The sequence below is a fragment of the Balaenoptera borealis genome (assembly GCF_965194805.1).
Source record: "Balaenoptera borealis genome assembly, chromosome: 3".
In the NCBI taxonomy this organism is placed as follows: Eukaryota; Metazoa; Chordata; class Mammalia; order Artiodactyla; family Balaenopteridae; genus Balaenoptera; species Balaenoptera borealis.
The window spans coordinates 36,276,809-36,345,057 of record NC_138866.1 but is presented as its reverse complement, the minus strand read 5'-3'; the positions used below and the strand labels follow the sequence as shown (position 1 = coordinate 36,345,057).

The following is a 68,249-nucleotide window of genomic DNA, read 5'->3' as shown; positions in this document are numbered from 1 at the left end:
AGCTCGGTGCTTTGTGACCACCTAGAGGGGTGGGATAGGGAGGATGGGAGGGAGATGCAAGAGGGAGGAGATATGGGGATATATGTATATGTATAGCTGATTCACTTTGTTATACAGCAGAAACTAACATACCATTGTAAAGCAATTATACTCCAATAAAGATGCTAAAAAAATAATAAATAAAAAATTTGGTAACTATATATGGTGACAGATTTTAACTAGACTTATTGTGGTGATCATTTCACAATATATACAAATATTGTTATACAAATATATACCAATATATATATTCGTATATATGTATATGTGATATGCAAACATTGTTATACACCTGAAACTGATAGAATGTTATATGTCAATTATACCTCAATTTTAAACAAGAACATGATTTGTAAAACAACCCTCTGCAAATGTATTTATCATTAAAATTATTATTTTAAAACATTTATCAAGAACTATGTACATAAATCCTTAAGTTGTACATGACGTACACACTAGGTTAAACAATAGAAAGTTTCTGTCTTTATAATTATAATCTTTATAATTTATTTATAATTCAACATATAATGTCATGATAGCCATGTAAAGGACATGCAGTTGCTTCATGAAAAATAAAAACATTTGCATCTTCATGGGATCAGGTAAGGACATGCTGAGAGGTGGTGGGCAAAGGCAGAGTTATTTAAGGGTCCATGACCTCTTTTCAATACAGTCAGGGAATTTTTTTTTTTAATGTATTGAATGCCCCAAGTGCAAGGCATAGTACTAGACCCTGGAGAGGATCAACGATGAGGACATATGATTTTTGTCCTAGGACTGCATTCACTCTCGTAGGGTGGAGATAGGAAAAGCACACAAATGACTCTAATGTAATGCAGACTCTGGTAAATGCCCTATACAAATTGCAAACAAAATATTTTGGGGAAGGGTTCAGATAGCAAGATCACATTGAACAGGACATGGAAAATGACCCCACACCTTCTTGTACCTTCCCTTCTGTGGGAAGTCCCTGTTGTTTTCCCAGAGAAATTTCACGTGGCCACTCCAGATAGAAAGACAAAGTGACTCCCTCTTTTTCATGGCTGTAAATCAGTTTGAATATAAGGAAATTGTGAATATTAAGACAGAAAAGGTAAGCCAACGCCATACTGTGGCTGGCTTTAAAAGCCAGGGTGAGGAGCCTATACCTAATGCAGTTGACAATGGGAATTTGTTGAAGGCTTTTAAGCAAGGCACAGATAGGATCAGAACTGTGCTTTAGGAAATTAATCTGGCAGCGGTGCTTAGGAAAGCTGGAGTGGAGAGACAGAAGACAGGTTATTATAGCAGTCAAGGTGAGAAGTATTGTGGACCTGAACTAGGATGGTGGCCGAGGAAGTAGAAAGCAGGATGGATGTCAGGCTGTGAAATTTGTGGGCCACTGAAGGTTTTTAACTGGGGGTTGACTGGGGGATTTAGAGAACCCTCAAAAAAACAAAACAAAACAAAACAAAACCTCCTTGGTATTTTAGAGCTATCCTCTCCTAACTTAAATGTCTGCCCCCGCTACAGATACATATAGTTTCTGCCTGAACAGAAAGGGGCCCCATCTATGTGGAAGAGATTAGGTCCATTTTCATCACCTGTTGATGACTAACTTGAATTCTTACTAGTTATCTTCCTATCTATATTTTCTTCCTCCCTTGCTCTAGTAAGCTTCTTGCTTGGAATTCAGAGGAAGAAAGGTACTATGAGCAGTTTTAAAAAATCAGAATTTATTCTAAGCAAATAAAGTGCTATCTACAGTCTAACACAGAACATAAATTCCTTATCGTATTCTTTTAAAAAATCCTTCCTTAATCCTGGCTTATCCTTGAACTTTCGTCATATTTTTTTCCTCCCTTTACTGCCAAATTTCTCACAAGATCAACCTTCATTTATTATGTCCCTTGAATCATCATCTCTCATGCCTTAACCCTTATAACATGGAGCCCATTTCCACAATTACAATAAAATCATAAACTCCAAAGAACCATTTAATCCTCACCACCAAAAACTATGAATTTTCTCAGTCTTAGTCCTCCTTGACCTCCTCCTTGACCAACGTTTGTTTCCGTAAATCAACCTCTCAAGCTTGAAACTTTCTTTTCCTTTGGTCCTCTTGACTACACACTGTTCTGTTTCCTTCCACCTCTGGGATCTCTATTCTGCAATCTTGGCAAGTTGTATTCCTTCCTACTCTACAAAATATAATTGCAACCCAAGTGATAATTTGGGCTGTCTGCTATTTCTGACCTTGAAGGAGAAAACTTTTTCATTCAATTATTCAACACTCCACAGAGTTCCTAAATCCATATCTCTAGCCATCACTACCTATCTCAGCTCCAATTTAATACTTCCTGTTGGACACTTCCAAATGGATATCTCAAACTCATCATGTCTGGAGGAGAACTCCTCTATCCCCCCGAAAAGTTAACTTCTCTCAACTCTGCCACATTCATCAATGATCCTATCATTTTCTCAGTACTCAGGTTCTAAATCTTGAGTCACTCTCGATTGTTCCCTCTCCTTGCATCATTACCCAGTTACCAACACACTATCAATCCTGTCTTTGCAAACTCTCTCAAATCCGTCTCCTCATATTCCTTTCTACTGCCGCCACTATATACTCTTGTCACATGTCTCTTGGGTGTTTCCAACATTTCTGAAACAAGTTCTTCTTCTTTCTTCTCCTTTCAGTACACTGAACATTTTACTTGGGAATATTAATCTTCCAAAACCATTTTGTTGTAGGTATTATTTCCTGCTCAAAACTCTTCAGTTAAATTCCAACCCACCACAGGATAAAACTTAAATTTCTTGATCTAGCATTTAATATTCTCCACACTCTGTTTTTTGTTTGCTTCTATTCTTACCTCACACAAATCCTCTACACAAATTCTCTTCTCCAACTACAGCAATCTTCCAATTGCTCCCCAAATAAGACATATCCTTAGAGCCAACACTTGCACAACCCAGAGGGCACCATTCACAGAAACATAATGTGAATGGTATCCCCGGAATCTGGGCCATGGCTGTCTTTATTCCCACATCCATGGTGATACCTTTGTTCTTGATATTCTCCTGTAGAACGCTCTCTTCTTGCCTCTGCCCTAACTCTTCCTTCAAGGCCCAGCTCGGGTTCTGCCAGTTCCATGAACTCCCCACCAAGTTCCTTAGCCATAGATATAATGACTCCCTCCCCTTAGTTCTTAGACCACTGGTCTATACACAGTTTAATTTACCATCTAAACTGTGATGTTTGAGAGTTACAGGGGACACAATTACTCTGGAACAACAGGCATAAACTGGGACAAACTGAGGCATATGATCAGCTACTTATATATTACTCAGTCGGCACTCAGTATGTATTGTCTGGAAGGTTTTGTTTCTTTGTTTGTTAAAGTGAATGTATGTATTTAAGTGCACATGCCTTATCTCCTCAAGACAGTAAATCCTCTGAGTAAAAATCATGTATTCTCCCTCTTTGTTCACCTGGTGCCTGGCCAGTGTCTTACATATAATATACTCTAAAAATTGTTTGTTCATCATGATGATGTCTTCACTGTTATTTAGCAGTGAAACTTGGGCTAGGAGTGAACTGACAAAAGCTATAAATTCATCCAATTATGATTCTGGCAGGAAGACAAAATTCTCTGTGACCCTAGAAAGAGATACTTACACCAAAAAATTTCCTCAAGGTTTTGGTGAGGGTTAGGTCGTGGCCTCTGGCATACGATTCTGCCTTGTTGCCTGTTACTTAGGAATGTCCTTGCCCTCTATCTTGACTGCATCCTCTTTCCATTGCTCTGTCATGACGCCACACAGAAGAAAGCTGACAGCTCCAACCAGAGGCTTTATATAACTCACATCAAAGTAAAACCACATCTAAGAAGATGCTGCTGGGACTAACTAACCTGAAACAAAATATTTGGAAGTTTTGATTTGCTTGACTTGCTTTGCTTAGTTAACATCTGCCTCCCGTTTAGTATCATCCCTGCTAAACTACCAATAACCAAAGGAGGAAAAGGAAGAAGGGCTAAGAACAGAAAAAGGCAGCAGGCAGTCATGATAGCTTAGGCTCCAAAAATAAACTAAAACACAAACTGAAAAATGAAAGACATGTGGGAAAGAAATAAGTAGGACAGAATCATCTCTCAGGAGTAAATATGAAATGGAGAGTCATATTACCAAAGAGCATCAAGTCAAAATCACACGGGGGTCTGGGGGCATATTGAAAAGTTCCTGGAAGGAAAACCATTTCATTCAAACTACTGAAGGTTTGGGGCTTACTAAAATGCCTCCTGCCAAGTAGGTGACCAGCGTCAGGCAGCATTTATCTGTTTTTACATGGAATAATGGAAGGGAGTTTGCCCTGGATTACTTTTCTAAAATTTGGTTCTCAGGCAGATTTCATCTGTACACCATTGTCCTAGCATTTCCCCTTCTATCAGGTAGCAATCTCTCAGCCCCTCCTGACATCAGCGGTCTTACTAAACATAGTAATCTATCTAGGGAGCCTCTAAATGTTCTCCAGAGTTTGAGGAAGAGCTCCTTGGAAAAGATGACTCCCAAACATTCCCAGAGATGCCCTTCTTCCTTCTACTTAGGATATTTTTATACCTAGACCTCTCTGGGAGTGTTGAATATATTACCTCTTAGAGTTCCCAAACCTTTCATTTCATTATCTCAAATAGAGTCACCATCTGTTTCGGAAAATTTAAGCCAGAAATAGGCAGCTAATGGCAGATGTGCTACTGAAATGTATTTCCCATCCCCTTTGTCCAATCATTTGGCTTCCTTTTCCATTTCTCACTCATTCCCCTCTTTCTGCTTGAGGTTTTATTTATTCTATTCTCCCACCCCATCTTTCCTCAAATATATTTAGGGCCTTTGATACCAGGCAGGGCCCAATACTGTTGATTTAAGCATTGATCTTCTTAGATGCAGAGTTCTATATTAGATAACTTCTTGAGAGTCCTTCTACCTCTGGGGTTCTCTGGGGCTTCAGTTAATTACGATACCTTGATTACCACCCACTTGTTCTTATATCTTTATTAGATTCTCTGGACTCATTTTCATCGATATAGCTAACATGTATTGAATACTTAGTACATATATCAGACCCTGTGCTAAGTAGATTATCTCCTTTAATTCACTCAGCAACTAGATGAGGTAGATCTAGTCCCAGTTTGCAGATGAGGAAAAAGGCAAAGAGAAGTTAAGTACCTTGCTCAATGTGTCACAGCTAATAAGGGCCAGAGCTAGGATGTGAATCCACATCTGTATGTCTTCACACAACCACTTTGGTGGAAAACGTGATGCTGATATATATTAGGAAAAATGGTAAGCAATTTAAAAATTCATTACAGGGACTTCCCTGGCAGGCCAGTGGTTAAGACTCCACACTTCCACTGCAGGGGGCGAGGGTTTGATCCGTGGTTGGGGAACTAAGATCCTGCGTGTGGCGGAACACGGCCAAGAAATAAGAAAAAAAATTTTTTTATTACATGTTAACTTCCACCAGGGCTGTGTTATGCATAATTATAAAGTGAGCCGCCCCTGATTTAAGGGTTAAAACTGTATCCTTCACTTGAATGTTACCTACTTTATACACCAGCCTTCCAAACTTGTTTTCCCATTCCTCTGTATCTTTGCACATGTTGTTCCCCCTGTCTAGAGAACACCCTGCCCAACAGCCACTAATGTCCACCAATGCTTAAGTCTGATGAAATATCAACTCTTCTGGAAAATCTTTGCTGACACTGTGTCCCTTCTCTCTCCAACCTCTCCCATGTTGAAATGCTTGCCCTTTCTCTGGGCCCCAATAGCATCCCTAAGAGCAATTATTACACTATATTGTGATAATTGGGATTTCTTTCCCCCCAGATTGTAAGCTGCTTGAAGGCAGGTAGGAACGGGTACGTTAAACATTATATGAATTGAATCAAATTGAATCCCTGAACTTTAATGTTATAATATTACTTCTTCCAGGTGTATTTACATTTTGAACACCATTTAAAATTTTGTGATGGAAGATTCTTTGATGTAAGCATCTCAAGTATTAACTGAATTAGTGAGAAAGGACAAAGAAACCACACTGGTAGAAGAGTCACCTACTCCCTTCAACCCAAATCAACCAACCATTATGGATCAAATTACCTATAAAAGAAAAAGTAGTATATAGAATCAACTGAAGTCAGAAAAGACATTGTTAAATCTCTAGGAATGAGGTGACAAACTGAACTCTAAGTTTACAGATCATTTCCTAGAGAACAATGAGGTGTTAAATTGAATGATATTAGGGCAGTTTGCTCTCTTTGTTGAGGCGTCTGCTCCTTAGGCGGAATCTTCCTTTTGGTGGGCACAGCATGAACATATGACTTAGCAATAAATTCTTGGTGAGTAATTGAAGAAGAGGATATCGGATTTAATTTTTTTTTAAACCAAAGCTCCTTCTCCTAAAAAAAATTTGTTTTCCTTCTCACTTTTTAAAATCTTTGAAAGCAAATGAACTGGAGTGAACAGAGTGAAGTCTAAATGAGACAGGTGAAATGGTGGCTGCTTTGGGCCATGAAATTGGGGGTAAGGTAGGTTGGGTGAAACTGTGTGTTCAGCTTTTGCAACCAATCAAAAAACATTACTGAGTACCTACTATCTGTCAGGCACAATGCTAGGAGCTGGGAAACAGGCATCATTCTCAAGAAGTTCAGAGTCAAGTGGTGACTGTGCCTTCTATAATGGAAGAATGAATTAAGTGTGATTATAGGAAACTAATAGCCAGTCTTGGAAGAGGTGATGTTTGAACCATGTCTGAGAGACTGAATATAACTTCAACAGGCAGAGAAAGGGCCATTCTGGGCAGAGGGAGCAGCATACAAAAAGCTCGAAAGGAGACTTGGAAGAATTTGGTACGGTAGGCCCAGGAGAAGTTTGGGGAGGGAATTCCTTGGTGGTCCAGTGGTTAGGACTCTGAGCTTCCAATGGTGGGGCCCCAGGTTAGATCCCTGGTCAGGATCCCACAAGCGCAACAAAAAAAAACAAAACAAAAAAAAAAATTGGGGGAGGCTACAAATAGGAAAAGTGTGACAACAAAGAATGGACAGCAAAAGGAGATGTGGGAAGTAGCAGGACATGAAGTGAGAGAAGTAGACTGGGACCAAATTTTAAAAGGTTTTGAATGTTGTAGTAAGGAACTTGGTCTTTATCCTGAAGGCAATAGGGAATCTCAGAGCTTTTAAAGTGACATGAGATTGATTCTAACTGTTACATTCTTGGCACTGTCTTACATAGTTGTTTAATAATATGCCTCAAGGGACTTGCCTCGTGGTGCAGTGGTTAAGAATCCGCCTGCCAATTCAGGGGACACGGGTTCGAGCCCTGGTCTGGGAAGATCTCATATGCTGCGGAGCAACTAAGCCTGTGTGCCACAACTACTGAGCCTGCACTCTAGAGCCCACGCACCACAACTACTGAGCCCGTGTGCCTAGAGCCAGTGCTCTGCAACAAGAAAAGCCACCGCAATGAAGAGTAGCCTCCGCTCCCCACAACTAGAAAAAGCCTGCGTGCAGCAATGAAGACCCAGTGCAGCCAAAAATAAATAAATTTTTAAAAAAATATATGCCTCAGTTCTCTCAGACCTTGGTATACACTTTCTCATTAATTCTCAAAGAAGATTTTGTCAAGAGAAAAAAGTACAAGGAACCAGCAATAGGGTTGGGAATTGTTGATTAGGTATGAACCCAAAGTAGCACTTACACAGAAGGCTCCTGCCTCTTTGTGCCTTTAGGTAACTTTCTAAGACTGGAGGAGCCTTTCTAGCTCTTTCTAACTTCCTGGAAGAGCCTTTTTGCTCTCTCCCCATCTCCTGTGGTTTCCCTCCCTCCCTAGCACAATTCTTCCCCCACGGTGTCCTCTCCAACATGTTCCCTCAGTCTTTTCAAGTGCACACAAACCACCTTGTACAAATTAGTCAAAGTACACAGTCTCATATTACCTGATTCAGCTAGACACAGATTCACACATTGGGCAGGCTATTAGTCATTACCAATCCCCTCTTCCTAATTTAATATCCTCTCTTCTACAACCTCGTGCTTATGGCCAGAGTTCTTTTTCTTAGCACCCTTGAGTCATATGTATATACTCATATATCTAAAACATTTGTGTATCATTTTATAAAGTAACCCTGTAAGGTGGTTATATTCATTATTGTCATTATTTTACAGATGAGAACATTGAAGCCCAGCCAATAAGTGGACTTGCTTATGGTCCTACTTTTATTAAGATACAATTAGGGGCTTCCCTGGTGGCGCAGTGGTTGAGAATCTGCCTGCCAATGCAGGGGACACAGGTTCGAGCCCTGGTCTGGGAAGATCCCACATGCCGTGGAGCGACTAGGCCCGTGAGCCACAGTTGCTGAGCCTGCACATCTGGAGCCTGTGCTCTGCAACAAGAGAGGTCGCGATAGTGAGAGGCCCGCGCACCGCGATGAAGAGTGGCCCCCACTTGCCGCAACTAGAGAAAGCCCTCGCACAGAAACGAAGACCCAACACAGCCATAAATAAATAAATAAATAAAATTTAAAAAAAAAAGATACAATTAGGACTGGAATCTAACATTTTAACTTTATTTAATTTATTTTGATTTTTTTAAAGATTTTTTTTTAATGTGGACCTTTTTTTTAAAGTCTTTATTGAATTTGTTACAGTATTACTTCTGTTTTATGTTTTGGTTTTTTGGCTGCGAGGCATGTGGGATCGTAGCTCCCCAACCAGGGATCGAACCGCACCCCTTGCATTGGAAGGCAAAGTCTTAACCACTCGACCACCAAGGAAGTCCCTAAAATTTTAACTTTATATCATCATGTTATTTCCCAAGTATACCATGCAGCGTCTATGTACCCCTTCTCCATTCCAAGTCAAAATTACCCAAGCTTCTTGACTCCTGTGGATTTTGTGCCTGAATTTCCTTGAAGCAAACCCTCTCTCTGCTGGCCATTCTCCAGGACAAAACAGAAGTCTCTTGACTTCCCTTTCCTCACTCCCTCGACTTCTCTGAAAATTCCAAACTCCTTCACCTCTCAGAGTCGACATAGGTAGGAGAGAACAAAAGTCTGCTTTGAGTCTTACTATATCCTTGGGGCACACATTAGAAATAGAATAAGATAAAAGCATATCTAAAACCCTCTTACATTTTGATTATTAAATCCATCCCAATCCATATAAGATTTGAGGGATAATATTTCCCCAAAGGCTACTACATCAGAGATTTTGACATAAATCATTAAAATTACATATGGAAATGATCATTCGTATGTGAAAAGAAAGTGAGGAGAGCTGAAGAAAACAATAAAGTAAACAGTAGCTATTCTGTTGCTTTTTTTTTTAACGTCTTTATTGGAGTATAATTGCTTCACAGTGTTAGTTTCTGCTGTATAACAAAGTGAATCAGCTATATTTATACATATATCCCCATATCCCCTCCCTCTTGCATCTCCCTCTCACCCCTCTAGGTGGTCACACAGCACAGAGCTGATCTCCCTGTGCAATGCAGCTGCTTCCCACTAGCTATCTATTTTACATTTGGTAGTGTATATATGTCAATGCTACTCTCTCACTTCATCCTATTCCCTTTTTATTTATTTATTTATTTATTTATTTATTTTTGGCTGCGTTGGGTCTTCGTTGTTGTGCGCAGGCTTTCTCTAGTTGCCACCAGCGGAGGCTACTCTTCGTTGCGGTGCTCGGGCTTCTTATTGCCGTGGCTTCTCTTGTTGCAGAGCCTGGGCTCTAGGAGCCCAGGATTCAGTAGTTGTGGCGCACAGGCTTAGTTGCTCGGTGGCATGTGGGATCTTCCTAGACCAGGGCTCAAACCTGTGTCCCCTGCATTGGCAGGTGGATTCTTAACCACTGTGCCACCGGGAAGTCCCTCCCTTGCCTTTTTAATGCCATGTGTTTAGAAGCCGGGGTTTATAACCTGAATAGCTATGAGAACCATAAAGGGAAGAAAGTCCAACTTGGCTACTGAACTGAAAAAAAAAAAAGGCCAGCCCTGAACTTTCAGAAGCTCTGTTGTACCTGCTTTCAGCCAGGCTCACGTGGGCTCACAGGGTCAACCCAGGATTGCTGCTAATTCATTCACCCCAGGCAGGTGAGGCCAGGTAAAGACACCACTCCTACTTCACACTTCCCTCGAGACAATGGAAGGAATGACACATACCATTCGCTTCTGGGAATGACACATACCCAGAGAACTTCACTGGGTGGATAGCCATTAGCTCTTGAATTTTTGTGCCTATGAATAAGATGACCTTTTTATTCACTTGCTCATTTTAGTAACAAGATACTATATCACTCTGGGAAGGTAAAAACGATGCTGGTAAATATGCAGATTATCTTTCATGCCTCAGAAAATTAAATCAGTTCATGCCAAAAACCTACTCTTTGAGATCTTTGACTGCAGCATAATTTTCTATTTGTTTAATTTTTTAAATTATGCATGTTTTCTATTAGTGATGAGGCAGAAAGCTATACATCTCCCCCTTGTGGTTCCTGTTAGGGTCTGCCTTTCCATGTCCAATTTCTTCCAGTTCCAATCAATCCCAATAAAATGCTGCTAAAATAATCTTCCTAAACCACAGTTCTGTTATTACTCTCCTGCTCAAACTCTCAGTGGCTCCCTGTTACATGCAGAGTAAAATCCAAACTCCTTGCATTTGTCCACCTGGAATTTGTATACTAAAACTCTCTGCTTTTTGAAATCCTACATATTCTTCAAGCCCCAAATTCCTCTTTCCCAATCCCCCACCTGGAAGTAGTCTTTCCATTTTGTGCTCTTATAACACAATCTGCCAGTAATTATAGGTATTTGTGCTCATTTTATCTCTCAGACTCTATTGTGAAGATCTGGAGAGTAGGAAAGGACAAAGTCTTTCTCATCTTTCTGTTGTTCCCACCGTTCCTTGCACAGTGAAGGCACTCAACAAATGTCTATAGAACTGAATAAAACAGATACAGTGGTTAGTAAAATTAAGTCTGCATTAGGCTTTAGAAACAGATGACACAGGACTTCCTTGGTGGCGTAGTGGTTGGGAGTCCGCCTGCCAATGCAGGGGATGCGGGTTCGATCCCTGGTCCGGGAGGATCCCACATGCAGAGCAACTAAGCCCGTGCGCCACAACTACTGAGCCTGTGCACCACAACTACTGAAGCCCGTGCACCTAGAGCCCGTGCTCCGCAACAAGAGAAGCCACTGCAATGAGAAGCCCACGCACCGCAACGAAGAGTAGCCCCCGCTCGCCGCAACTAGAAAAAAACCGCACGCAGCAACGAAGACCCAACGCAGCCAAAAATAAATTAATTAAAATTAAAATTAAATAAAATTGATGGAATAATTTTAAAAAAACAGATGACACATTTAAAAGTGGATCAAGAGAGAACTGCATAGACCAGCCCCATCCAGTAGAAATATAATTTGTGTAATTTTCAATTTTCTGGTAGCCAGATTAATGAAAGGGAACAGGTGAAATTCATTTTAATAATATATTTTAGCCCAATTATTTCAACATGTATCAATATAAAAATTACTGATGAAATAGTTTACCTTGTTTATACTAACTCTTCCAAATCTAGTGTGCAGGATGTACTTACAACACATCTCAGTTCAATCTGCCACATTAAAAGTGCTTCAGAGCCACACGTGGCTACTGGCTACTGTATTAAAAAGGTGCTGAGCCCAGGGTAGGAACCGAGTCTAGTCCTGGCTGACTACTGAGTAATTTTGTTACCCTAGACAAGACCTTTAACCACTGTTTCCTTGGTTTCCTCATCTGAATAGGAAGACACACAGAGAGATAGAAACACGTTTCCCATTGCTTTGTCCTCCAGAGGCCTCTGGAATGGTCATTTATTATTAACATTTTGTGTTTTCAGGAGATTCTCTGCAGAACTATAAGTGCCTCTTCCCAAACACTTCATTTATTGCTTATTCCCCTGCCAAGATGTGAACTATCACTCTCACTGCCCTAAGAAATGGTATGGAAAGGTACCCAAATTGTAATTTCAGCTTTATATACGGAGTAAGCTGAATCAGCAAAAACCAATTCCCTTTCTTGTGTATTGTGACTTGGCTTTCTGTCAGCCTAGCCTCAGGAAGGCGCCTATTGGAACTTTGCTCGGTCCAAGATCCCTTTCCCCTTCCTGCCATATGGTCCACGGTCCCTTCCTCTCTCTCGGAAGGTTTCTGAAGTCCTACCCTTTGCTGTCGGTTGTTGTCTGGGAGACCAGACCCTACCCTAACAATAGTTGCTAAGGGGCGGAGACTTGGAATTAGTTCCCAAGACCCAACACTGCAAGGTGAGTACTCTGGACGCATGCGGCGACTTTCTCTGAGCTCTCGCGAGGTTTCCTCTTGCCGGAAGCAGCGGAGGGACTCTCCCGTTAACTGCGTCGCGATGTGTGGGGACTGTGTGGAGAAGGAATATCCCAACCGGGTGAGCGAGTGGGCGTCGAGAACTTCCCTCTCCCTTGGCCCATAGCCGCCCCTGAGGCTTCTCATATCCCCGGCCGGCCTTCTCTGTGAGGCCGGGCGCGGGGCGGACTCAGCCGCTCCGCCCCATCCAGTGATGCGGCAGCTGTATGTAGGCACCTGACAGCGGGGATGGCCTGCAGCCGTCGGTTCCTGCTGATCCCCGTCCTGGCGACTGATATCATCCGTCACCCCATTTCTCTTGAGCTCCAAGGGGAAAACAAGTGAAACCCTACCACCACCAGCAACCCAGTCGACAACAGAGGGACACCCCCATCTCTACCCTGGTCTCATCCTCAAGCTTCATTTGATAACGTTCAGTGCTCTTCCTGAATTCTAGCGCTGGAACGGACCTCTTAGGTCATCTGTTCTAACCCAATTTTGCAGATGAAACTAATGCCTAGAGGGGGAAAACACTTGGCGAAGTTCACATTCTAGTTTGTGTGAGAGCCAAGACTAGAACTCAGGTTTCCTGGCTGTTACTTTCTTTTAAATCTCAGTTCCTTTAAAGCTCAGGAGATTGAGAAGTTTGTTTACTCTCATTCATTCAAGGTATACTTACTGAACGTTTGTATGCGTGTAACTAGATTACTTTGCTAGGCCAGAAAGGGATACCCAAGAAGAAATAAAAGGCAGCTTCTGTGCTGCCAAAGAGCTTACATTTTACGGGAGCACGTTATTAACAAAAAATGACTAGTACGGTCCATAAATGCTATTCCGGTTTAGAGAAAGGGGAGAGCAATAGGGGACAGCGCTGTTCTCCCAACAGAAAGGTGGACTTCAGTTGGGACTTGAAGGATAGTTGTGACTAGGGTAGAAAAGGAAAGGAGGAGCTGAGGCTGGGGGTAAATAACAAGAACAAGGATTCTCATATTGGTTGGGAGGTAGAAAATCTTTATAGTTGGTTCTGTCTCTTAATATTTTGAATAATACTTAGTCTTTTGGGAAGGTTTTATAACAACATGAGCACTCATATGGTACAACCTCTTTGAAAAAGGTCTAGCATTATCAGAAGAAAAAAAAAAAGTTAAAGGTATGCCTGCTGAATGACCCAGCAGTTCCCATTTTAGACAGATAAATGCATGCGCCTAGTGTGTTCCTGGAGACTGGTATAAGAATGTTCATAACAGCATTGTTTGTGGTAGTAGACTGGAAAAATGTGATATAGCCATAGCATGGAACACCATGAGTGAATGAGTAATGAAAGTGAATGGAGCAGTGGCTCTCAACTGGGAGTGATTTTGCCTCCTAAGGGACATTTGACAATATCTGGAGACATTTTTGGTTGTCACACTGGGGTACTACTGATATTTAATAGGTAGAGGCATTATGCTGTACCTTTACGTTTCACATTTCTGTGTTGTGTTCTATTTCATACTTTTTTTTTTTTTAAGTTTAAAAAGAGATCTTTGTGAATCCAATAACGAAAACTGCACATTATAGGCACCATGAGGCAGATGTTTGCCGTGAATAGTGTTAAAGATATTAGGTTGGGGAATTCCCTGGCTCCATGCTTCCACTGCTGGGGAAACAGGTTTGATCCCAGGTCGGGGAACTAAGATCCCACATGCTGCGGTGTGGCCAAAAAAAAAAAAAAGGATATTAGGTTGGATTTTTAAGAGTTGAGCTAATCAAAAGACAAAAATTATATTGAGAAGTTTAGGCATTGGGCAACTATCAAAAAACATTGAGGGCTTCCCTGGTGGCGCAGTGGTTGAGAATCTGCCTGCCAATGCAGGGGACACGGGTTCGAGCCCTGGTCTGGGCAGATCCCACATGCCGCGGAGCAACTGGGCCCGTGAGCCACAACTGCTGAGCCTGCGCGTCTGGAGCCTGTGCTCCGCAACAGGAGAGACCGTGATGGTGAGAGGCCCGCGCACCGCGATGAAGAGTGGCCCCCGCTTGCCACAACTAGAGAAAGCCCTCGCACAGAAACGGAGACCCAACACAGCCATACATACATACATACATACATACATAAAAAGAATGTAAGCAGACAAGAATAGCATTAAAAAAAATAATAAAAAATTTTAAAAAAAAATTTAAAAAAAATTGAATAGGGAAATGATTCTGAAATCTTCTATTTAGGAAAATTAATCTTATGGTTGTATGTTGAGATGATGGGATGGGGGAAAATGTAAAAGGACAGCCCTACGGAGCATTTGGGGAACCCAATGGCAACAGTAGTATAGGCATGAGATAATGAAGACCTCATTGATTGATTGATTGATTGATTGATTGCTGCGTTGTGTTTTCGTTGCTCTGCGGGGACTTTATCTAGTTGTGTCTTGCGTCGAGCGGGGACTACTCTTCCTTGCGGTGTGCGGGCTTCTCATTACGGTGGCTTGTGTTGCGGAGCACGGGCTCTAGGAGCGTGGGCTTCAGTAGTTGCAGCACGCGGGCTCAGTAGCTGTGGCTCGAGGGCTCTAGAGCCCAGGCTCAGTAGTTGTGGCATAGGGGCTTAGTTGCTCCGCGGCATGTGGAATCTTCCCGGACCAGGGCTTGAACCCGTGTCCCCTGCATTGGCAGGCGGATTCTTAACCACTGCACCACCAGGGAAGTACCAGTCCTCATTTCAAAGAAAGAATTAACAGGACTCAACCAATTTAATGTAGGAAGGAAGAAGAGAATAGCTGTCGATGATCTAAGGGTTCTCAATCTAGGCAGCTGGGAAATTTGGAAGTATTACAGAAATTGGAGCCATCTGGGAGGGAGGGAGAACCAAAATTAGGGGAGCAAATGATCAGATTTTTTTTTATCATGTTTCCTCCGAGGTTGAGAATGTAACATGCCAGGAGTCAAGTGAAAATATAGGATGGCAGTTTGGGTAAGAGATTCAAACAGATGAGTCAGCCAAATAAAGGAGTCAAAATAGAAATAATTTGTTCTCTTAGGAAAAGAATGTAGACGATCAACCAGAATCAAGAACTGAGCTTCAGGGAATAAATTAATTTAGGAAGTGAAAATAAAAGTATAGGAAGAAGAGTAGAGAAAAGCACTGAGGTGACTGGAAAACCAGGAAAGTACCTGAAGCAGTTTTCTCTGATTTTATTCTGTTCTCAAATAAATAAAGGGCTGTCATAAGGAAGAACTGAGCTTTTCTTTGAAATTTCAGAAGGCAGATTTAGAAATAATTAGTGGGTGGATGTTAGGGGGTTGTAGGCTTTGAATCAGAATAAAGAATTTTCTAACGGATTTTTTTTTTTTAATAGAATGGGTAACCTTAGAGGAATTGAACTCTCTTCCTGTTGTTCTGTAGAGACTAAATGACTACTTGAAATCTCAAGGATCCTTCCAACTCTGGGATTTTTTTAAGTCATGAGATATTTTTAAGGGCGGTAAGAGCAGAAGCCACTCTGCTTGAGCCTAGCAAAGGAAAAGGTACTCAGGTGGTGGTAGCAAGTATAGTTCACTCATTCAGAAAGTTTGGCAGAGGAAAATAATGGATTAGCATGTTGGGTAGGTCTAAATGCAGAATGAGGAGGTAATAAATGTTTGATTATTTATCTTTGGTTTCATAAAATTTCTGGAGTTTTGTGGTGGATGTTTTCCACAGGCTAGAAAATTTCTAACAGAGCTCTGGCCCACTTGCTTGTAAAATTACGCCAAGAACTTGAACTCAAGCATGAATCAGATTGGAAATGAACCATAATAATTTTCTGAACTCAAATTTTTTTACTCAACTGTGAACCAAACTATTTTTTTTCATTCAGAAAAGCATTTAGCAAACCAGTTGGAACTAGAACTCTACTGCATTTTCTAAAATAACTGATCAGACCCAAAATTGTAATAAAACATTTCCACATCAAACTGGAAATGAAGCCTATATTTCATATAGTTCAAGTTTCAGCTCTAAAATTCTTAGTAATTCAGCAGCAATACAGAAATATAGCTTAAATTTAGGTTAATCAGAAGGAAGTAATGAGTGTAAATTAGTTATATGTTTAAATTAGAAATTATGTTTTATATACCTCACTTAAAATTAAACTGTAAAAGTTCACGTACTCAAATTGTTGCTTAGCATTAAACCATATTTAATTAAATGCTGAGTCTGATATATAATTGGTAAAACAATTGTATGGAAATGGATGCTTTAAAATGATGCATTTTAAAATGCCTATATTAAAAAAAAACAATCTGGAATCAATAACCTAACTTTCCACTTTAAGACAGTGAAAAAAACAAGAGCAGAGTAAACCCAAAGCGAGCAGAAGAAAGGAAATAATAAAGACTAGAGTAGAAATTATGAACTAGGAAATAGAAAAACAATAGAGAAAATCAGCAAAACTAGAATTTGGTTCTTTAAAAACTGTATTTTCTATTTTCAATTTTAAGTACTCCCTGACAAAACATATGCACTGTTAAGTTATACCATCTGAAATAATAGTTTTTTGGAAGAAGCAAATTGGCCCAATCATTGTCAGTATAGTTGCGGATTTCTCAAATTTGTAAGAGTTTATCATAATATACTTTCATACTAATTATCATCATAGTATTCAACTATTCTTTTTTTTTTTTTTAATAAATTTATTTATTTATTTTTGGCTGCGTTGGATCTTCGTTGCGGTGCGCGGGCTTCTCATTGCGGTGACTTCTCGTTGTGGAGAACGGGCTCTAGGCACGCAGGCTTCAGTAGTTGTGGCTCACGGGCTCTAGAGAGCAGGCTCAGTAGTTGTGGCTCACGGGCTTAGTTGCTCCACGGCATGTGGGATCTTCCCGGACCAGGGCTCGAACCCGTGTCCCCTGCATTTTCAGGCAGATTCTTAACCACTGAACCACCAAGGAAGTCCCTCAACCATTTCTTCTTGCACATTTGTATACCTTTATAGATCGTCAACCAGGATTTAGCTGAATCACATTTTCTAAGGATATTTAATGTTTGCCTTTTTTCCTGTCTTCTCGAAACTGTTATAGTTTACTGTTATTACTGTGGAATTGATTTAGATTTTATTCTTCTTTTTCCTCCCATTGTGAGAGCCTCAAAAGCTTCTCTGAATATTGTGTGCTTTAATTTACTTTCCCAAATTTGGACATTAATAATCTTGTTTCATCTAATAAAAGAATCATGCCTCACTGTTGATGGTTATCCTCACTTTCAAATGACCAAGTCCCTTAGAGGAAGCCCCATCAGTTTCTTATTTACTGTACTTGCATTTGCCATTTCAAGAATTTATTTCCCTACCTCCCAACTGATAACATAGATCCCTTTTCTCTTCCTTCAGTGTTTAGAGTTTACATTCTTCCTGCTTATATGGTCAGATTACAGAGGTTAGAGCATATTGTATAAGGTGCCTGTGTTTATGTGTGCAGTTCTGTTGAGAGTTCTGTTTATTTGAAAATGGTATTTAGATCTTTATTCTTTTAAGACTTTTTTAAAAATTACTTAATATCTTGGGGTCTTTGGCAGTCAGCTTTTATAGATTCAAGGCAGTCCCAGTTCAAACCCCAGCAGGAGGGGCTTCCCTGGTGGTGCAGTGGTTAAGAATCCTCCTGGCAATGGAGGGGACACGCGTTCAAGCCCTGGTCCGGGGAGATCCCACATGCCACGGAGCAACTAAGCCCGTGCGCCACAACTACTGAGCCTGTGCTCTAGAGCCTGTAAGCCACAACTACTGAGCCTGCATGCCACAACTACTGAAGCCTGTGTGCCTAGAGCCCGTGCTCCGCAACAAGAGAAGTCACCGCAGTGAAAAGCCCGCGCGCCACAACGAAGAGTAACCCACGCGCAGCAACAAAGACCCAGTGCAGCCAAAAATAGACAAATAAATAAATTTTAAAAAAACAAAAAACAAACCCAGCAGGCTTTTTTGTAAAAGTTTATAAGCTGATTCTAAAATTTATATGGAAATGAAAAGAACCTAGACTAGCCAAATTATAGGACGTAAACTACCTAATTTAAAAACTACTATAAAGCTACAAAAATCAAAAGAGTGTGAGATTAGTGCAAAAGATAGACATATAAATCAAGGGAAGAGAATAGTCAAAAGTAGACCCACATATATAGGATGAGTTGAGTTTTCCACAAAGTTGCCAATGTAACGCAGTGGGGAAAGGATAGTCTTTTCAACAAATGTTGATGGAACAACTGGATATTCATAGAGAAATAAATGAAACTTGGTCCTTACCTCAGACCATATATAAAAGTTATTTCAAAGTGGATCATAAACCTAAACCTACCAGCTAAAACTATAAAATTTCTAGAAGAAAACAAAGAAAATCTTTGCAACCTTGGGGTAGGCAAGATGTTTTAGAAGAAAAGCACAAACAATGAAAGAAATTTAATAAACTGGACTTCATAAAAATCAAAACTGTTTGCTCATCAAGAGACACCATTTAAAAAATGGCAAACCAAAGACAGAAATATTTGTAATACATATATCTGACAAAGGGTTTGTACCTAAGATACATAAAGAACTTTTATAACTCAATAAGAGGATAAACAATTTAACTTTTCAAAAAATGGGCAAAAGACTTGAATAGATATTTCACAAAATAAGATATATTAATAAGCACCATGAAAAGATGCTCAACATCACTAGTCATCAGGGAAATATGAATTAAAACTACAATGAGACAACACTTTACATCATTAGAATGGCTAAAATAAAAAAGACATAATACCTAGTGTTGATGAGAATGTGAGAAATCTGGAACTCACACATTGCTGGTGGGAATAGAAAATGGAAACTAATTGGCAGTTTCTTATAAAGTTTATATATATACCATATTTTTACTGTATGACTCAGCAATTCCACTTCCAGATATTTACTCAAGAGAAAGGCATATGTCTACACAAGACTTATACACGAATCTTTATAGCTACTTTATTCATAACAACCAAAAACTGGGAAGAACCCAAATGTCTTATCAACAGATAGATCCATGCAATGGGATACTATTTGGCATTAAAAAAGCAATGAACTACCAATACATACAACAACATAGATAATTAACATGGACATCATTTTAGGCAAAAGAAGCTGGGTGTAAAAGAGTATACTGTATGATTCTATTTATGTAAAACTTTAGAACAGGCAAAACTAATCTCTGGAGATAGAAATCAGGTCAGTGGGTGCCTGAGGTGAGATAGGGGTTGGAGATAGACTGCAAAGCAGGAAGGAGTTCCTGGGAAGACAGAAATTTTTGTATCTTGATTGGGGTAGTGATTACATTGGTATATACATTTGTTAAAATTCTTTCATGTATACCCTTACAATGAGTGGATTTTATTGTATGTAAATTACACCTCAGTAAAGTTTATTTTTTTAAAAAATCAAAGCACTTGTTCTTAATAGCTGGAAATTTATACTTTAATCCCAAGGCTTTTTTTCCCCTTTAGTAGTTATATTGATGTGCCTATGTTTTAGTATCTCCAAACTGCATAGTTAATTTGATTTCCCCCCACCAGAGTTAACCTCTTAATACATAGCACTACGAAGGCACTTAGTTAATGGTGGTGCTGGGAATCCAGGAAGGCTTCACTGTGGCATTGGTTAAGACGAGTCTTAACTCCCTCATACTTCGTAAGCTCCTTGAAGGTAGAAACATATGTGACTCATCCTGGAGTCCTCGGAATCCTCCACCATGCTTTGCACAGTATCAGGCACATAGCTGCATTGGAGAAATGCGTTAGTTTGAATGGTTTTTAGTCACATTAACTATTAAAAATACCTCAGTTTTTTTGTTGGTCAGAAATGAGGTTGAACTACTATCAAAAAAAAATAACCCAATTAAAAAATTGGTAGAGGACCTGAATAGGCATTTTTCCAAAGCAGACATGGCCAACAGGCACATGAAAAGATGCTCAACATCACTAATCATGAGGGAAATGCAAATCAGAACCACGAGATATCGCATCACACCTGTCAGAATGGCTATTATCAAAAAGACAACAAATAATAAGTGTTGGTGGGACTTCCCTGGCGGTCCAGTGGTTAAGACTCCATGCTTCCACTGCAGGGGGCATGGGTTCAATCCCTGGTCGGGGAACTAAGATCCCACATGCCGTGTGGTGCGGCCAATAAATTAATTAATTAAATTAAATGCAAGTCTGGCTGATAGAAGCATGGTGGAAGCCCAGATGTGACCCATGCCACTTAAAAAATAAAGTGTTGGCCAGGATGTGAAGAAAAGGAAACCCCAGTACACTGTTGGTGAGAATGTAAATTGGTACAGCCACTATGGAAAACAGTGTGGAGGTTCCTCAAAAAATTAAAAGTACAACTACAATATGATCCAGCAGGTCCACTCCTGGGTATATATCTGAAGAAAATGAAAACACTAATTCAAAAAGATATATGCACCCCAGTATTCATAGCAGCATTATTTACAATAACCAAGATGTGAAAGCAACCTAAGTGTCCATCACAGATGAATGGATAAAGAAGATGTAGTATATATATACAATATATATTGCTCATCCATAAAAAAGAATGAAATTTTGCCATTTGCGACAACATGGATGGACCTGTAGAGTACTATGCTTAGCAAAATAAGTCCGAGAAGGACAGATACTGTATGTTTTCACTTATATGTGGAATCTAAAAAATCAAGCAGGGGCTTCCCTGGTGGCCCAGTGGGTAAGACTCCGCACTGCCAATACAGGGGGCCCAGGCTCCATTCCTGGTTGGCGATCGCACATGCATGCCGCAACTAAGAGTCCGCATGCTGCTGCTGAGAAGCCCACATGCCACAACTAAAGATCCCACATGCTGCAACGCAGATCCCATGTGCCTCAACTAAGACCCGGTGCAACCAAAATAAATTAATAACTAAATAAATAAATAAATATTAAAATAGATAAATTTGTTCTATTGAAATAATCTAAAAATAAATAAATAAATTTGTTTATTCAAACGAATGAACAAAACAAAACAGAAACAAACTCACAGATTCATGGAACAAACTAGTGGTTACCAGAGGGGCAAGGGGTGGGAGGATGTAAAGGAGATTAAGAGGTACAAACTACTAGGTATAAAATGAATAAGTTACGAAGATGTAATGTACAGCAGAAGGAATATAACCCATATTATATAATAACTTCATATGGAGTGTAATCTATAAAAATATTGAATCAGTATGTTGCATGCCTGAAACTAATTATAATATTTTAAGTCAACTATACTTTAATTTAAAAAAAAGAAATAACATTCTGTAATAACCTAAATGGGAAAAGAACTTGAAAAAGAATAGATACATGTATAACTGAATCACTTTGCTGTACACCTGAAACTAACACAACATTGTTAATCAACTATACGCCAGTATAAAAATTTTTTTAAAAATGAGTAGAACTAGGTAGTTTATGAAGTGACTTTAAGTTCTGAACAATTATTAGTAAGCCTTTAGCAAAGACCTCCCTTGAGCCAGGAGCATATGTTGTTTACAGTTTCTTAATGACAAGTAAAACCCTTTCTCTTTTAAATGCCATGGTGTCAATCTGATGAATTGCAGAACTTACCTTTTCTGCCTGAATCACACATATCCTAGGGACGGACATCTATAGAGCTGAGAGTTTATTTCTCTTTGTTTATTTTGTGGTATTTTTAAGGCTTGGAAAAATGCTGTTTCAGCAGTCAACTGAGCATCACAGTGGATAAGATCATTTTTATCATTGGCTCAGTGTTTCCATTTTGATTGAATTTTCATTCTAGCTTTATAATATGATACCTCATTTAATAGTGTTGGCTATTAGATTTTTCTGATTTTTCCTTTTCACATGTTATATTAAGACTTCATTAAGTTGTTTCTAAATATCCATTTGCATTTAGTCCTCTTAAACACAGTTGCAGTCCTAAGCTCTAACACTTCTTCAGTTTTATTTACTATGAATAATACTTCTAGAGGAAAGCTAGTAATTTCAAAAATTACTTGGTGTACACTTCAAGCAAGTAAATTCTGGCCATGTTTTTTGCCTTTAGAGACTTTAAGTCTATTAATCATTTTCACCAAGGATTTTGAAATATAAGAAAATTAAAATCCCCTCAAAAAAGAAAATTAAATTCCTGTTTTTCTTATTTTAGGGTAACATCTGCCTGGAGAATGGATCTTTCTTGCTGAACTTTATAGGCTGTGCAGTGTGCAGTAAGCGGGATTTTATGCTGATCACAAACAAATCTTTGAAAGAGGAAGATGGAGAAGAAATAGTTACCTATGATCGTAAGTAGACTTTTTTTCCATCTGAGTCCGTTAGCAGGTATCAGCTTTTGGGAGTTAGGTTGCGCAGCCTTATGAGGCCTATTTCACTATCGTATTGCAACACAAAATCACTAGTTAGTTTTTTAAGAGGAAAATGTTGGTAACATCTCATTTATGTAGCATCATCAGATATTCCACATAAATGACTTTTGCAGACAACTGAAGCTTATGATTCAGGCACCAATTTTCTTTTGTTTATCTTTAAAGACTGTGTCTTTTGAAACAAGATACAGGGACTTTTTTTTTTTAACTTAGGGTCATCCATGTGAATTTTCACTTTCTACTATAATATAATACAGTGATGCGCTCCAACAGCTATTAAAGTGTTTAGGGCTGTTTGCCCTTATACTAAATGGCTCTGGGATGCTATGGTTTTTTTAGTCTTGTTTCTGCTTTTATAGCTTTTGTCTCTTTTGTTACTGTCAGTTTATAGTTTCTTTTGCTACTGTAAGTATGCTACTTTCATATGCTATTCCTCATCCTTGATACCGGGAAATCAAATAAATAACTATAATAAAAATAAATAAGTTCTGAGGTTGGCATTAAGAATCTCTACAAATAAATTAAGTATATGTGCACTTTCGTGCCCAGATATTATGGCAACTATTTAAATTGTTCACATTTCCTTTTTGCTCGTCTCCTGATTTTTTGGTATGTTCTGACTATATGAGGATTAAATGTGCAAATAATGATATTTTGAAAGAAAGGTGCAAAAGACACTAAGCCTTTAGAATAGAGTCAGACTATGGAAAAATGTTCTAAATTAGAAGAATCCTTTTCTTTCTTTGTAGCATGTACCCCTTTAAACTCTATTTTTTTCCAGGTAATAGAGGATAGTGGTCAAAAGCAAGGGCTCTGGAGTGAGAAAGCTTGGGTTTGAATTCTGGTTCCAACACTTCCTAGCTCAGCTGTGGTCTTCCTAGTTCTTATCCATAGTGTGCCTTTGTTTCCTTATCCCTACAAACATGATAACAATAGTATCTACCTCATTGGGTTTTTGAGAAGATTAAGTGAAAAACAGATACAAAGTATTTAAAACAGTATCTGGCACACATTAAGCACTCAATGTATCATAGTTATTATTACTATATTGTTTTTACTAGAGCCTTTTGTTACTGCTAAATTCACTTTAAAATCTAGTGTTAGCTTTTTGTTTATGATTGGTTAGTAGCACAATTTCTTTCATTCCTGAGAATAAAAGCTCCTACATAGTTAGACAGGTCCAGCTAGTTTCAAAAACACACTTACATATCCATTAATTGATTACCTTAGAGAGCTTTCAATAGGAATGAATATATGCACATTAAATCTCTGAGTGCAGGCTCTTAATTATATAGTGTTGCTGTGTGACAGAGTCTGGATTTTTTAATCAAGGTAGATATTATAATGGGTTTCCTGCTATGTTAAATATGACAGAGTTAAGATTCTTTCAAAGCAATACCATGCTAAGACTAGAAATTTTACTGTCTTAGGATACCTTCTAAGACTTAATTAAGTCTCTCTCTGTTTCAGCAGATCTTTGTAAGAATTGTCATCACGTAATAGCCAGGCATGAGTATACGTTCAGTATCATGGATGAATTTCAGGTAAATGTATAAATGTCGGTATGTTATTGCGGGGGAGGGGAACAATAAGAGTACCCTTGAAGAATCTAGGTATAGTCTTCATAAATGAAGTACTAGTGAATCTTAGAGGAGACCCTCTCTTCCACTTGTGTAAGTTGAGAGACACTTCAGATGTGGGTGGATCTGTTCAAACCTGTCTTCACAACAGTCACAAAGCAAAACACATGCCTTACAAATGATATCTCAGTCCTGTCATTTTGCTTATAAAGAACAGCACATTATGGCTTCATATGAGGTTACTATTGTGCCTCTTTTTTCTCTACCCAGTTACATGATTGCACAATTCTTGGCTTTAAGTGTTGGCCTGCCCACTGCCACCATACTTGCTGAGCATGGAAATCATGCTAACGAAATTATCTTTGTTTCCCTTATAGGCATTTAGAGTCAAGCAACTCTGTAGTCTCAATTGCGATATTTTAATATTGTTTGATAGGTAAAATGACAAGATAGGTGTATCATGGTTGGAAGAGAGAAGCTGAATCATATAAGGATAGAGAATAGGGATGTAGTATAAGGATTAGTCCTTATACAATTGTGAGAGCATGTGGAGAATTCTACAGAATTCTGCAGGCTGGTGTAGGCCTGAAGTTGCTGAAGATTCACAGGTCTAATGGTCAGGAAGAAAAGCTGGACAGTGAGGGAGAGCCGAGGACAAACTGGAAAGCATGAGGACACACTTACCTGTATCTGCCCCTCACTGCCTCCGCTTTCAAGCCCTCAGATTGAGTTACTTATTTAGTGTGAACTACATGTTCATCCAGAGGATATGAATGTGAGGTAAGAGTTTTAACAGGCAAGGGAATTTTTTTTAATCCTTTAAATTTGGGTGGTACTATATAATTAGGGAAAAAAAAATCTTCTACAGCAGAATCTTATAAAATAGTATAACCACTTTCATTCATTCTTATTTCAGTGTGGAAGAAGGCACTTAGTCACCTGTCAGAATCTGGTCTAATATCTTGTGGTCTATCTTAACATCCTGACCACGTCTCCCCAGGATCCAAAAATTATGCCTCAAAGATACTTATATGATAGATATCACTTAGGGCAAAATCGAGATCTCAGTGAATGAATAGTGGCCAAATAGGGGAATGAACATGTCGGGGGCTTAAAGAAGCAGCTCTGTCCATTCACGGGAGGAAAAGAGTGCTTATAGCTATTTTGCAGCAGTTCCTGAAGCTTCTGTGAGCTTTTTAGAGTCTGTAAGTGGATATTGAGATTGCCTGTTTATACCCTAATTGAGCCATTGTGTGTCACTGCCTTGAGACCAAAGTCTAGCTGATTTTCCTTTATGACTGAGCACAGCCATTTTCAAAGCTCCCCAGAAGTTCCTTTGGGGTAGAAAGAAGGTAAAGGAAGATGGCTATAGTCACAACCCCTAGATAGTGTGGAATTCTCTTGGAAAAAACTCTTAAACTAGACTCTCCACCGCCAGTCCTTTCTCTCCCCACATCCACTCCCCACCTCCCCCATATTCTATATTCTGCCACCAGCATATTTTTCTTAAAATAATGCTTTCAGACTACCTCATTGGCCTTTCCGTAGCTCACCTTCAGCTACAGTATAATATCCAAGCTCCCCATCCCAAGGTTCTTGCTGGGCTGGCCAGCCTCCCTTTCCCTCATTTCTCACTACTCTCCTTTTGCACACCATTCATAGCATTGCCCCAACTTTAGACTCTCTTCCTTCCCTCCTGTAGTAGAGATTTTTATTTCCTCCTCTCTATGGCTACCCCGCTGCATTTCCTCAGGAATCTCATGTTATCTTCTCTCTTCCTAGCATCCTCTTTTCTCCGTGAGATTTAAAGCATTTTTACATTAAATATATTTAGTTCTTCTTTATTTGTTAAAAATAAAATCCTTTTGTTTCACTCAGCTCCCTCTTTGATTCATCCTCTGATCATCTCTCCTTTTGCTTCTTTACTTGAATAGCTCTTTACCCTATTTTCCTTATTTCCCTGTGCTCCTCCTAACAACCTACAAACTGGTTTTCATTTTCATTTTACTAAAACTGTTCTCTCATAGATTTCCTATAAGGTGGCCAAATCCTGTGACCTTGCCTCAGTTCTCATCTCTCTTAACATCTCTTCTGGATCTGGTTTTGATAACCATTGTCTTTTTGAAGCATTTCTTCCCCTGGGGTCCATAGATCTAGACTTTTTTCTTTCTTTTTAAATCATTTTGACTGTTCCTTTGCTTACTCTCTGGTTTCCTCTCCTGTTTCTCCCTAACTGCTTTTCCCCTGAGCTTTGGTCTCTGGTCTAGGAACCTTCTCTGTACTCCCTCAGACATTGAGCACACGCACCCTCAGTGTCTGATGAAACCTATCGGATATCTCCCGGATCTCCTTCTTTAACCCTAATGCCCTCCCTGCCCTCCTTTCTTCCTTAGTTTCTCTTGCTTTTGTCTGTCTCCACTGCCACCCACCCCGTGTCAGGGACCATACTGCTGAAACCTAAATTACTGCAGCAGTCCCCACAGTATAGTTGTGCGCACTGCCCTCAAATTAATCTTCTGGAAACACATCATCCTGTCACTCCTCTGCTACTCCATACGCGATGTGCTTGCTCTGTTCCATATCACTGTCTTTATTCGTGCTTTTTCCTTGACTTAACGTGTCCCTTTCGCTACCTTCAAGCCAACTAAATCTTACCTCTTTCAAGCTGAACTTAAATTCTATCTCCTCCTTATTCTTAATAGTTCAGCCCATACTGCTTTCTCGCTTTTCTGAGCTCTTCTTGTACCCACAGCAGGCCCCGACTCCTGTGACTGGCCTGCTGGTAACTTCCATCTTAGTCTGATGACCCCAAGAACTCTTCATGCTCAGCTGCTGTGACTTACTTTCCTCAGCCCCACCCCACTCCAGCCCCCATCTTATCCCAGCAGCCGTTCAGGTTCAAGATGGGATTCCCACCATTGGTAATATTTTGTTTTGTTTTAAATGTCTTATGAGAAATTTAAACATAATCAAAAGTAGGCAGAATAGTGTACTCATCTCCAGTCCCCAGCTTCAGTTTGCTTTATTTGTACCACTATTTCCACATCTCCCCACAGGATTACTTTGAAGTAAATCCCAAGCATATTACTACTTCTGTAAATATTTCAGTATGAATCTCTAAAAGATAAGGATTCTGTTTTTAAACAAATTCATTTTTAACAAAACCATTGTTAAACAAAGTAAGATTTTATGATGGCAAGAGTAGAGGGGAAATAGAGACATAAGTACAGAGTTTAAACAGAAAATAAATTATAAATGATTACAGGTATCCGGTATTTTTTATATCACCCTAAAATCCATTAAAAGGACTATATATTTGCCTCAGGAAACAAGAGGGAAACTGTGAGACTGCACTCTGTTCCTCTGTGGACCAGGGAAGGAGAGGACTAAGGGTCAGAATTAGCAGGTAATAATAGAGGGAAAAGGCCCATGGGACCCTCAGCGTAAAACAAGGATCTGATCTTGCCCAAAGGTGATTCCACCCACTCCACCTTTCCTTCCAAATCTCTACCCTCAGGCTTTGCCCAGGTGGAGCCTTTGAAGGTCTCCATGAATGACTGGGGGGAATTCTGATTCTCCTAACTTGGCCAGTTTGGGTGAAGGGTGTCCTGATCCAACCATATTCCTGGCATCCCAAGTGAGAATGTGTTCCTGGCATCCCAAGAGAGAATTCTAGACATATTTTCCCACAGAAGCTCTGCTATATGTGGTTAGATTCTATAGTACTTGTGCAGTATAAATTTAAAAGACTCCCTGGATTTCCCTGGGAACCTAACTGCCATGTGCAATGTTACTTCTGTGGGAAACTGCTTCTGAATTCCAAATAATTGACCTACAATGAAATTTGGATTCCAGACTGCCTATAAATTAAAGATTACAGGTGTAATCAGTCTTACTGATTTAGCAGCCTTTCCAGATTATACCATGTATTAGGTTTTTCCTTTCTCCCAAGTTAGACTGTAAGTTTTGCAAGGTCAGACTTTGTCCTTGCCTTCTCTCATGTCTACCGGTGCACCTGGCACATTGCAGAGCCTTTAGGCACTTAATAAAAACTTGTCAATGGATAGATTGGTTGAAAACTCAAATAGTTGTCTAGCTTGACACATTTTCCCATTTTGACTTTATTACTTTTTTCTTCATTTCCAGTGAAAGGTTGACATCCTACTAGTAATGTCTGGTAGGTGAAAGTAAGATTTGAAAGCAGTAAAACCTTGGAGAGAGTAGATTTTAATTTTGTTTTTGATTCATGAGACTCATATTTGTTTGCTGAGCTCTAGCCTTTGTTTCTACTGTGTGTGTAGAATAGACTTTAAAATTAAATGTGGTCTTTAAGAAACAGTCTTTCCACTCCTACAACTAGTTCTCCCTGCTGAACTCTCTAGTAGGAAATGGAAAGGCAGTTGCCTGGTTCTGAGTCTTTGTACTGTAGTCACTGTTTATCTCCGTGACCCTCTCTCTAGTGAGAGACCCATGAAACACAAACTGCCTTGACTGATCAATTTCCAGGCAGCCAACAATCTCAAAGTCAGATGTGGAAATACTAATAGATTTAGTGTAGATGCTTGTTTTCCTAAAGAAGATAAAAAGTTTTAGAGTAAAAGTTTTGAAAGAAATATGTTTCTGTAGTTTATGACCATATTAAATATTCTAGAAAGGAACAGCTGTAAGAACAGGACTTTGCGCTAAGGATTTTTGCCTAAAACAAAATAACTTCTGTCACCAGTCTGGACATTTGTTAAACCCAAGAAACAAAAAACTCCTTAAATAGATCAAATTCTAGACAACTAGCTATCTAAATATGAGACATGACATACTAATGGATTTAACATAATTGTTTATTTTTTCTGGGGTAGATAAAAATAGCTTTTTGGGTTTGGAAATTTTTTTCCTTTTTTGTTGTTTTAAAAATCATTTCTGTTGCTTATTAGTGTTGAATATTCTAGAAAGGAACAGCTCTAAGAACAGGAATTTGTCCTCAGGGGCCCACAGTCAAATTGCTTCATTACTTTAAATAGCAGCACTAAGTAAGCCCAGTATGTGTGTTTTCTAAGTCCAGGAAATAGCCATGCATTTCCAAGATGACATTCTTGTATACATAGTAAATAGAGCGTCAGCATGTATTCAATTTATATAAACAAAAGGCTCTGGGATACACAGACTAAACCTAAGATATTGCTTATAGGTGTTGAAGAACTTGATCTAATGTACAGACACCATATCCATGACAATTTACAGAGAACAGTTTTACCAGAGAAAGTTATGAAGCATCTTTCTCCCAGTTCCTCAAGGTAATTGTGCACTTTATCTTGTTCTAGGAGTATACCATGCTGTGTCTGTTATGTGGTAAAGCTGAAGATACGATCAGTATTCTCCCTGACGACCCCCGACAAATGACTCTGTTATTCTAAGGATCCTTCTGCAGCTCTGTAATCACAATGTTGTGTTGGTTTACAATACAGCAAGCCTGATGGTTTGTCTGACTTAGTTTATAATGGAAGTTATTTGCATATTATTTTTTTCTGCTTAGGCTTACCTATTCTCTGAAAGAAAAAGTGGGACTTCCCTGGCGGTCCAGCGGTTAGGACTCGGCGCTTTCACTGCCATGGCCCGGGTTCAATCCCTGGTCCGGAAACTAAGATCCCATTAATCGAGTGGCACAGCCAAAAAAAAAAAAAAAGTAAGAAAGAAAAAGTAATTTAGGGGATTGCTGTTCTCTAGAGCTGAGCTCTTCTGCTAAAGTTCCCAGTGCACATCAGTGCAGCCAGAATGAAGCATCTTTGTTAGCAGCTATGTGGCTGAAAAATAACTAGGATGGAAAGCACATCTAGTGCCCAGATCTTGGTTCCAATAAAAGGAATTAGGACTCCTTGGGGAAATGACTGAGTCTAGGACTGGGGCAGTAAATACAGAGGGTGAGCTTGGAGCATCTTGAGCCACAAAAAAGCGAAGTGCTGAAACGAAAAATCACAATGATTGGGAGTGTGTCAAAGGGACAGAAGAGCAAGCTGAAGGAGCTCCCAGAGACCAAAGTTGGAACAGTTTGAGCAACAACATAAAGTAGTATTGGATTATAAACCAAACTATAAATATTCATGAGTCCATACTGATATAAATGAATGACTGAATAAATAAATACATATACTGGAGAGAATAGACAAATCCCCCACACAGAAAAATTTCAAATAATGTATGTAGATACTCCTCACTCCTTAAGTATGGGTTTGCATAGTGACTTCCTTCCAAAGAGTATAGTATGGAAAGGGGGAAAAGTAACTTTAACTTTTAGTTCACTGAGAAACCTGACAAACACTAGCCTGGTGATCAAGATTATCATCATTGATGATGAGCCACGTTGATAGCATTACTCTTGATATGATGTGATGAGAATGACACTTTGCCTTTGTGGCCTTCCTCCCCAAAACCCGTAACCCCAGTCTAATCATGAGAAAAACTTCAGACAAATCCCAGTTGAGAGAGGAATCCCAATGGAGGAAAATACCTGACCAATACTCCTCAAAACTGTCAAGGTCATCACAGACAAGGAAGTCTGAGGAACTCTCACAGCCAAAAAAGAGCATGACTATTAAATGTAATGTGGTATCCTGAATGAGATCCTGCACCAGAAAGAGAACATTTGGTAAAACTAGGGAAATCTGAATAAAGTGTGGACTTTAGTTAATATAAATAGAATGGTTTCAATTGCTCCAAAGGGATCTTAGAATATCTTACCTTGCATAGTTGAAAGAATTCTGGCTTGGGTGTCATAAAACCTGGCATGTAGGCCTCTGCCATTTGGTAGCAGTATAACCATTAAGCAAAGTGTCATTCTGGACTTTATTGTCCCCTTTCTATAAAATTGGACTAGTATAAATTGATGTTATACTTCCTTCACAGTATTATTAGATCCAAATGAACAATGAATATAAAATGCTTTGGAAGGCATATAAAGTTCTAGACAGAATGAGATGGTTTCAGTTAGTTCTTCTCATTATGAAATCAAAACTTAAGGGTCAGGCATTAAAACAGAATTTTTTCCTATTCATATCTCAGACATTCTGAACTGAGTGAGCAAAGTTGTTGACATCAGGGAAAAGCTTTGTTTTGTAACAGGAATAATGATAATAGCTGAGGTTTATTGAGTACTTACTATGTGCCAAGGCCTTTTTAAGCAGTTGTTTAATCCTCATTAACAATTCCATGAGGGTAGGTACTATTGTTATCCCAGTTTTAGAGCCAGAGAAACTGAGGCACAAAGAAGTTAAGTAACTTAGTCCAGGTTACGTAGTTAGTACAGTGATGCCCTCAGTAATAGTGTTCAGTGCACATGAAGTATCAGAGTCTAGCAAGGTTAGGAAGAGGTTGAGGATATCAGTGACAGCACTCTGAGGAATCTAGGCATGTCAGACCAAGATTTATTATTCAGAAAAGTTAAGGCAGCTGTTCCTTAAGCATCAGTTGTTTTATTCCTGGAAAATGCTTTCCACTTTCTGCAAATCTATATCTGACCTGCTGAGGAAATCGTTTGGTGAAATGAATCCAGAAAGCAGAGAAAATGTTTCATTACTTTAAATAGCAGCACTAAGCCCATTATAGCTGCTGAATTGTCCCTTCATGGAGTTTGCTAATGCTTCCAACTTAGTCATTTGGAGCTCAAGAGTATGATTTTATATGCCCCTCCTGATATCCTCATCTCTTGCAGTATGTGTAATTATCTGTTTTAGACAATATATTACAAAAATTTTAAACATAAGATCCTATCCATATATTTCATTATTATTAAACCAGCATTGTACTGTGTTTTGCGATACTTTATCATCTTCTAGAATTCTTTTATGGATCTAATAGAATAAAGACCTCTTGAACTCAGTTCTACTGCATCTATATTTCTCTGTTTAAGTAAAGGGGAACCAGGCAAAGGCATTGGTCTTCTTTGCTTCCCTTTCTGAGATACAAGAAGAAATCACCTGTAGGTGTAGTGGGGAACGTGAACTTGTCCTAGCACCTCATTCTTTCTCTACCTGCTCCATGATGTACAGGTCTGGGGTCGACCTGGTTAGGCTCTTGGAGTTCAAAGCTCAGCCTGTTTGCTGTTGTGTTGTTTTAGCTAGCTCTGTCTTCCTCAAATGATCTTGGGTTCTCCCAGTACTAATTACTTGACATATGATATAGTCTAGGAAGAGCCAGATATGGTTTGTTACTTGTAAGTCATCAGTAAGAAGTATACATTCACTGTTCTTTATTTCAGTGTAACAAGAATCCTTTCGGTTTCATTCTTCTGTTTCCTGAGCAAAGCTAAGTTACTTGACTGAATTTGAGGCTCTTAGTTTTAAAATGTATGTTTCTTGACTGTAGTACAAGTCTCTATTGTGAGATATGCTATGGTTGGGTAGAAAGGAAATCAAGAGACCTGGGTCTGAAATTAGCTTTGCCACCTTCTCATGGTGGGACATTGGGCAAGTCATTCTATCAGTACCTTGTTTTCTTCAATGGAAAAACAGACATAATCATGCCTCCTTCACGGAGTTTTAAAATCAAATGATAAAATGTAAGTGAAAATGTCATTAGGTCATACAGTGCTGTGGACAGGCAGCTGTCAGCGGTCTTAATGCAGAAACTCTGAGACAGAAGGAAGCACTATTGTGTTGTGGTTAATAGTAGAAGCTTTGGAGTCAGACTGACCTGGGTTTAACTTTCAACTCTGCCCCTCACTAGCCCTTTGTCCCTGAAAAGTGTCTTGCTCAATTACCTTCTCTTTAAATAGAGATGAAAATTCCTCAGGGTCAGTATGAGGATTAAATAACCTAGCATATAGAAAGTACTTAATGCAGTGTGGGCGTATAGTATATGGTAATTTGGATGATGGTTATAATGGTGATTATAAGAAATCACCAGATTTGAAATCACCAATAAGGGTTTGGCTCAGTGTTCCTTAAACTAAGGAGATGCAACGGTGGGAACATAGTCATGGAAATAATCATCAGTTTCAGTCTTGTTTGTATCTTGGCCCCCTAAATCACTTATTCCAAGCCATATTTTTTGTAAGAGCCCTCAGAGGAATGATTCCTTCTGTCCCTCCTCTAAATCGAGTAGCATTATCTCAGCACTTCTGGGAAAGCTTGTTTATGGGACTTCTCCTTACTTCCTGAGTGCCCCTAGGGAAATTTGATTAAAAGATTATGTTTATCTAGGAAAGTAGGTGATTATATTAAGCTTTGCCTTGTCTGTTTATGACCATAAGCTGATATTTCTGAGGAGGTAAAGGGGACCAACAAGATGAGGAATAAAGAAAAGGAAACAATTTCTCATTTCTGAAGCAAACAGCATTTCCCTGACCAAGTGACGAGCCCTCTTCCTAGCATTAAGGCCCTTTCTGACTTTCTCTGCAGAGTCACTTATACTGTAATTCCCATTCCTTTGGGAGTCTCTAAATAATTCTCTCAACTTGAGCCTCATGGGGAAGACCCAACACATTGTTCTGGCATATCAGGCCCTAAGTTGCCTGTGCCATAATACCAGCATCCAGGAAAGCTGGCACTGCTGTTAGACATCATAACAGGCAATAGCACTGTAAAGATGATGAACAAATCATGCTAGCATCCCACATGAATTCTGATTTTATTTCTTCAGGGAAGCAGTTTGTCTCTGCAGTTACTGCTCTAAAATCAATGCTTGGTCCTGCCCACAAACCCATACCCCAGCTCTTGGCTCTGACAGTAGGAATCTTGAAGGGTTTGAGTTCTCAAGAGTCAAATTAAGGATGGCCTTAATTTAGCAGAGAGTCTGCAGAAGGATGCCAGGGGATTCCCACTATACCACTCAGGTTACCGTTTTGAAATAAAGCACCACTGATGACATAGCTTTAGTAGACGGTCAGACAGTAGGGACCCTTAACCTCTGTTCCACATTTACTTCTCAAATGATGCAAGTGCTTAGAAAACAGTTACGGGGAACATCCCTCAGCATTTTCCCCTCAGCATTGGGGTTCTCAAGATGTGTGTCCAGTTTGGAGAACTGTCCCTTCAGGGCTTCAATGAAGAGAAGTAAAATATTCCATCTAGTGGTCAAAGAAGGAAGGGCAAAATGAGAAGTTTCCAGGAAGAGGTTTGTGGGACAAAGTCAAAGGGTAGTGGCCTGTCAGCTGGTGTCTTTTCTAGAGCATGATAGGACCTTGTCTTGGTGGTGCTTTTGAGTATGCCTGTACTAGGTGAGGATTCTGGGGCACCGTCCTTCAAAGCCATTTGGCAGAACTCTGTTCTCACAGAGAACAGCTGTCGTGTTGGCAGGTTATAAACAGTCTGACTGTCTGAAGGGAGGCCCTCTCACATCCCCACCCTCATGGAAAAAGAAGTGAAACCAGTCATTCATGCCTAAACTTGTCTGTCTTGTTCCTGCATTTGTGAATTTGTGAGTGTGAGAAAGACAAGGGTGGAATGTGAACTTTAAAAAAGAGGGAGAGTCAGTCTAACAAAGGATCCAAAACAAACATTACTCCACAAGGTGATCAGGAAATGGGTAAAGTACTCTTTGTGTTCCCATTAACTGTACCCTCCACGCCCTTGCTGTCATTAAAGTGGACCAAATTCAGCTTCTCAAGGTGCAGGTAACATTTAGTCAGCCCAGTACCCACAGTGAGAGTGACATCTTCCTGACTGGAATCCTCTAACTAACTTCCCAGTGCTTCCTCCACTTTTCTTCCCCTTTCTCCTCGTTATCACCTCCTTTCCCCAGTTCTGAAGAAGAGCCATAAAGTAATAATACAATTCACATTTCCCAAAACTCCGCCTGCCACCCAGACCTTGACCTGAGCCTGCTTTCCAGACAGTAATTGGAGTGTCCCCTCGATCAGAGCCTCCCTCTCCTCAGCCTTTGTGTGCTGCCAGCCCCTCAGTCCCACCTGCAGTTTTATGCCATCCCTCCCACCTCGGTCAAGGAAGAGACACAGAGAGTCTGGCCGTTTCCACACCCGCCCTTTATTGGACTCAGCCAGCAGGCTGGCTCCGGACCCTCACACTTCTCAGACACCTCCCATACAGATTTAGGAAGGTGCCATCATTCTGTGAAAGCTCAGAGCCCACCCGTCTTGGAGCCCCAGGTTGAATCACCAACCAGAAGTTTGGGGGGAAGGAAAGGAAACAGGCAGACCAGAAAGGCAAGGCTATTCAATGAAGGGAACTGATCTGAAGGGAAAGCCTGGGCCCAGCAGAGTCTCCTGAGGGCACACTGAATGCTCAGGAAAGACACTCAGGGGCAGGAGGAAGTAGGAGATCTGCTCGTGTTTATATGGCAACTTTGAGGAGGCGCTTGATGTCGGGCTCGATGTTGATGGTTGGGAAGGTGCGGCTGTAGCGCCGAAAGGGTTCCCCCTCTGGCCCGATGAGGAACTTCTCAAAGTTCCAAGACACGTCTGAGCGGTGCACAGGGCTCCAAATGATGAACTTGGGATCGGTCATGAGGGAAAACGGGTCGTCGTAAGGGTAGGGGAGCTTATCCTTCAGGTAGGTGAAGACAGGATGCTCATTCTGACCATTCACGTCACACTTTTGGATAAGGGTAAAGGTGGGCTGGAATCCACCCCCAGGGCGGACGTACTTGAGGCTGTTCAGGATCTCCTCATTCTGACAGTTCTCCTGGGGGAGGAAAGAGACAAAGAGCTTGGGAAACGCAAGAGATGAAGGATCTACAAAGTCACCCTCCTGTACTCCCCAGGATCATTCTTTCTATTATGTATATCCGCCCCACGTACCCCCAACCCCAGCTTCCTTCTCTTTCCTTCTTCATTCGCCTTGCCCTAGTCTTGACTCGGAGTTTTCCCTCTCACAGCTATTGTCTGATGGTTTGCTAGGCCATTTCTGAAAGTTCTCACAGACCCTAGCTTGGCTGTTCTTGTACTGAAAGATTTAGCACTTTTGAGCTGTCACTTCTCTCCCCGATCTACCCTGAGCAATGCTTAGGGTATCTGTCTGAAGCTTCAAGGAACCTTTGAGTTCTGGGCAGTAGAAAGAAAGGGAAAGGAGGCTCAGGTCATACTGCCTAGAACCCTCCTTCCACTTACGCACCCACACATACATGCGCGCGCACACACACACACACACACACACACACACACACACACACACACACACACACACACACACACACACACCCTGCCACCACCTTCCCTTTCCTTTTGCCCTGGTCTTGCCTGTCTTTCTTCTAATTACCTCTGAGTGTTGAATCTAGCCTTGGCCTCTGCCCTCCTCAGCTCCTCAAACTAAAGGTGAAATTGAGGTCTAGAAGAATGGGATTTATAGCTTCTTCCTTTCATCTTGTCCTAGATCTGCAGTACAAGTAGGAGGAAGCTTTGATGAAGGAAAACCCCATCCAAGGAAGACTAGTTTTCAGGTGCCATAAAGGCAAAGTAGGTTAGAGACAACAATGAACGTACTGTAAACGGAATTACTTCGTGACCAACAGGCATGAATTAAATAGGATTGAAGGTTTAGTGTTCTGGAATAGGCCAGGGGAAGGGGAAGTTAAGGAAATAAGTGCTTAAGGACCAAAAGTTGTGAATGTGTAATTATCGTTCCTTTCACTTAGCTTCCTGCACCTCACGCTCACTTGCTGTACTCAGCTAGGATGCTTTAGATCTCAACCTGTTGCCTGTCTTTCCTCCCCGCTGCCAGCACTGTCCTATCCCCACTTAGCATTCCCCACCCCTGACAGCCCGCAAAGACCCATGGAAACCCTTATTTTCCACCCCCATCCGCCAAGTCTAAGAGTCATATATCTCCCTCAGGGGAAGAAGTTCGTGCCTCTGACCTACTAGAACCAATTAGTACAGTCAGTTCCAGGCCATCTTGAGCCCAGAGTTGATGGCTATTAGACATCTTATCTCCTAATCAAAAGGCCTGCTGGCTACTGGTAGGTTACAGATTCCCTCCAGCAACTGGCTGGCCTGAAGTGATGGAAGGAGGCATCTCTAGGGCCAGAGAGACACCTCTGAAGAGGTTTTACCCTTTCTGTCTCTCTTGCCCTGGCCAAGCCTAGAAACAGAATTGAGGCAGGGAAGGAACAGTGCACTCATGGTTTGGGCTCAGGTTTGTCACAGCCAATGACATTTCAGCCTTCCTGCCTATATCTCTGATAATCTCTTCCTTGCCTTCATGCCACTGTGAACTGAACCCAAGGGATTATAATTGGAGGACATTTTGCCTGCTTGTGCTATTAAAATCCTAAGTGAAAATATAAGAATCCCTAAAAGATAACTTGAGCTGTGCGGGCTGAAGATCTGTAACAACTTGACCCATTAATCAGGGACAGAGAGGTACGTGTGATGCCCAGAGGAGACACGTACACTTTGCAAACCCTTTTGCCTTCCCCCAAATTCACTCTCCACTTGGCTGATTTTAAACAAACAAACAAAACCTTTCAATCTAAATAGTAAAGTTGCTTGTATTTGCATATTACTCTATACTTTTCAAGTTACTTTTGTAGCTCTTATCCCCACAACCTCATAATAATCCTATCAGATAAGTGGTATTATCCCTAGTTTATAGAAGAGGAAACCAAAACAGAAAAATTGAGTGACTCTTCCTGGGGCACAGAGATATTAGATAGCAGAATCAAATCTAGTGAAAATGAAGGTCTCCTGAGTCAGTTCAATCCTAGTTTGATTCTTGATCTTCTATTTCCTCCAGTCATTCATTCAACAAACATTTAATGAGTGCCTTCTATACCCAGGCACTGAGGACACAATGGAGAGAAAAACAGACCTGGTACCAGCCCTCATGGAGTGTAGTGGGAAGACAAGAAACCATAAAAATCCATACGTTTGGTGTTCTATCACAGACAGAATCATACTGACTTCTCCCTGGTACTTGCATGCACCTAAAAACCTAGATTAACAAAACATACCCCATGATTCAAGACACTCCAACACACAGAGTCGTCCTCCCCCTCTCTTTAGCCCACTGGAGCTGCAGCAACCCAACTCCTTGGGTACAGTACCAGGGACGTCTCACCTGATGTCCAAATTGGTTGCAAGGGAAGCCAAGAACCACCAGGCGTCTGGGAAAGCGGCATTGCAGCTCGTTGAGTTGGGTGAAGTCCCGGGTGGTTGTGCCTCAGAGCGAGGCCACGTTCTCAATCAGCACTGCCCTGCCTCGGAATGTATTGAAATCTACCTTCTCCCCATCCAGGCTGATAGCACTGAGGTCGTAGAAGGACTTGGCAATGTAAGCCATGGTGGGAGTGCAGAGTGAGCAGCAGAGCAGTGTGAGCCCACTTAAGGGTCTGTTAAAGGGGCGGGGAGGAGGGAGGAGCCAGGAAGGATATCACAGTGGGACTTTGAGCATCCCCAGGATGACTTAGCAAAAACAGTCACCTACCTGTAAGTGCTGTTTGAACAAGAAGGTCGCTCCTATTTACAGACTCTGAACAAAGCCACCTCCCTGCTCCACCCGGTTGGCAACCTAGGAAGGGCCAATGTGATATCTCTGAGCAGACATGAATAATTCACTGCTTGCAGGAAACCAGAGCCCCAAAGGTTGGACGGGGAGGAAAAAAGGCAGGGAGGGATGCAAGATTGACTCCTACTTGCCCCAGGAAATTGTTCTCACTTGGCACAGACGGTTATTGAGTGCCTGCTGAGTGCCGAGCTCTGAATTGTGCAATTGAGAGGTCAGGGTCTGCCGAGGGCTGAAGGATGAGGAAGAGGATTGGGCGCATGTCCCCTTGACTCAGACTACAACTAAAATATACATGTTACTGTTCACATTTCTCTCTTTGGCTGTTACTTTCCACAAGCACAAAATCAAAGGGACCGTTAGGAGGACGGTGTGTGGTTTTCTAAAATAATGGCTTTCAGTGCCTCAGCTTGCACCAGTCTGAAGAGGGGAAGCTGTGTTTGTCTTGAAAAGTCTCTCAGTGGGTGATGGTACTTGTCCTGGAGAGCACATCTGCCCTTGCCCCTGTGCTGTACCATCTCCTCTAATAGCCCACCCCCCACCTCCACAGGGGCATGAGGATGCCGTTGGTTGTGGCTGGGATAACAGAGCGGAGTCACAGAGCAGCTGGGTAAACTCAGAGGGGATGGATGCCCCTACCTCTCATCAGACGAAGACTGAGTCCCAGAGGCTCCTCAGGGGGGCTCGCGCTGGTCGTTCCCCACAGAAGGAAGTGTGCAGGGGGTCAAAGCTGCTACGGTTCTAGACCCAGCTAGGCCACTCGCGATGTTTTCAACACCAGCATGCAGTGTGTTGCAGGACATCTGGGGACCTGCTAAGAGCTATCATGGGAGCACAGCACTGGAAGCCCACAGAAACTAAAAAGACCTAATGCTTCACTTCATTCTTCCAAACACCCACCAATGCAAGAAATCAGGGGGGTTTTCTTTGTTTTTTTTTGTTTTTTGTTTTTAATGCCTGGATTTCTCCATCATTAAAGCTGGCTATCAGGCTTTACCTGGCTTTGGGATTTTAGAGCGAAATTTCAATAACAATGCAGTTGTTTACTAGAGAGGTTTTCACAGGTATGTGTCCATTGGGAACTGTCTCCTAGAACGAAGAATGAGCTAGGTTGGGGAGCAGCTGGTCTTGAGAATCTGATTTGTTGAGAAGATGGAGGAAGTACTTTCCAGGAAGTACCCAGGTTTTCTGTTCTGTAGCCTGTTCATAGCAACACGGGAATCCATACATCTTAACTGGCTGTTCCCTACAAAAAAGCCTCCATTACCTAAGTGGGAATGGGATCTTTTGCCACTAGAAGAGGTGGCAGGAAATGCAGAGAGAAGTGTGTCCCCTGCTGAGGCTGGGTGGAGTTGCTAGAAAAAGCAAATAAACGCCTCCTAAGCCACTGAGTCAAGAATTTGGCCTTGATAATGGGCTAAACTCTTAACATGAACTTGCCAGATTCACCTGCATGCCTACCACTTCCCTAGTACTCTCTGGGCTTCCAGATGCCTCTTACTGGCTGCCCTTCTGGGACCCCTCTCCAGGAAGACCATGGAAGTTCCTGAACTGAGGAGTGGAGGTGCTGTCTTCCTTAGGTACACAACATCCCTTTTCTCCAGGGGCAACCTAGGACACCTTGAGTCACCCAGCTTCTCCCCTTTCACGATTGAATACAATTGATGAAGCTCTCCTAAAATACCTCTTTGTTTCCAGCTTTACCTCAAACTGGCCTACTTTCCAGAAGCTTGTAACTTTGTACATGCACTAACATGGCTTTCCACAGGGACAGTAGATGTTCTGGAAAGTTCACTGGCTTAGTAGCCAGAAAGCCTAGGTCAATGGTTCTCAATTCTGGCTGCAAATGAGAATTGCATGTAGAGATTTTTCTAAATAGAGATGCCAAGCTTTCCCCTCTGGAGATTTCAATTCTGGTTGTTCCTTTTAAGCCTTGACTCTGCCACTGTTCCTTGGGGCCCCTAGGCACCTGTTTCCTTATCTGTCCAACTTGGATAAAGATAATCACCTTCCTTATCTCACACAGCCGTGATTGTCTGATTGTTCCAATAAAGGAGATAAAGCATTACAAGTTCTCTGTAAATTGGAAAATGCAGGTTAAGATCTTAGGCTACCGTTGCCCTGCCTTGTTTTACTCCTTCCTTCTTCATTTTATCTTTACTTCCAAACATTCTCTGCCTCTTCCATCAACTCCGGACCCCAGAGTAATAGTATTCAACAGTCCCCAGACCCCAAGATTCTAGACTGCCTTGTTCCCTTGGGGTATCCAAGCACAGGGCTAGGATGAACTTCTGAAAGATTACTTAATCCCACCTCATGCCTTCAGGAAGACCTGTTTCTGTTACATTCCAAGCAGATGAGAACCTTCTTGGTTTTAAAGACACCCTCAGACATAGATATTCAGCATCTCCCCAATGACTCTACTCAATCTTATTTCCGCAATGGGAGCCCACTGCCGAGCAATGGGGGCTTTGCTTGGGGCTCCCCTGCAGGTGGCATTAGGAGAGGCACCAAGCGGAAGACGTTTGCTGTTTCCATTGTCATTCTTCTGCTGTTGCTTTAGGATTCTGTAACCTCTTCTACCAGCACTGCCTCCCTCTCTCCCTCCCCCTGAACTGCCAGGGTCCCAGTGAGATCTACTCCCAGGGATTCACACAGGCAGTCACACCTGTGACTTGAAATATTCTTTATTTTGTAAACATCTGTGTTTAAAATAGATGAACCCTGCTCACAATTCATATCCTGGACCCGAGACACAGCACACGAAGTTTACCCGTCACAGGGAGATGGTGGGGCTCAGGAGCAGGTGGAGAGCCTGGGGCTGTGCCGAGCCTCAAGACGACAGGTGCAAAGGTGGTGAGGAGCCAACAGGCAGGCGCACCTGCTCAACAGTCTAAGGCCAGGTCCCAGGCTACCTCCGGGACTGGAGAAGTTTAGGGGTGAGAGGCTGATTCTGGTACCTCATGAGCATAGCTGCACCCTAAAATCCCAACCCCCCCTCCTGCCCCATACCTCTCCCCAGCTGTGGCCCTTATGGATGGGGCTTCTCAGGCCATAGAATCCTAATCCCAAGTTTTCCCTTCCAGAACCCCTAGGGTACAGTAAAAATATAGTCCCTCTTCCCCAAGGGGGCTAGGAGAGAAAGGCAATGGTGCTCGGCCAGATCTTCAGGGAAAGCAGCAACACTGACCACAGGTTGGAGCCAATGGCCAGTATAACTTCCCCTCCCTCGAGTCCCTGGCTAAGGGCACACCGAGGGTTGGCACTGCTGACCTCCCCACCCCAGAGTGATGCTGCATGTTTTAACACCTGAGGAGTTAGTCCTCAAGGAAACATCCTCAGCTGTGGTCGTGACTTCGTCCTAAAGAGTCAGCTCTTTACATTTCTCATTAGCCGACGATTTATAACTATTCCTGCCTTCCTTTTCCTTCCACTATGATAACCCATCCCCCATTTCTTCATCCTGAGCTACCCTCTCCCGCCCTCTCCTGATTTGATAAGAGTCAGAGGAAAGGTTTGGCGATTTCATCCCCCACCCATTTTTTCAGAGGAGTAAGGAAGTGGGGCTCTTAATCCTTCACGTGTGTGTGTCCTGGATTTTAGTCCTTAATTAGTGAATGTTCGATGCCCAGTTTTGTTTTCACTCCAGTGCCAGCCATGCAACGCAGCTTAAGACCGATCTTCCTCCCTAGGCTTCTCCCATCTTGGGAAGGTGGGGAGGAACCCTACTAGGGCTGGTAACTGACTTGTTTCCTCCTTAAAGGGCCTCCTGCAAACGACTCTTGGACCATATGGGGTTAAAGAAACTTCTTCCTGAAACAAAGGGCCCTGGAGGAGGGAGTCCGCTTCCCTCCACCTGTAGCCACAGTGCCGTTGGCAAACCCTCAAGCCTCTGAGTCAGGAGCTAGAGGAACAAGATGAGCACTTGGTCTTGAAGGCTGAAGGGAACAGCACCGAGCGTTCCTACCCAGGGCTTGCCTGCTTTTTGCTCATGAGCTCCCTGCCCTTCTCCCACAAACTTTGGGTCTCGGGAAAACCTTGAGAGCGGAAGGCTGGGCTCGGTGAAAGACCACCATCGTGGTTCTGTCACCTCTCACCTGCCAGGGTGGTGGGGAGATGCCCATCTTACATAAGAAATGGAAGATGGGGCCCAGGAATCCCTGCTGCTGCCGAATTCCCCTCTGGTTTGCAAACTGCTGTCCCGGCTCTTAACCTGATATATAGGAGCTGGTCCTTCACTTCCAAACACTCCCCTTCCCAGAGTGTGTGGTTGGCCCCAGGGCTCTCCTTGCCCTGCAGTGCCCTCAGGCCTTGGTCCACATCTTTAAATTCGGGAACCCGGGGGCAGGGAGAAATAGTGCACACGCTGCACGGCAGGTAGAGAATGGAGGTGGCTTTTTATCCCTGCCACCCCTCATCATTTTTTTTTCTTCTCTGAAGCTCAGTTCCCCCAAGAGGCAGGAGGGCAGGCAGCCAAGTGCAGCAGAAGCTGGGGACGGGGGGAAGGACAGCCCCAGGCGTGGGGACCACCAGTTTGGGCCTTCCTTCCTCTCTTGCCGTTCGTCTTTCCCCGGTCACCGGGGAGGCAGGCCCATGGCACAAGAAGGGGCGGTGGGGAGGAGAGGACGGGGAGAATTTCCCACAAAGCGGGGTGGGGCTTCTCCCGGAGCAGAGCAGGGAACGTGCCCCTGAGCCTGAGTCCACTCCCTCGGCCCGGCAAAGAGGGAGGAATCGAAAGGTGCTGTACCAGCAGCCACACGGGACACGTGGGGGGTGGGGGGAGGGCTCTGATAGGAACACAGCTGAGGGGAAGGGACAGAAAGAGAGGTGGGAAGAAGCGAGGAGAAGCGGAGAGGAGACCAGATGCACTGAGAGAGAAGGAACCTCCAGTGGCCTTGACTCCAGACTGGGCCATCGTCTGGGACCTCAGGGTAGTGAGGCGGTGCTCGTAGCACATCAGGGGCTCGAGGCAGGCCTGTGGCTGGGGAAACAGGCTGGAGGGGGCCATCCCGGGGGGGAGGACGGGAGAAGGGGGGCGAGGCTGCTCGGACAGGACAGAGGAGCTGCTCCCTGGAGCCAGGCAGGGGGAGGAGCAGCGGCCGAGATTCCACAGGGTCACCCGAAGGAGAAGAGAAGCAGGGCAAAGCCCAGGCTCCCTGTGTGCCCGCAGCCCTCCTGCGGGGAGAGGGGACTGTGCGGGGCGGGGGCGCTCCACGCAAGATGCTCAGCACCAGCAGGTTTTCGAAGAGTTCTCCGGGCCCTCAGGTTTGCCCTCATCCTCCTCCAGCTCCGCCAGGGCCAGCTCATTGCTGGCGGGTGTCCGCAGACCTTCCAGCTCCTTCCTGTGGGCCTGCAGCACCAGCTCGGTCAGGCGCGTGAAGGACTGGGAGAGCAAGGAGCGCAGTTAGTCCAGGTCTCCCCTCTTCCCGGCACCCCTGTGGCTGCCCGCCCTGGGTGGGGCTCATCTGCTCTCAGCTGCTCTGCTGCCTCGTCCTCTCGCCTCCCTGCCTCGCTGGACTCAGCTCAAGAGATGGGACTCACCTCTTTAATGTTGAGGTTGGTGCAGGCACTTGTTTCATAGAAGTCCATGCCATACTCTTTAGCCAGCTGCAAGAGAAGAACATTCCTGAAAGGGAGTCGCTAAGGGAAGGGAGGTGCCCGCAGCACCTGGTGCATCCTTCCTGCCACTGCACTCAGGGCCCGTGCTGTGTCGTGACAGTTTCTCAGAGTAGACAACTTCTCAGATGAGAGTAGGACTTCCTAAGACACAGGCTAGCAGAGAATGGGAGAAGATGCTCCACAAATGCACCACCCCTCCCCACCTACACACAGGCACACATATACACCCAACACACACACATCACGTGTCAGGAGCCAGAGACACAAAATTATTGTGACAAACTAATGAAAAACATGGGCTTTGAGGTCAAACAGACCCAGGCTGGAATACCAGTGCTGTCACTTAAGAGCGTATGACCTTAGACAAGTTACTTCTTCCCTCTAAGCCCCAGCTTCGTCATCTGTTCAAAGGGGATGACAGCATCTATCAACCAAGGCTGTGGAAGGGTTAAATGGGGTCATGCATCTGTAAGCACTTGCTTAGCACAGGGCCACACATACAGTACTCAACAAATACGAATATTCTAGTAGGAGTTGGCCTCTATTTTCAAAATTTTCAATGACCATGTATTATTTTTTATACTAAAAAACAATTTTATTTCAAGTGCTAATGGGATGCTATTGACTGAAGAGGGAGAGAAAAACTCTTGAGGCCTTCAGAGTAAGTGGGTGACTCTGGCCTCAGTGGTACCCATCTTTCTTTCTGTTCTCTGGGAGGACGGTCTCCCTGTGTGCTTGGACATTCCCTCAAAACCATCCTCCTACCCTCTCTGCCGCCATGGCTTCTCCGAATGTGGGCCCTTCATGCCTTCATTTCCCTTCCTACCTCTTTTCAAGTGTAAGGAGGACAGGGGGTGGGTATGGAGGGGTGGGATGACTGTAGGACAGAAGCTATGCCTGGATACTGCTAGAGGAGAAGGGAGCGACTTGAAGTCCCTCCTCCGCACTAACCAGGGTGGGCTCTAAGGCAGAGGTAATCCTGCTTTGGGGGCCTTGGAGCTGGGAGAGGTCTTTGTTTCAGGATGGACCCCAAATCACTGTCCTAAAGGACAGAAAACAAACTCTCAAGGATGGCAATTCAGCCAGTGCCTTAGGCTACTGTGGCGGTAGGGGGGTGTCTGATGATGGTGATAGAACCCTGGGACCCAGTTCTCAGGCCTGGCCCAGGAAGCCAGCCAAAAACCCAAGGGATGGATTCAGCCAGCTCACTCCCACTTACCTGCTGCCCTTGCTCTCTTCCCACCTGCCGTTTCTGCTCTTCATCAGCCTTATTCCCTATAAGGATCTTCTGGACACCTTCTGGTGCATACTAGGGACAAAGGACAGACAGAACTGCCAGTGAGTGCTGCCTTTCCCCCAATCTCCCCACCCATATAGCCTACACTGGCTTCCACACCAGCAGCAAAGTTAAGAGCCCTAGGGACAGAGTGGGCTGACTGGGTGCAGGTGCCAGGCTTCCCCAAGTACCATGGCTGACCCCAGGGGTCCCAGAGGGATGTCACGGGGACTGTTTAGGGTAGAAGACACTGATGCTTCCTCGGGTTGGGCAACTGGAAAGGACATTGGACTTAAGTCCAGCCCCTCACTCCACAGATGAAGAACTGGGGACTCAGAGTTCAAATGGCTTGCCCAGGGCTCCACAACTGTGGTGGCAAAGCCAGGACTGGAACCCCAGTCTCGCAATTCCACCTGGTCCTGACATTTCAGGAAGGAAGCTGTTCCCAGCGTAGGCTCTGTCCTAATTCATTTCAGGGGAAGACACAGCCATGGCGGCCTGGCAGGGTACAGAGCATGGAGGGCATGGCTGCTTGGGCTTCTTCCTCATGTCTTACTCACCCAGAGGTCTTGATCCGGGGCTGCAGAAGGCAAGGGTTCCTGGTAGTGTTTGCTCACCAACCCTGATAGCTTCAGCCCTTCCCATGTGGCCTTCACTTTGCTTTCCCCCCTGAGGTGCCCTTCCCCACCCCCAAGAGTGAGGCAGCACATCCTACCTCATCCACATCACTGACCCACTTCATGATGTGCTGGTAAGAGCGCTCGCTGCTAATGTCGTAGACTAAAAATATTCCCTGAGAGAGAGAAGGAGAGAGAGATGGGGCAGGTACATGCACACAGAGACAGTGCACAGTCATGGGGTCAGAATTGGGTGTGGTACCTTAAATGCTGGGTCCCAATCTCCCTTCTTCTGCTTAGCACAATGAAGATCCCTCAGCACCCAGAAAAGTCTCCTTCTCTCTCAGACCCCCAAAGCTGTTGCTTCCTAGGCTCATCACAGAGCTCTCTGAGGCAGAAAGGCACCAAGACTTTGATGTGGTCTTTGGCCCGGGGAGGAGGGTGGAAGTTGAGGGTGAGGGTGGGGACCTACCAGTAGTGAGTGCTCAGAGAGTAGCTGATGAATGAATGATCAGTGAACGACTGAAAGACCGCCCTGAGCCCACCCCCCTCACTCCCCAGCAGGCAATCCGAGGGCCCATTTGGGGATGAGTGGCACAAATATCTCAAACGCCCAGAGCCAGGAGTGTGGGTGGCAGCATCCCACCTCTAAACCCTGAAAATAGCGGCTCACCTGGGCCCGTCGATAGTACTGCTTTGTGATGGTCTGATATCTCTCCTGCCCCGCTGTGTCCCTGCAATAGAAAGCCAGCCCTTCAGAAGAGCAGGGACCATGGAAGCAGGTGGGGAGGGGAGGAACAGGAGCTGGGAGACCCTGTGCCTTTGCAGGAGAAACTGGAGAGCTGCAGGGTGAAAAATCAGTGGAGCTTTGGTCCCCAAGGGCATCCAAACGTATCTGACTCTGCAGCAGAGAGGGCTGGTCATAGGTGCTGACAGGGCTTGTGGGTCCTTGTCAACTGTATCTGCACTAGGAGCCACAACCATAACTGGGTCTTGGATAACTGTCTCTAGGAATTGGCCATTGTGGCCAGACTGGTGGGACTGCTCCATCTCCAGTCCCTCTGGGACCTCTGCAGGCAATGCCCATACCACTCTGAAATTGGGAGGCCGCTCCAAATGCTGGAAAGGCAATGCTTCCAGGAGCAACAGGCCAGAGAGCCATAGCGGCCCCCTGTGGCTACTTATGGGAACTCCACTGTGCTGTAGTGGGGAACTCCCACCGTAAGGATGGGGCGTAGCCCTCCCTCCTTGGAATCCTACCTCAGTGCTCTGCAGGGCAGCAAGGCCCAAGGGAAAAGTTTTATTCGAAGACAAACCCGCAGTGCTTAGTTTGCCAATTCCTTCTAATTCTTGCTTTTTGGTGACTTGCGGTCAGTCCCAAAAGTTTCTTAAGAAAGAGATGAGAGGGAACTCCCTGGCGGTTCTGTGGTTAGGACTCCGCGCTTTCAGTGCCAAGGGCCTGGATTTAATCCCTGATGGGGGAACTAAGATCTCGGGAGCCGCAGAGATGAGAGATTAAGGCTCATGGGAGCAGGAGGTGGGCTTTGAGACTTCTGCTTCTCTCCATCGAAGAGGTGGCCAGTTACTCCAGATGAAGCCTTGGGATTTTACACATGGCAGTGGCAGCTAGGGAGAGCCTCAGGTCCTCTCCTCCTACCCAACTCACCAAATCTGTATCCGCACTTTGATGCCGTCTACCTCTATGGTCTTCATCTTAAAGTCAACACCTGGGGAAAGGAAGTGAGCAAGAAAGTTAGGAAGGGGGCTTCCCTGGTGGCACAGTGGTTAAGAATCCGCCTGCTAATACAGGGGACATGGATTCGAGCCCTGGCCCGGGAAGATCCCACATGCCGCGGAGCAACTAAGCCCGTGCGCCACAACTACTGAGCCTGCGCTCTAGAGCCCGTGAGCCACAACTACCGAGCCCGCATGCCACAACTACTGAAGCCCACGCGCCTAGAGCCCGTGCTTCGCAACAAGAGAAGCCACCGCAATGAGAAGCCTGTGCACCGCAACGAAGAGTAGCCCCCGCTCGCCACAACTAGAGAAAGCCCGTGCTCAGCAACAAAAAATAACATAAATAAATTTTAAAAAAAAGAAAGGAAGGATACCCGCTGAGAACTGAAGTATGGCCCAGGGCACTCATACCTGAGGGTCTCCTTTTGGTTTAATTTGGCAGAAAGATGGCACAAGGTAAAGGCCTTCTTGAACCAAAAACTGACCCTCAGGGAGTGTCCAGGGCTTTGAATGGGGCTTCCCTTCCTCCTTGAGCTGCGAGTTGCCAGGAGTAAAGGGCCTGTGGCACACGGGAAGTGAATATGGGGGAATCCACTCAGTTGCTGCCTTACTTAGCCCCAAAACGTGTCTCACTCTACTCCCGTGTAAAGTCTTCCTTATTTATACTTCTGCAGAGAACCACTTGTATTTATCCCTCCTGGAACTCTAATCCCTAGGAATAGCAGTCCACCTCATTTGCCTGGGTTTATTCTCTCTCTGCCTTATTAGCAACCAGGAGGGGGGTTATGGTGCCGTCATGAATGTGGGGAAGGCACAGAGACCCTGGCGAGAGAGGAGGACTGTTTCAGCCCCACAGTGTGTATTAAGCCCTCGGCTCCTAGCAAAGGCCCACCAAGGAGACGGCCTAGTGCATCTGTTGCTGACTAGGCCCTTTTACCAGAGGAGGCATTGTTGTTTACTAGAAGGAGCATGGGCTTCAACGTCAGGCCTGTGCTTGAATCCTAACTCTGGCCACTTAACTCATAGCTATGACCTTGGGCACCTCTGAGCCTCCATTTTCTCATCAGTAAAATGGGGACATTACCAATCATTTCAGTGGGTCACTGAGAAAACCAAATGAGATACAGTGCCTGGCACCTGGTGGACATTCAGTCGGTCGCAGCTATCACTATACCAAGTACAGCCCTGGTCTACATGGGTGCTCCTGGGTCACTGCCAGTGACCACATGAAGAGGCAGGGGCACAGCATGTCGTTGGGGGAGGGAGGGTAGACAATCAGGGTTCTCAGGCTCATCTGCCCAGGGGCTTGAGGAGCTAAGCTACCACAAGACACAGGAAACGTAAGGGATTTGGCAAACCAGTCCAGCGCAGAAACGTATCTGGGGAATTTTGCAGCAGGAGAAGTCAGCACCACCAGCCGCATGCAGGCTTGAATCTGAGTGACAGCAGTGATGAGGCACCTCTCCCCAGCCCTAACTGTGCCAGGCACTGTGCCCAGTGATTCAAGAGCTGTGTCTAGGAAGTTAATTAAGCTGCAGTCCTCGTGCACTCCCTGGAGACAAGTCAGGAATGGGCACCATTAACCAGTGTTCAGGTGAGAAACAGGGTGAAGGCAGAGTTCTGGCCCGTAGTCCCCAGGCTGCACAGCACAGCCCCAAAGGTGCCAGAATCCCCAGCGCCCCTGCCATTCCACGCCGGCATTAGTTCTTTGCCAACAGGAATACTTCCCCCCTTATCCACATTGTCCCCAGCTTTCCACAAACACAGACATTAAATTCAGGCTCTTCCCTCTCACCACTGAGACCAATCATCATTTAATTAAAAGGGAGAAAAAGATTCAGATGGAACAACCTGAACTAAATCAACTTGCTTGGAAGTGAATCATTTTTCACCTGCCCAAGCTGATTCATATCTATTGAGCTGTACTTTTCCAAATGGGTAACGTCTGGCAGCCATTCTACCGAGGGTGCCAAGAAAGTAAAAAAAAGAGGAGGGAGAAAGAAGGAGAGGGGCCTCTGGCCTTGGTGGGGGGCAGTAGCGTGCTCACCCCCTCCCTAGACAAGCAGTTGTCAAGAATTTGCTTCTCGGGACTTCCCTGGTGGTCCAGTGGGTAAGACTCCACGCTCCCAGTGCAGGGGGCCTGGGTTCGATCCCTGGTTAGGGAACTAGATCCCGCACGCCAAAGCTAAGAGTTCGCATGCCACAACTAAAGATCCCACATGCCACAACTAAGACTTGGTGCAGCCTAAATAAATAAATATTAAAAAAAAAAATTTGCTTCTCCCCAACACCCAGCATAGAAGGGAATCAAGAAACCTTTGTTCTTTCCTGGTACAGTGCCTTCTTCCCAGGAGAATCAGTGATTCTGTTCGTTTTATAATAAAGCCAGCTCATCCTCGTACCAGCCCAGCAAGCCCAGTCAAAGGACAGCACCTTGTGCAAAGTGGTCACAAGGGTGGGGAGCTGGTGAGAGAGAGGAATCTATATCCTTTATTCCACAAACTTCTATGGGAACTTACTTTGTGCCCTGCACAGTGCTAGATGCAGACTAAGTGGCCAAAAAAACAGATGGTCCTTGCCCTTACAGAGCTTATTAGACAGGAAACAAAGGCCCAGGGAGGTAAGATAACTAGCCCAAGGTTGGCACAGCAAGTAGCAGAGGCCTGTTTGATGGCAGAGCCCTTGCACTGTTTCTTGGGGGAATGACAGGAGAATAGTGTGTTAACCAGGCAGAGAGGCCTTACCTACACTTTTCTGTTTCTCTCTGGAGAAGGGCTCAGCTGGGGGAGGAGCCCCCAACACCAGGGAGCTTTCCCTGACAATGAAGGCAGGTCTTAGGAGAGGCAGGGCTGATAAGAAGACAGGGAGCCGCCCTGGGAGTGAGCGCTGGGCTTGGATTCCTTCTCCCCTCTTCCCTCGCTTCTTAGCTGTGTGGCCAGGGACCAAGGCTGGGGAATTCTGGCGGCTCATGGCACCTCCCCACCACTGTCTTGCAACCTAGACCCTCCTGACCACCGATAAAATTTGTTGTAACATCTCTGAGAAATAAAATGCATCAGTATTGGCTCTTCACCGGCACTAAGGAAGAAACATAGAAAGTCTATGCCTTCTGAGGCATCTTCCTCTCCCACCCACTCCCCTCCTTTTTAAATTGAAAGATTAACAGCCCAAAGATCTTCTAGTTGAATCTATTGCTCTACTCTGCTCCCATACACCCTGCACCTTCCACGGTGTCCATCTACCAGTCAGCCCTGGCCTGCCGTGACCTGTGCCCATCCGTGGCCCCTTCCCTGTCCCTGCGTGGCTGTTGGTTTTTTTCCACTGCTGAGCACTGCAGGGCAAAGTCAAAAGACTGGCCTTGTTTAGTCGCCTAGAGACTCACGCTTTCTCACCTCCGCCGGCCCTCGCCGCTGCTCAGAAACTGTTTATTACAGGTGGTTCACCCACCACGTTCCTCACAGCCACTGTCTTCCCTGCTGAAGGGCTCAGTTCCGGTCCACCCTCTCCCTACCACTACCACTGAAAGAGAACACCCTGTCCACTGTCTTAAGGGCAAAGTGACAGCTGCCTGATGAAGTCTTGCTGTGAGGCCCACCTAATTTCCTCAGAATGTCCTGTCGTCTCCACCTTCCCCGGGGCAGAGTCCTCTATCCTTTCCAAGTCTCACCTCTCAGCTGTCATCAGCCCCCTCTAGGTGTACATCCTATCCTAATAGTTTCCCCCCTCTCTGTTGCACCTTCAGACTCTTCAGGGAGAAGAGAGATTCTTCATCTGTCTCCACCCCTGGTGTGTTCTCATCCTGGCTCCTCTAAGGCAGCACTTCTCAAACTTTAAAGTGGATGCAAATCATGTGGGGACCATGTTAAAATGCAGATTCTGATTGAGTCGGTGTGAGATGCGGCCTAAGATGCCGCACAAGCCTCTGGGTGAGGCTGATATTACTGGTCCCTGGATCACACTTCTGACAGCAAGCTTCTAAGGACAGTGGTTCTCAAAGTGTGGTCCCCGGACCTGCAGCATCAGCACCGGCATCAGTCAGGGCTTGTTAGAAATGCCAATTATTGGGCCTCGCCTCAGATCTACAGAATCCAAAACTCTGGGCAGGGGTGGGGGTGGAGGTGGCTAGGAATCTGTGTTTTAACAAGTTCTCCAGGTGATTCTAGTACGTGCCGAAGTTTGGGAGTTCCATCTGGACTGAGACTTTGCATGTGAAGTGTCAAGTGAGGCAGCATGGGAGTTCTCCGATTCTCAAGGTGTACTTGGCAGATGCTCAGCTTTAGAATCACCTGGGGTGATTTAAAAAAAAAAAAAAGATACTACTTTGACTTTCTACTTTCTAGACCTAATGAATCAGAATTTGAGAGTGAGGCCCTGAAACCTGTATTTTTAACAGGACCACGGGTGATTTTTTAGATAGAGGAAAGTTTGAGGGTTTAATTTAGTGGAAGAGCTATCCATTGGCACTGGGGTCAGAAAGACCCGGGTCTGAATCCTGATTCTGGTACTTGCTGTGTGGCTTTGGGGAACTCTCAACTTCTCTGAGCCTCAGTTTGCTTGTCCATAGAATGAGAATACCAGTGGCCTCCTAAGGGTTGGTGTGGGATATAAATTAGATAATATATGTGCAGCTCCTCATAGGTAGAAGATAGTTCTCTCACTCCTACCTTCCCTTTGCTAAATAAAGGCTCCCTGGGGAGGAGCCAGGAAAACAAACCCAGAGCACCCTTGATGTGGGAAGGACTGCAGAGTCTAGTCCCTTGCTACTCCACTACCCTTGCTCATCCGGAGACCGGCAGCATCCACGTCACCGGGGAGCCTGTTAGAAAACGCAAATGGGCCCACCCAGACCTACTACATCTAAGGCACACTAACGTTTGAAAATCACTGTCTAGCCCATCTCTAGGTAGAACACACGCACGGCTCATGATACTGCTAAGCATTATAGCACACGCCCTGGCTAGGGGATCCAGAGCCCTTGGTTCTCATGCCAGCCCTATGAAGGAGGTAGGGGCAGGGATTATTACCGTGAGGTACAGAGAAGCCAAGTAACTTACTCCCTTCCCACACCCTATGGCTCAGCCAGAACTGCAAACAGGTTTCTTAAAACCTACCCAGGGCACCTCACTTGATCAGTGGCTTCCCAACCCTCCGAGGCTGCAGACTCTTACTGCCTTTTGTGTCCCGCCCCTGCCTTCCCCACCCCTGTTCTGGTATAACAAGGCGTCTAGTAGTGGGTACACATGGAGCAAGCCCACCATAACCTATTATCAGGGAGCCCCTTGCTCCCTGAGAGCTCATGATTTCACTAAGCCCAGACGCATTGCCTTGCACAGCGCCACGTCAGCATCCCTTCAGGAGGACCGGCTTCCTTTCCCGGGCACAGGGGACACCCAGGTGTGAAGGAACAAGCAGCTACCTCCACATCGCTCCGGTAGAGGTTCTTGGAGACCTTAGAGCCCCGGGAGCAGAAAGTCAAGAAGACGAGGCCTTAGGTACTGGGGCTGGGGACAGAGGGACAGGGCAGGGGAGACGGCACTGGCACTCCCTCAGCTCCTAGCTACTGCCCCAGTCCACAGTGGAGGGCCTGTGAAGACCATGGAAAGAAGGGAACAGGGCACATCCAGGGGAACGGCACTGCTTCCCATCACTGTCTGCCTCTAAAGAAAACCCTGGAAAGCATGGAGGGAGTGCAGCTCAAGAAACAGAGTGGCTTGAGGACACGGGGAGGAGGAGGGGGAGGGGTGGGCTGGGACAAGGTGAGAGAGTGGCATGGCCATATATACACTACCAAATGTAGAATGGATGGGTGGTAGGAAGCAGCTGCATAGCACAGGGAGATCAGCTCCGTGCTTTGTGACCACCTAGAGGGGTGGGATAGGGAGGGTGGGAGGGAGACGCAAGAGGGAGGGGATATGGGGATATGTGTATACGTATGGCTGATTCACTTTGTTATACAGCAGAAGCTAGCGCACCATTGTAGAGCAGCTATACTCCAATAAGGATGTTTAAAAAAAAAAAAGAAGAAGAAACAGAGTGGCGAGGTCATTAACAACACAATTGTGAGGTCAGAGTTTGGTTCCAATCCTGCCTTTACCACTAATTGCCTGTGTGGTCTTGGGAAAGCTACTTAACTTCTCTTTGCCTTAGTTTCCTCACTTGTAAAATGGGGATGGCAATCCCTGATGTCAGAGAATTTTTGTGAGGATTATGAGATAAGCTACAAAACCCATAACACAGAGCCTGGCACAAAGAGCTTCATTAAATCTTAGCTGAAAAAGCTATCTCCTATGGGGGGGATGAGATTAGGGTCATGGCTTAGGGAATAGAAAGAGCTCTAGAAAGTAGGAGGGAGCTCATGTCAGGAAGAGGAAGCAGAGTGGTGCAGAGAGGGGAGACAGCCACACTAAGCTGGAGTGTTTCAACAAAAAGTGAAAATGCCACCCACCATGGGAGCCCCATGGCCCCCCGAGTCTGGCTACACCCTAAATTCTGGCAAAGCTAGGTGTGCCTGTTGGTGAGCCAGCACCTCATGGGTTAATGTCAGGTGCCAGCTTGCCTGCCCGCCCAGTGCCACATGCTTCAAGTGGAAACAGGACTCTTCTGGGTGCCAAATGTTATCACCGTGATCAACCGCAGCCCAGAGGCCCGGCAGCCAGCGTGACCTGAGCCTTTTCATCAGCAATGAGACGCCACCACAGGAACAACTTAATACATCTGAAACCCAAGGCAGATACCCAATCCCTGGAGCCATGTTGGCTCTGGTTACCAAGCTCAAGTCCCAGGAAGGACCCCAGCCCCTCCCCCTGCAGGAAACCAGGATGTAAGGGACAGGATGTGTGGAGCTCACGTGGGATGTGGCAGGAGGTCACCCCGAGAAATCCTAAAACAAACTGTCGGGGAAGGCAGACCCTGCGGGGAGGTGGCTGCCTGACTTTGCCACCCCAAACAAGGCACCAGCGTAATCCCTTGCCCTCAGCAAGAGAGGAAACCATTTCCCTGCCAGCTGAGGGACAAGGGAGGGGAAGAACAGGGAGAGGAAGAAGACAGAAGGAGAGCTAAGAGACAAAGCTTAAGAGAAGATTCCAGGCACAAGTGTGCCTCACACCAGTCAGGTGAGGGGCGGGGGAGAGTGTCTTTGTCCCAAGCCTGCCACTTAATGCATCACCCTTCTGTCTGGGAACTCTTAGCCTCACTGTCTGTGGGGCTGCATGCCACTGACTTCCTCTTACCCAGCTCCGGAATGACTGTCCCTCATGCTGGCCTCGTTCAGGGGAAAAGATGCCCCCAGGCTCTCTCTTGAAGGGAGAGTCTTTGGAGACCCTGGACCCAGGAACCCAGGGGCTATTATCACGCAGAAGGGTTTCCCAGTCAAACATGGACTCCCGTGATGTGGAGAGGAATGCATGCCCCAGTGCCTGAGCCCTAGGATCTCCTACTCCAGAGTTCTGGAGGGTCACTTCAGCAGCCTGGCTGAGCTGATGGGCATCATCTGACACCAGCAGTGACCCTGAGCAACAGGCAATATTGACCTTAGTGTAAGACACTGACCTGTCATCTCTGCATTCACCAAAGAGGACCCCACTTGCACAGGGATCACGGGAGCCACTTTCTTGCTCCTTGCTATGTCTGAGCTTCTCCTAAAGCATGTATCTGAGCAGAAAAGGTAAAAGCTACTGGAAACTGTTCACCCTTTACAAAATTCTCCCCTTCTTCTCCCCTCTTCTCACAGTTCCAAACTGTACATGAGTATATAATGAGTTTCTCATTGTGAGTCCCAAGAAACCAATACTACTTGCAACTTCCCTCAGGGAAGAGCAAAAGTTCTCTAGGAAATGTACACATGCATTCATCCATTCATTCATAACAAACTATTATTGAATGCCTACCATGTGCCAGGAACTAAGCTAGGTACTTGAAGACGCAGCTGCAAATAATATAGAAAGATCCTTGTCTTCAGAGAGCTTCTATTCTAGTGCGGAAGACAGATAATAAATAAGTAAACTAGTAATTTCAGAGAGTGATAAGTGTTGAGGCAAAAGCAGAATAATGGAGTAGAGGATGAGGGCGCCCGGGCACAAGCTGCTTTAGAATGGCTGGTCAGAGAAGATCTTTTAAAGGAGGTGACATCTGAGCTGAGGACTAAATGACAAGAAGCTACCAGCAGGGGGAAGATCTGAAGGATCAGGGCCCCAGGCAGGAACACATTTCAGTCAAACTTGTAGTTCCTCAGAAGAGAAAAAAAAGAGGGGCCACATTATTCTTTCCTCTATGATAAAAGAGGGAAAGCTCAGCAAGGCCCTGCCCTTCTCTGGGCTCTCCTGGGGACCCACCGGTATCACGCACGTGTGCATACACATTCATGGACATAGAAACACACATTCATGGACATAGAAACTTGTCTGGAGGCTCTAACTGAAGAATGTACCAAGAAACTTCTCAAACACTTGCAAGGCCAACTTGGAGACTCCCCGACCCCCACTTTACGATGAGGTCTCTACAGAGACTGGCTCACGGGTGTAAAGCACACCATCCCTGTGCAGAGTAGGTGTTCGGGAAACATCGGTCCCCTTGCCCTTCCCACTGCTGCATGCACAGACCTCCACAGGGCCTCCGGGCCGTGTGCCACGTGCTCCAGCTAACCCTGTCCTGCTCCCCTCCAGCAGACCCTTGACCTGGGCCTTGCTCCCTCAGCCGGCTGCTGAGTGGTCCGCGTGTACCGCTGAGGCAGCCGAGACCCGCCAGGCTTCTGACCACTCACTCCTCCGCCCTCCGCAGAGCCTCTTCTGGGCTGGGCCGTGTTGACAGGCGGCAGAAGGTTCCAGGAGGAAGAGACTGGAGCCCGGAGCCTCAGGAGCAAACATCTTGGAGGGAACAGGCCCTCTCGATGCGTCTGCCCTCACACGGAGCCCACAGAGCAAACTCCCAGCAAGGCTCTAGCTGAACTTAAGCTGGTGCGACCACGGCCAGGCAGAAGAGTAGCAGCCCCGAGTCGTGAGGCGTTTTCCACACACCCCGCCCCCAGCCCCGTCCCCTGGGGCACCCTGCTTAGTCTTCAAGGCCTCACTCAAATGTCACTTCCTCCGTGAAGCCTTCACCAACCGATGCAGGAGGAATTTATCACTCCTGTGTGATTCCAAAGCATTCTGACATGGCTTCTGCATAAATTCTGCTTGTCTGTTTGGACGCCTGACTCCTCAACAGCTCTGTGAGGGCACAACAGCATCTCGCTCACTTCGTAGTCTCATTGCCTGGCAGAAGGCAGATACTCAGTGTATATTATTCAACAAAACTGAATCAATGAAAGAAAAAAAAATGAATGAGTAGGTGTGTGAGGGAATAAATGAGTGAATGAATGAAGTCAGTACATTCCAGGAGAAAAGATCAGTGGAGAGAAAATTGTAATCAGAGAAGAGGGATCAGAGAATGACCCATATTTTGAAGCCAACTGTCGGCTCTCTCTTTGGATCATGGGGCCCCAGTCACAGAGTTCTCCGTAAATATGCTATCAAAATAGTAACATGCGGGCAACACTCAGATCTCATCCTCAAAGGTGCCCTGGCCAGACTCCTCAATCACGACCCCGGACTGTCCCCCAGAGGGTCATGTCAAGGAAGCAGACTCAGCCAACAGCAGTGGCACAACTGTCCCTCCAGCCCAGAGCCCTCAGATGGGGTGAGGGAGGCACACGTCCTCTCCCCTTTGGCTCCCAGGAGAGAGGTTCTGCTTGGCAGCCTTGGATGGGCCTTCTGGGGTGAGCAAGGGCATGCCCAATGCAGTTGGGGAAAGTGGAGGAGAGGAGATAGTTCAAGTTGGGGTCACCTGCGTGCAAGATGTGAGTGTCACTTCCCTCGAGCCTCAGTTTTCCTAGTTATAAAATAGGGCCAATGATTAGTTCTTTCCTCCTCAGTGGGAGGGATTAAATGTCCAGGAAACTCTGTGGTCCCCTTGACAAAGCACATTACCCAGGGCAGAATAGCCAAGGAGAGGTCAGAGGCCTGTGCAGAAAATTGGCACTTGTACAGGGAAACAGGCGGAAATATTAGATTACAGAAAAAGGCACTCTGAGAAGAGGTGGCAATCAGGGTAGAAGAGTAATAGCCAAATATCGACTTTCTTGTTATAAAGCTCATCACCAAGCTGTCTGGGAAGCAGGGAGGAGAAGAGGAGGAGGAAGAAGCAGGAACCAGGGCGCTCGAAGCTGTGGGTGAATCTGCAGTTGTGCAGGTGGCACAGGTGCACAGAGCAGCTGAAATGAGGGCTTCTGAGCCACTCTCAGGGATCATGTCCTTGGCGGGGGGGGTGGTGGTGTGCACAGCAGGGCTGGAGGCAGAGTGACACCTGGCTGAGGTCGGAGCCTTGAGGCAGAGCCGTCCTCTCGGGGGGTCACGTCTCTCCCCACTCCTCCGCCTCTGCACAGCCTCGCCAACTCACTCTTCCTTCTCAGCCCCGGCACTGTCAGGGCAAGGGGGGAAATAGCACCAAAGCGGAAATGAAACCCAGAGTCTACTCATGTGCTCCCCAGGAAGGGCAGCTGGCACCCCGGTTCCCATGTTGTTCACTGCTGTCCCCCCAGCTCCTTGCCTGGCTCAGAGCGGCGGGTGCTCTGCAGAGTGCCCGAATGACCGAATGCACGAGGGATGGTCGGGATGACCTCAAAGCACATATCGACAGTTTGTTCATCTCCAGCTTTCTTATGAGCTAGGGATAATCATAATACAATGAGAGCAGCTGCCTTTTTTTTTTTTGAGAGCTCTGCCAAGTGCTTTGTATCTGTTAGCCTCTGTAATCTTCACAAAGACCATTAAGGAAGATTCTGTTACTATCTTCCATTTACAAATGTGGAAATTAAGGGCAGAGACGTTAAGTGTCTGTAAGGCCACGGCGAATCTTAGGCCTGTGGTCTGCGCTCCTTCTATTCTACTCAGCTTCTCACCTCCCCTTCCTTTCTGCAGGCCTCCCAACACGGTGGGGAACACAGACCCACCTGACCCTCCCGCAGGGTACACAGCATGTATACACAGTGCCTTACGGTCTGGGGACCCACAGACCTCAGGACCACGGTGCCCAAGCATTGGCCCCCATGTTTGTTAGGCCACTTGATTGCAGGCTATTGATCTCTCCCCCCTGGTCCTTCCCCAGCCCACTCCCCCATCTTCAGTTACTCACAAGCCCTTTCCCCAGGCAAGGAGAGCCAGTTCAAACAGAACTTCCTGAGAAAGATGCTACTGCAGCAGCAAACCCAGCCTGAGGAACCAAGCCTGAAGCCACAGCCGTTCAACCAGTCAAGGCAGAAAATTATAGGCCGAAGCCTCCTAGAAGCCCAGAAGGTGGCCTTTAAGACAAAAAGGTCCCCAGAACAGGGACAGAGATGACAGGGTCTCAGGGAAGACCAAGGACTGGGGGGAGAAAACCAACTCACGGGCAGTCCCTACAGCTTGCATGAACGGCTGACACGTGGTCGCCACACAGAAAGGAAATCAAAGGTCCCCTGCACGTAGATGTCCACTAGGATGGGACATCATCTCCCCGCTGGGCAGGCAGCGCCAGCCACGTGAGGCCCTCTCAGATCTGAACTACTCGCTGCTTCTGGAGGGAAACAAGAACAGGTGATTGCGTGGAGTTTGGTGTTGGTGCCACAGGAGGGGGAGGGGTGGAAGAGAGAGAAGGGACGAGCTGAGAGGGTCCTACGTGCCCACATACTACCACTGGTCTCCCCTGACTGGTCTCCCTGCCCCAAGGCCTAAGCCCCTCTCCCAGCCAACATCCTAAGTGCCATCTTCATCCTGTCATCCCCCTGCTCAAGAAACCCTTGACAGGGACTTCCCTGGTGGCACAGAGGTTAAGGATCCGCTTGCCACTGCAGGGGACAAGGGTTCGATACCTGGTCCGGGAAGATCCCACATGCCACGGAGCAACTAAACCCGTGCGCCACAACTACTGAGCCTGTGCTCTAGAGCCCGTGAGCCACAACTACTGAGCCGTGTGCCACAGCTACTGAAGCTCACATGCCTAGAGCCCGTGCTCCACAGCAAGAGAAGCCACCACAATGAGAAGCCCCCCGCGCACCACAACGAAGAGTAGCCCCTGCCCGCCGCATCTAGAGAAAGCCTGCGAGCAGCAACAAAGACCAAATGCAACCAAAAATAAATAAATAAATTTATAAAAAAAAAAAAGAAAAGAAACCCTTGACACCATTGCAAAGGCTGGAGTTCCAGCTCCTCAGCCAGGCCCTCAGTGCCCTCTGCCCTCATTTGTTCATTAGTTTAACATTGATGGAGAGCGTGCCTGGCCCTGTTCTAGGACTATGAAAACAAAGAGGAATGAGGTTTGGTCTGACCCTCAAGGCACGTGAAGTATAGTTTGGGAGACAGAGAGATAAACAGAGGAATGTTCTCCTCCCCTAAAAACTCCCTTCTGTTCCAGCCAGACTGCCCAGAGTTCCATGAACACCCACTGAATTCCCACCTCTGTCGGCTCTGCTCCCGTCGCTCCATCTGCTCCTTCCCCTACAGGAACTGAGATGCAGCCCACACTGCAAGCCCTCTCTCCAGCCTGCCCTCCTCGCTGAGCCTCCCTGCCGCTTCCGGCCACAGGGCCCCTCTCCTTCTGCGACCTCCTCCATCTAGCGCTTTGTGTAGCGTTAGCACTCATGCACGGGCCCCTCACCACTCACGGGCTGCCTCAGACCAGTCTTGCATGGTTATTTAGCTGCTGATACCGAATGTAATACCTTCATTACTAGCAACAATAAAGATCATCATCCATCCCCTACATTTGAAGAGTGCTTCACAAAGTGCTCGCAAAGAGATTCTCTCATTGTGGCCAAGGCTCTTTTTCGCCTGTGTTGCTTCCCCAACTAGATCACAGGCTTCTGTGGGCAGGAAAAGGTGGACTGCAATCTGTCTCTAACATGCCTGGCACGGTACTTTGTAGTGAATGCTTAATTAATTGGCTTAACAGCTGAAGAAACAGCAGAAAACATCACAGTGCTGACTGCCCGCCTCTGCATGGGCCCCTTCAGGGTCAGCACAGCTGCATGGGAAATAAATGCCTGTGGCACGGACCCAGCTCAGGGCCACCTGCCCACCTGCTGACCAGAAAGAAGAGGGGCGGTCAGTGCCTCCACCTACCTGGGAGGTCTCCTCACTGCCCCCTGCAGGCCCATTTCTGGAATGTCACATGCTCTTACAGTAAGTGGCCTAAACAGTGAATCACAAATTGACATGATCCAAGAATCTGAGCTCTGTCTTGGTAGTAATTGGTGAATTGCCCTGTTTTCCCTATTCCACAGAAGCAGCTCTGGGAAAGGTGCAGAGATCGATGTCCATGATGGTAAAAGAATGTGTCTCACATAAGGAGCAGCTTGGGAGAGGTGACCCTGGGTTTTATTCTTCTGGGAATCTTCAGGTCGCAAGCCCAGATACAGGACATACTTTTTTTTTTTTTTTTGGAATAGATAAATTAATGAATAGGACTTGGTAGTACCCATTTTCTTGGCTCCTTGATTTGTCTCCTGGCTGCCCCTTCCATCTCCCTGCGGAACTTTTTGTATCCCAGAAGGGAAAGCTTTTCTTGACCATCCAACTCTTCTCCTAAGTCTTAGTTGCAGCCAAAAAACACGCCTAAGACAAGGCAGAGTCACAAGTGCTGTGGAAAGCTTTAAACTGGAAAGCATTTAAGAAACCCAGTGGGGCAGATTTTAAAAGGCTGTTGTGAAGAAAGGCAGGTTTCTCTCTCTTCCATGGAATCTAAACTCCTAAAAAGTCCTCTCTATCCTGGGGAAAGGTGGACCCAGCCATCAGTGCAGAGAAAGTGCTAACCTGCTGCCCTTTGTCCTCAAGCCTGCAACCTGTCCTCATATCCCATCTGGTTCCTCAGCCATTCCCAGGCGTTTCCCCAACATCTCCTCTTCCCTGAGCCTTCCCCAGAGGCCCGCAGCCCTCCCTTGGTCTCCAGACCTGTCCCATCCCTGAGATGTGTCTCATTCAAACAGCAGCTCAGCCCAAGCTCCAGAGCCTCCTAGGAGCTAGCTTTCCAGCTCCCCTGAGGAAGATGAATGCATCTATCTGTCCCCTGATCCTGAGCCCCTTGAAGATAGTGAAGCAAAGAGAGAATGAGACCCTAGGAGCTCAGTGATGATGACAACGGTAATAGCAGCAGTCTTTTACAAACATTATCTCATTTAATCCTTACAACAGCTGGGCAGGTAGGAACTGTTATCATTCCCATTCTACAGATGAGAAACTAAAGCTCAGAAGCTTAAGTGATATTCAAGGTCACGCTGCCCCAAAGTGAGGTTTCCAGGTCTGTCTGACAACAAAGCCTGCCTCTGAACCATGAGGCTCTGGTCCTCCTGGCTCTACCTGCTCCCTCTTTCCTCTTGGCAAGGAGTCTGTGTGTGGGGGGGGGGAGGGCGGAAGTCTCAAGTGGAAGCCTCGTCTGGGGCCCTTCCTGACAGGAGAGAGGACCTGGGCGGTGCTGAAGCCACTCCAGGACATCACTCAGGGAACCCGTTAGATGTGAGTGGAATGCCCTCCACTCAGACCTCTCAGAGGAGGAGGCCACTCAGGGTCCAAGAGGGGACTCTCAGAGGGGAGGCCACCCACTCCTTCCCAGAACGAGTGAGCCCATAACAGTCCTGTCCGGGATGCCACAAGGCCTCGTCCCTCTAAGCACAGGCTCCAGCATTGCCAGAGCAAAGAGATCTATTCTAAGGTGAGTCCTGCCTGCCTTCTGACCCCCTTGCCTGGCAAGTAATCCTCCTGGTCCTCATCCGCCTTCAAAACAGATGCTTCAGCTGACTGCTTTTCTGAAGCTGGCTAGTAAAGGCCCCGTTCACCGGCACATTGGCTCTCACCTTAGCCATGCCCTCCTCCCAGGTGTCCCACCTTGTGGCTTCCCTCCACAACTGTGCCCTGTCAACTCAATCCCTTTGGCTCCTCCCTTCCTCCTCTCTTCCCCCTCCTGGCTCCACACTGGGTCGCCCCTGGACTGAGGGTACCCAGTGACTCAGTAACTCGGCTCCCCACACAGCGAACCCCTCTCCCCGAGCACAAGCTTTTTTTTTCCCCTCCCCCTCTGCACCTGAGGGTGGGGGGATGTCATATCGGTGGCTTTGATTCTCACTGCCCCAGCTTGGGGTACCCAGGCCTACGCCACCCTGTTGTCTCGGCTTCCACGGGGAGGCTCCCCAGCGTGAGGCCCGAGCGGCTTCCATAGTCACGGACAGCAGCAGGGAGCCTGTCACCTCCAGGAACCCAGGCTTAAATCCCCAGCCGGTGGCCCCTCACCCCGGGACTCATCCCCTCGTTCTCGCCTCCCGCGACACCGCCTCTAGGCGGAGGGGCGGACCCTTGTTCCCGGGCTGGGGAAGGGGCAGGGGCCGCCCCGACAAGGGGCGGCGGCGGGGAGGGTGGGGCGCCCGGGGCACCCCCGGCCACCGCCCCTTACCGATGGTGGAGATGTGCGAGGAGTGGAACTCGTTGTCGGTGAAGCGGCACAGCAGGCAGGTCTTGCCTACCCCGGAGTCCCCGATCAGCAGCAGCCGGAACAGCACATCGTACTGCTTCGCCATGGCTGGGCCGGCGGGCCGGCGGGCCGGCGGGCGGGCGGGCGGGCGGCGGGCTCAGCCCCGCTCGGCCCGGGCCATCGCGGCGCGCGCCCGCCCGAGAACTGCGCCGGCGGCGAGAAGGAAGCGGGGCCGGCCCGCGCCGCCTCGCCGCCGCTCGCTCGGTACCGGGAAGCGTGTGCGGCGGGAGCGCGGTGGGAGGAGAGAGCCGGCCCCCGACCGCCCCTTCCCCTGCGCCGCCGTCGCCGCTGCCCGGAGAGGGGGCGGGGAGCGCGCGCTGGGGAGGAGACCCCTCGGCCGGGGTGGGGCGAGGGCGGTGCGCGCTCCCCGCCCCCAGGGTGCGCAGCCCGGACAGGGACCCGCCCCGGGACCCGCCCTCTTTACGCCGGGACCCGGGACAGAGCGGTGAGGGGGGTGGGGAACGTTTTTGTTTACCTGCAGACCTTCTGAATGGGGGAGTTGGGATGAGCTCCCACCCAGCTCACCTCTACCAAACTCGGCTTTCGGGTCTCGTCCCTTCTCTCCAAATCGCATGCCGAACCTGGCCCTGCCAGCTCCAACCCAGCGGAGCACCCCGCCCCTGCGGAAGCCTACTGGGCGGGGGAGGGGGCAGTGGTTGGTCCTCACCTAGGCTCACCCCTGGGTCGGAAGGCCTTGATCTGAATCGCGATTCAAGCACCGGTCTACTCTGGAAGTCGCGGTCTCCAGGAACCCTGGGGAGTTATTGCTAGAATTCTCCCTCTCTGCCATCTGGCTTCTCCATAACCTTGTGTGACTGTGGCCTCCCTCCAACCGCGTCCCCCCCCATCCCATTTAAACAGGGAAAATGTCTACTGACCTCCTTCACCAGGCTGAAAAGATAGCTGATCATAAAAACGTTTCCAGATGCACAATCCTTTGGAAGTGTTGTGCAAGCAAGTCTCTGTTTTGGATCTAAGCTGCTTAGGATTGGTGCTCAGGATGCCAATACATTATTTCAGCCCGCTGAGTATTTCTGCTGGTGCACACCAGTGGCACCAAACAATGAATGGGCCTCTTTCAAGACCTAATTTACTATCACTGAATGTGTTAGCACAAGAGAGAGGCAAATAAATGCTCTCTGGAGTCTAGAAAATTGCCTATTCCTGAGAATAAGTTTTAAGGGAGAACAAGTCTAGCCCATTAAATCTTTAAAAAGTGATGAAAAAGTGTGTGTGTTTGTTTTCAGGCTGAGTATTTGATGGAGAATGTATTTTTCAGTAGTAGGTCAAGGAAAGCAGTAAGTCCATTTACTTTGCTTGAAGAGCTATATTTCAGGCAAAGTGTATAAATTTATAATAAAGAGGGGAAAATTCTGAACCTGATAGTTACTTTGATGGCATTAAAAGCCAAGGAAGGGCTTCCCTGGTGGCGCAGTGGTTGAGAATCTGCCTGCCAATGCAGGGGACACGGGTTCGAGCCCTGGTCTGGGAGGATCCCACATGCCGCGGAGCAGCTGGGCCCGTGAGCCACAACTACTGAGCCTGCGCGTCTGGAGCCTGTGCTCCACAACAAGAGAGGCCGCGACAGTGAGAGGCCCGCGACCGCGATGAAAGAGTGGCCCCCGCTCGCCACAACCAAAGAAAGCCCTCACACAGAAAGGAAGACCCAACACAGCCAAAAATAAATAAATAAATAAATAAATAAATAAATAAATTGAAGAACAGTTTAAAAAAAAAGCCAAGGAAAACGATCCTGTGGATTCCACTAAGATTTCCAGGTGTGTTTCTGTTCACGGCTTTACACTGGGTTTCAGGTGCATGCCGCAGGCTCTGGAGTCGGGCCCACTTGGTTTCCAGTCCCAGCTCCTCCACTCACCAGCTGTGCAGTCTTGAGCATGTTACTGAACCCCAGTACTCAGTGCTGTGGGACGGAAATCACCCCACAGTGATTTCCCTATGCATATGTGGGTGGTAAGTATTTCCCACAGATGGTCAGGGGTGTTTTCAAGGGACTCCCGCCGTCCTGCTGTGATTTTCATCCACACCTCTATACACGGCTGGCCAGGGTGCAGGTTCAGCTCAGCCTGCCCTGCTTTGGGCACTGCAGCTGCTTTACCATCGGTCAGCACTGTAATGGTCAATACTCTCCACAGGCCTCCTTACTGGGACCATTAGTGGCTCTCTGCTTGCTTCTGTCAGGGGAACAGGAAAGAAGATGCAACCTGAGGTAAGTTCCTAGTTCAAGAAGGAAGTTCGCTTTAAAGGAAATGGCTTTCCCTAGGTAAGACAGGAAAGGGAGTGCGGTTTCCTGAACAAATCCAGGGAAATGAGTGCTCAGACGTATAAAAAATGGAAGAGATTTCATCATACTAGACTTCAAATTCAGTAGCTTACATTGCTTAAAAAACCAAAACAAAAGCAAAAACGGAATAGTCTAGAAGCCCAAGCTTCTAGTTTTTTCATCCTGGCTTGGCTACTTTCAGAGCCATCATAGGGAGATATTCTCTCTTTCCTTTTCCGTGTGTGTGTGTGTGTGTGTGTGTGTGCGCGTGCCCCTGAGAAGCAGAGATTTGGGGACAATGTTAGCAAAAGAACCACATAAACTAGTGGAGACAACAGAGTTTGCTTTAACCAGCGTCTTTGTAAAGGAAATACTTAATTTCGTCCCCTTACCTTACTCACTCAGTGGGACATTTTGGCATCCTCCCCAGTGGAGGTCAGCTTGGACTGGGGCAGTCTTCAGTAGAGCTGGGAGCCATCCGAGGAATGGTTGCTGGATGTCTCTCCCACAAGAAGGCTCCAAGAATCAGTCTCTCCAGTATGTTATACTGATTCTTTTACCAGGGAGACAAGTGCCTGCCCTGCTCCCTGCCACCCACAGCCTAGCCACACTGAGCATGCTCCCTGTTTAAACAGCCAGCAAGGGCACAACTGTGGGATCTACTGTAACAACAGCTAAATTAACTGGAGAAATGCGCCAACAGGCAGCCCACTGCCAAGACTCAGCACAGTTGGACCGTGGGACTCCTCATTAGCAAAACGCTATGCTTCTTCCAGACTCTCACTTGGGTTTCCAACTCTGGGTGACTGTAAGTACTGTGCTCACCTAGCAGAAGGATTTCTTCCTTATCTCAGGATTAGGAGAAACAGATGGAACCCCGCATGCCCTGATTATGTCAATACAGTATTGTCTTCCATTCACATCCTTTTTCTTTTCTATCTCTGATACATAAAGGAAGAGACTCTGAAATGACGAGGAAAGAGGGGAGAGGGCAAGCTTTTGAGCCAAGTGCATATACACCTATACCCCCTCTGAGGTTGCCTTGTACACAGCAGGGAAGGAGGGGCTCTGTGACACTGGGGTAGGGAAGATGAAACTTCGGGACACTCAGCAGGGGTGGGGAGAGTTGACCCTGTAGTGATAAGTTAGCAAACTTCAAAAATACTGTTTGGAAGGAGTGGTAATAATACACATTTGGAAGATGTTGAAACATTTTTCCAGAAAATCGTTTTGAATCTATTTTACCATTTGTCCAGTGGAGTAAAACACTGAAGATCTCTATGTTAATTGAGACTTTTAACTTTCTAGGGAGGGCCTAAAAAGTTAAAAATCTCAATTTCAACAGCCTAGGGAGGGCTGCCCTAGGCATCAACCGCCTGCTGGCCGGGAGGGGAAGAGAGGAAATAGAGGGTGAGTAGAAGGTTGCAGAGGGCCAGGCCTGCATGTGGTGGACATCACTTTTGCCCACGTTACATTGGCCAGAACTCAGTCAGAAGGCCCTGCCTACATGCAAGGGGGACTGATGGGCTGTCACTTCCCAGCTGCAATGCCCCCTATGGAAAGGGATCAGACTTCTAGTGAACAGCCAGCATTTCTGCCACATAAAAAGAAGGCTGGGGTGGCTTCCAACCCTGACTGTGTATCAGCATCACAGCTTTAAAAAATACACATGCCTGGGATCCAGCCCCAGAGATTCTGATTGGGTAGGCCTGCACTGACACCCAGGAGAATCTGTATTTTTAAAGGCACAGACTAGTTTGAGAGTCACTGGTTGGCTCTGGAGTGTACACGTCTAGCATTGCCTCTCAACAGTTTTAAAAATCATTTCTCTTGGGCTTCCCTGGTGGCGCAGTGGTTAAGAACCCACCTGCCAATGCAGGGGACCTGGTTTTGATCCCTGGCCTGGGAAGATCCCACGTGCCACGGAGCAGCTAAGCCCATGTGCCATCAACTACGGAGCCTGTACTCTAGAGCCCGTGAGCCACAACTACTGAGCCCGTGTGCCACAGCTACTGAGCCCGTGCGCCTAGAGCCCGCGTGACACAACTACTGAAGGCCATGTGCCTAGATCCCATGCTCCGCAGCAAGAGAAGCCACCGCAATGAGAAGCCCGCGCACCGCAACAAAGAGTAGCCCCCGCTCGCCACAACTAGAGAAAGCCCGTGCACAGCAACGAAGACCCAACACAGCCAAATATAAAAACAAATTAATTAATTAATTAAAAGAAAAAAAAATCATTTCTCCAATTTCTCAATGTGAACAATACTTTTTAATTGGCTTCAATTTTGTATGTGCTGGTAAAATAGTTTTCACCACAGTAAATCCCAAGCAGGACTAAAAGTCAATACTTTTGTGCAGGTTTTCAGTAGTAGAGTCTATGTAATG

General features: G+C 45.7%; 3 protein-coding genes across 17 annotated transcripts; 1 reads left to right on the top strand and 2 right to left on the bottom strand.

Annotated features, from left to right (window-relative positions):
- Nucleotides 1–12,354: 12,354 nt before the first annotated feature.
- On the top strand, nucleotides 12,355–39,803 carry CHURC1 (churchill domain containing 1). Of its 11 annotated transcripts, none has more exons than XR_014242980.1 (5): nucleotides 12,355–12,508; nucleotides 22,566–22,701; nucleotides 24,256–24,326; nucleotides 27,118–27,283; nucleotides 29,678–30,100. XR_014242980.1 is itself a non-coding variant. In XM_082386715.1 (5 exons), the coding sequence occupies exons 1-5, from the start codon at nucleotides 12,389–12,391 to the stop codon at nucleotides 39,675–39,677; spliced, it is 459 nt and encodes a 152-aa protein (XP_082242841.1). In that variant the 5' UTR covers nucleotides 12,355–12,388; the 3' UTR covers nucleotides 39,678–39,803. The 11 variants fall into 11 exon arrangements, 7 of the variants coding, with proteins under 7 accessions (XP_082242841.1, XP_082242840.1, XP_082242837.1 ...); XR_014242981.1 differs by having other exon boundaries at nucleotides 27,115–27,283; XR_014242982.1 differs by having other exon boundaries at nucleotides 24,253–24,326.
- GPX2 (glutathione peroxidase 2) lies at nucleotides 35,313–39,509 on the bottom strand. Of its 2 annotated transcripts, XM_082386710.1 has the most exons (3): nucleotides 39,446–39,509; nucleotides 38,363–38,812; nucleotides 35,313–35,989 (listed from the first exon to the last, which is right to left on the bottom strand). In XM_082386710.1, exons 2-3 carry the CDS (start codon nucleotides 38,582–38,584, stop codon nucleotides 35,639–35,641), a joined length of 573 nt encoding a protein of 190 aa, XP_082242836.1. In that variant the 5' UTR covers nucleotides 38,585–38,812; nucleotides 39,446–39,509; the 3' UTR covers nucleotides 35,313–35,638. The 2 variants fall into 2 exon arrangements, with proteins under 2 accessions (XP_082242836.1, XP_082242835.1); XM_082386709.1 differs by lacking the exon at nucleotides 39,446–39,509 and having other exon boundaries at nucleotides 38,363–39,328.
- A 1,674-nt stretch (nucleotides 39,804–41,477) lies between the features above and the next one.
- Nucleotides 41,478–64,944, bottom strand: RAB15 (RAB15, member RAS oncogene family). Of its 4 annotated transcripts, XM_082386700.1 has the most exons (8): nucleotides 63,506–64,920; nucleotides 55,604–55,705; nucleotides 47,985–48,045; nucleotides 46,992–47,052; nucleotides 46,417–46,494; nucleotides 45,645–45,734; nucleotides 44,348–44,413; nucleotides 41,478–44,189 (listed from the first exon to the last, which is right to left on the bottom strand). In XM_082386700.1, exons 1-8 carry the CDS (start codon nucleotides 63,627–63,629, stop codon nucleotides 44,031–44,033), a joined length of 741 nt encoding a protein of 246 aa, XP_082242826.1. In that variant the 5' UTR covers nucleotides 63,630–64,920; the 3' UTR covers nucleotides 41,478–44,030. The 4 variants fall into 4 exon arrangements, with proteins under 4 accessions (XP_082242826.1, XP_082242827.1, XP_082242828.1 ...); XM_082386701.1 differs by lacking the exon at nucleotides 46,417–46,494 and having other exon boundaries at nucleotides 63,506–64,944; XM_082386702.1 differs by lacking the exon at nucleotides 55,604–55,705 and having other exon boundaries at nucleotides 63,506–64,793.
- Between the last annotated feature and the right edge of the window lie 3,305 nt (nucleotides 64,945–68,249).

Bases quoted from the DNA above. Each gene is read 5' to 3' on its own strand.
- RAB15 (XM_082386700.1), bottom strand. From the start codon at position 63,629: ATGGCGAAGCAGTACGATGTGCTGTTCCGGCTGCTGCTGATCGGGGAC. The intron at 55,706-63,505 runs GTAAGGGGCGGT...TTTTCTGCTCAG, and splicing joins CTCGCACATCTCCACCATCG to ATACATGCTTTAGGAGAAGC. The intron at 44,190-44,347 runs GTGAGTCCCATC...TTGCTCTCCCAG, and splicing joins CCAACCTCAACATTAAAGAG to TCCTTCACGCGCCTGACCGA.
- CHURC1 (XM_082386711.1), top strand. From the start codon at position 12,389: ATGCGGCGACTTTCTCTGAGCTCTCGCGAGGTTTCCTCTTGCCGGAAG. The intron at 12,509-22,565 runs GTGAGCGAGTGG...TTCTTATTTTAG, and splicing joins AGAAGGAATATCCCAACCGG to GGTAACATCTGCCTGGAGAA. The intron at 24,327-39,356 runs GTAAATGTATAA...CCACCTCCACAG, and splicing joins GTATCATGGATGAATTTCAG to GGGCATGAGGATGCCGTTGG.